The sequence below is a fragment of the Strigops habroptila genome, chromosome 8 (genome assembly GCF_004027225.2).
Source record: "Strigops habroptila isolate Jane chromosome 8, bStrHab1.2.pri, whole genome shotgun sequence".
NCBI lineage: Eukaryota > Metazoa > Chordata > Aves > Psittaciformes > Psittacidae > Strigops > Strigops habroptila.
Genome location: NC_044284.2, coordinates 5,259,081 through 5,328,984, shown reverse-complemented (window position 1 = coordinate 5,328,984; position 69,904 = coordinate 5,259,081). Strand labels below are relative to the sequence as shown.

At 38.0% G+C, this 69,904-nt stretch overlaps 4 protein-coding genes across 8 annotated transcripts; 1 reads left to right on the top strand and 3 right to left on the bottom strand.

The window, feature by feature from the left end:
- Nucleotides 1-9,236: 9,236 nt before the first annotated feature.
- DR1 (down-regulator of transcription 1) lies at nt 9,237-20,716 on the bottom strand. The gene is made up of 3 exons (XM_030496283.1): nt 19,980-20,716; nt 14,717-14,880; nt 9,237-11,403 (listed from the first exon to the last, which is right to left on the bottom strand). The coding sequence occupies exons 1-3, from the start codon at nt 20,197-20,199 to the stop codon at nt 11,257-11,259; spliced, it is 531 nt and encodes a 176-aa protein (XP_030352143.1). The 5' UTR covers nt 20,200-20,716; the 3' UTR covers nt 9,237-11,256.
- A 1,894-nt stretch (nt 20,717-22,610) lies between these two features.
- On the bottom strand, nt 22,611-31,602 carry LOC115612241 (retinol dehydrogenase 8-like). Of its 2 annotated transcripts, none has more exons than XM_030496281.1 (6): nt 31,459-31,602; nt 28,776-28,937; nt 27,399-27,578; nt 26,228-26,321; nt 24,567-24,750; nt 22,611-23,490 (listed from the first exon to the last, which is right to left on the bottom strand). In XM_030496281.1, exons 2-6 carry the CDS (start codon nt 28,924-28,926, stop codon nt 23,257-23,259), a joined length of 843 nt encoding a protein of 280 aa, XP_030352141.1. In that variant the 5' UTR covers nt 28,927-28,937; nt 31,459-31,602; the 3' UTR covers nt 22,611-23,256. The 2 variants fall into 2 exon arrangements, with proteins under 2 accessions (XP_030352141.1, XP_030352140.1); XM_030496280.1 differs by lacking the exon at nt 31,459-31,602 and adding an exon at nt 30,025-31,448.
- CCDC18 (coiled-coil domain containing 18) lies at nt 29,882-58,668 on the bottom strand. 4 transcript variants are annotated; one of them, XM_030496276.1, is made up of 27 exons: nt 58,627-58,668; nt 57,294-57,438; nt 56,962-57,118; nt 56,509-56,676; nt 55,402-55,511; nt 54,410-54,538; nt 51,613-51,709; nt 50,693-50,814; nt 49,307-49,616; nt 48,337-48,437; nt 48,067-48,227; nt 47,176-47,396; nt 46,538-46,648; nt 45,609-45,740; nt 44,741-44,875; nt 44,080-44,157; nt 42,471-42,587; nt 41,075-41,242; nt 40,461-40,603; nt 39,841-40,004; nt 38,545-38,758; nt 37,854-37,953; nt 36,749-36,865; nt 36,145-36,282; nt 32,070-33,107; nt 31,615-31,763; nt 29,882-29,952 (listed from the first exon to the last, which is right to left on the bottom strand). In XM_030496276.1, the coding sequence occupies exons 2-25, from the start codon at nt 57,407-57,409 to the stop codon at nt 33,093-33,095; spliced, it is 3,324 nt and encodes a 1,107-aa protein (XP_030352136.1). In that variant the 5' UTR covers nt 57,410-57,438; nt 58,627-58,668; the 3' UTR covers nt 29,882-29,952; nt 31,615-31,763; nt 32,070-33,092. The 4 variants fall into 4 exon arrangements, with proteins under 4 accessions (XP_030352136.1, XP_030352138.1, XP_030352137.1 ...); XM_030496278.1 differs by having other exon boundaries at nt 56,509-56,666; nt 58,627-58,660; XM_030496277.1 differs by lacking the exon at nt 58,627-58,668 and adding an exon at nt 58,544-58,573.
- Nucleotides 58,669-58,685: 17 nt separating this feature from the next.
- TMED5 (transmembrane p24 trafficking protein 5) lies at nt 58,686-67,848 on the top strand. Its single transcript, XM_030496282.1, has 4 exons — nt 58,686-58,937; nt 61,094-61,191; nt 61,817-62,000; nt 64,402-67,848. The coding sequence occupies exons 1-4, from the start codon at nt 58,755-58,757 to the stop codon at nt 64,618-64,620; spliced, it is 684 nt and encodes a 227-aa protein (XP_030352142.1). The 5' UTR covers nt 58,686-58,754; the 3' UTR covers nt 64,621-67,848.
- The last annotated feature ends 2,056 nt before the right edge of the window (nt 67,849-69,904 follow it).

Sequence of the window (69,904 nt, the reverse complement as noted above, 5' to 3'; positions counted from 1 at the left end):
TGTGCAAGGCCAACATTCTCAACGTGTCATGATTTGTTTTCAATTCAGAGCAATATAACAAAATTGAATGTTTTATGGCGATCTCTAGCCATTTTAGGAGAAGGAAACTGCAGCCTGTATCACACGTACATAAATACAGTACTTAGCTTCTCAGTAATGCTTAAAAAGCCTAATTCTAGCTAATGAGAGGTTTTCCCAGGACAAACAAGATTCCTTCTTTCCATGCAGGTCTCTTCAAGAAAGATCTTCACAAGCCGTAGGGTAAAGCAAGTGTCAGGAGCTGGATGATGTTGCCGAAGTTCTGGGTAACTTCACAACCTCCAGAACAAGTTGAGAGGTTGCTCTGAAATACCATGTAGAACAGGATAGGTGTTACCACAGCAGCCTCTGGGCTATACCTGCCTTTTAATAACATATGCAGGCTATAAAGAGGAGCAATCAAAAGATATTACTGAACTGGCTTTGAACTAGCTAGCGCCGGGATAGGAAGCTGTATCGTTGCATTAGAGCACTACTGCAGCCTGGCTAATTATTCATGTTCAGAGGTTAACAATTAGACTCAGGAAGTAAGGCTGATTAAGCCAGAAGCTGTACACATTAACACAGTGTTTCTGGGACCCAACCTAAGCGTTTCTGCATGGAAGCATCATGAGCCATTTAGCCATATTGGTTCATGCACAACTAGCTCAGATCTTGGACCTCCATTGTGAGACATAGAAACACCGCTAGAGAATTAGGACAAATTCTGACTCAGAGGATACAGTTCACAATTATCTGAGATAGTGCTGATAGCCATTCTTCTTCAGGTAAAGTAAATGAAACAGATTTGGGAGAGTTGGACAACGTATATCCAATATAGGGAAATGGAGGAATGATTGTTTCCAGAATTCCTGGAAAGGCAGTAAGTATTTCATCATCAATCAGGACATAGTACAATTTTAAAACATAAAAATACCCCAATGTAAGCTTTTAAAGTCTGTGTGATATAGGATAAAAACCTTTATAATGCCTTTTATATGGCTTTCATATTGCAGGATTAAAAAATATTCCAGTGCAAATCCTATTTCTTGCCAACGGATTTCAGTGGCTTTATTAGCATTTGAATTGAAATATGGGCACAACTGTTGTCAAGGTTGGTTTCTGATTTTTGATTTGCTTTCAACCTGTACTTCCTCCAAAACCAGAAGTGTGTGTATATATATATATATATGTATCAAGTATGTACACAGAGATGTGCATTACACCTTTAAACTAGTAGCCACTTCTTCCTCAGTATAGAAGATTATAGCTCGTTACAACAATAAACTACAAGGCAACTGATAGTAAGTTAATTGAAAAACACTTAGATAAGTTATCACAGAACCTGGAATTCATAAGCAATATATTAAGACCATGTGATCAACTAAAATTTTAATTCATTAAAAATAAAACAGAAGTCTTAGCAGTAGAACACTTACCATTCCAGCTTCCATTTCAGCTTAGCAAGAAGTCTGACATCAGCCGTCATTAGGCCCTTTCCCTGCTTAAGTACAGTCTTGCTCTTGGAGATCCCATATATATCCTGAGCTACGCTCTCCTCCAGTTCAGCAGTTCAGGATGTGAAATGACCTAGCTGTAAGATGAGGGGAAGAGTCTACTGCATCTCTGCAGGACATTGCTGGAAATGTTATAATTAATCACTTATCATTTTGACATTGCTTCCGTTATCAGGGATTGCAACTGGCCCTAGGCCTAGAAGTAATTAAACAAATATTACCATACATGATGGTAATATCTTTATTAAAATATTTATTAAAAATATTTTTATTCTTTTAGTCACATCCTTAAAAATGTCAGTTTTGGGGGGGGATCAAAACAATACAATAAACAAAGTCTCACTAAAGGGACTCAAGAACACATAAAAGACATATTTAAGTAATTCTGACATGCGGCAAAGGCTTTGTGATAGATTGCATTGTTCTAGTATCCTTGTAAATCATTACCATTTTATGGAAGATGATGATAACTTATTTTTAGCTTAGAAAAGTTATTGTTACATTTAGCTGTTTTGCCCATCACTTTAATTAAGGCAGGCTTTAAAAAGAAAGCTGCCTGATTTTATTTTTAGACTGAATCCACATCATTCCAGTGATTACAATAGTTACGTGTTTTGCTAATTCTGTTCACTTCTCAACCGAATTTGAGTTTACAAGTGTACCTACAGATATTATCTTGGCAGAACAACAGTCTGTGTGATTAGTTTGGAGTGGCAGAAAAGCTGTCTGGCACTCCCTGTGGGCGCACTTTCTAAAGAGCAAAGCAGCTTAGCTTTCCATTGCCACAAGAATCAGCAGGACCAAACAAATTACTTCCAGATACCTCTTTCTCAGCATGAGGTGCGATTAATCCTTTTCTCCGCTAGCCAGCAGTCTCTCCATCATACTAAAATTGGACTTTTACTCTACAAAGAAAATGAAGTGTTGCAAAACCCATAAATATTACCTCTTTTTGCTTCAAAACCAGAAGAATTTCAGTCCCTCCCCTCTTTTACACACGTATTTCCCCCATCACCACCACTTCAAGTGCTCTGATTTTAAAAAATACTGATGTTTCTAAGGCTTCCATGTGGCGAGTGTAATCATTACTTTACAGCTCAGGATATACTTAGTGACAAAAGAATAGGTGTCTTCACATTTCAACTTGTGCTGTCTTCTCCACAGACTTCCTCTATCTCCCAGAGGCTGGCTATTTAACCATCACCAGCAGTAGGCATAGAGTTTGTATCTGTGCATCTGACTAGAGGCTTACCTTCATTGGGTTCCTATTTCAACTATTATGTAAAATAAACTCACAGTTTTATTCTGAGTACTGATGTTTTAAAATTTATTTATTTATTAACCAGGAAACTGTATTAGTTACATCACACCACCCCTGCTTCAAGGCAGAAGGAAAACTGCACTTAGTGCAGCCACTGCCACTGCTTAGTGTGATCTGATTTTTCTCCTATCTCTGAATTTTTGTGGTAAGAATGGTAACCCCCCCATCTTTCCAGTCTGTACTGAAATGCATTTTAAACAGGAAGAGAAAGGTATGTTTCTTCTTTTTCTCTCGTCTCAGCAAGCAAAACAGGAAGACATCACCAGTCATAACCAGTGACTGGATAACAGAACTGAAAGGTTACTTACACCAGCTATAAATAGGAGGAAAATGAGAACTTCCATCTGCTTGTATGAAACATCCTGTGTTCACTCTTTTTGCCTGTACTATCGCCAAGAGCACATCTTTCCATGCCATATGTAGCAGAAGAAATATGGTGTCAATCAGCACCAACTAGCAATATTCTAAGTACCAACAACCTCTTATTTCACAGGAATTTGCTTTTTTCCCATGAAGCAAGACTATCACACGGTAACTCAGCATATCCTTTTGATAATATACAACTGCATCCCAAGCTGGAGCCTCAACAATTACAAAATGTCAAGGAATACCCATAAATCATGATTTCAAAATATGCTTTTCAACTCTTGACCTGCTTGAATACTATAAATCCGTTTGCTTTCCTTGCACATACTTTCAGAATTAGATCAAAATGTAACCATAAATGCCAAGGGCTTGCTAATTTAATTTCTGATATCTCCAGTTCACCTAACCAGTCTTTACTGTTCTCCCACCAAGCCCATCCATGCACATTTCCTTACATTAAAAGGAGCTGTATCTAATATGCAGTTAGGGTTAGCTATGGTGAATTCCAATAGCCACTATTTTTCATTATTGTATTATCTACAGGCATAGAGATTATTAGTTTTGAGATAATAACGTAAGACTTAAATAGCAACTGCTTTCTGCATTGATTAGCAGCTTGCAAGCAGAATATGGATTGACGTACTGTATCAATATTGAAAGATGGAGAGTCTGTCATGGTATTAATTCAAGCTGTAACAAAATGAATAGTGGATGAATGTGTGACTAAGGATCAGCACCACCCATTTTCAGACTTGCTGAAGTATTTTACTATCATCTGGCTTTGAATTATGATCAGAAACACAAATGTATATGCAGTTGTGCAAAATCTGCCTTAACACTTGAACGTAATCAGTATCCTGGGTTACTGGCTAATCTCATTAAAGGAGTTTTAATTGAAAACCGGTTGATGAATTGCCACAACAGATGTAAGGTTCAGTTAACAGGTTTCAGTAGTTACAACACACCCAGCCGAAACCCGTTTCCTGACCGTGACAGCCGCCTGCTGGCAAGGGGAAGAACAAGCACTGTAACAATACCAACATGTTTCTGCTGTAATCAATCAGATCCTATTTCAGTGAGTGAGGTATGAGTTACCGAGGCAGTCAATGATCCCTCCATTGTCCTACCTTCCGTACAACTGCAGGGCCTGACTTCTCTCCTTTAAAGGATTTCACCTCAGTGGTTTAATTTCATGTGTCCTTCCCTTGTCATTTTAAATCCATGGTGGTTCCTCATGAGAAAGTTGACATCCACTTTGAAGAATACCACATTTAACTGGTGCATGAAAAAGCTGTCAAAGGATCACAGTCTTGAAGGAGATTCAAGAGTAATTCACATACCCAAGATACTCTCTCCCTCCCACTAATCGTCACTTTAAAAGAACAGGAATTGGTAAATAAATCAACAATGGGAATGATAATGTGCTGTGTATAGAATAGATATCCCACTAAGCAAATCAATTACCTTACTGTGTCTCCCTCTCACACTGATAGCTACAACTCCATTTATCATTCTTATTTGTTCCAAGTGAGATTCTGATCAGAGACAAACCGCAGTTTCCAAGTTATCTAAAATTTAGTAAAACTGAATTTTCAAGTAATCCCAAAGAAATAAAACCAAAAATAAAGAAATCACCTTTTTACAAAGGAAGTTTATTTTTGTGATATCACATTTTTGGAGATCTATTTAACTAAGTTTGAAGACCAGTTCTTTGGGCTCCAAAGGCAGATAGAATCTAACAAGTAGCCAAGTGGATCCCAGTAAGTCTGTCCCTTTGAGACAAGGTGAGACGCAAAGGGAAGAATATACATAATTTCTTTAGACTGTTCTTTTCCTTCCCTAACACACTCATCTTCTAGAAGCCAGGGCTTTTTCCCTTTGGATTTACTACTACCTTGGGTAGTGTTCTCCTTATGTCCAGATCTCCTCAGTTGATGCATTTTTTGCAAATGAAATACACAGAACATGAGGGTTCAGTTGTGTTGCTACTACTTTTGTCTCTTTAATGGCTAGTCCACAAAAAGAAGTTATGTCACCATTTACTATGACCTCTTTTAACACTAAAAAATTGCACCATTTCCAGCACCAAGTAAACAATTTGACTGAGTTTGAAGACTAGAGTGCCCCTCTGGGTTGGAACAGGTACACCACTGAGGCAGGTTACAAAAATAGATCAGAACACAAATACATTATGGGGAAAAATAAAAAGTCTTTTTGAGCATTCAGAAGCTTTATTCTGTGTTCATAAAGGAGAAACTTTTAAAATATGCTATTTAACGCAGTCAATACCAGAGATTTCATTTTAGGGCAACATCCAATTCTCATGATTAGAGCAAAAGCACAGTTAAAGCAATCAATTAAATGCCTTCCAGGCTCGTCTACTATTATAGTTCTTCCTGCAGGACTATGTGATTCATGCCCTAGATCCTTTTCATCTAGGAAGTCAGTTCATCGTTTTCCTGGGAGTAAAGTTTGAGGGGTGAATTTTGGCTCAGAACATCAATTTACACTTTTAAAATAGGTAAAATAACATTTTTCAACATTTTGGAGAAGATAACTCGCTAAGAGCAGCGACAGTTTAGTCCCATGTTTTCACTTCCTGGAGACAGAATAAATACCTTTTTCACATTTGTCAAAAATTGCCCCTTTCATTTTAATGATACAAAATATTAAGATAAACTAATTTCATTTGTTTATAAAGCTTTAGTTCTGTTTAAATTTTATTTAGAACTATATTTTTAAACCATTTTGTGAGCATCTCAAACTAAGATTTTTGTAGAAATGAAAACATGTTCCTAACAGTTTCAAGTTTCAAAAGATTAGAACATATTGAAAACAAGAAAAGAAGTTGTTTAAGGGTAATGAGTTTAGCTGCATACCACTTACCCAGCAATGCCAAACTACCACAAGTATAGAATACATACTACCATCAGAGAATATGGAAGATGTATGTAAGTATATATTTAAGAAGGAACTGTCTGTATTTAAGATTTTCATTTTACCTGCCTGGAAAATAACTATCTCTGCATGCAAAGTTGTACCAGTTATCTTTTGCATTACTAACACTGCACTGCCTCTTCCATGGGTTACGCTGCTGCCTAGCCGAGAATACAAATTCATACCTGAAACAAAAGGGACATTGAATTTGATTTCTAATACAGCTGTGGTTTTTCACTCTGTAGGTAACAGAATAAAACTTGAACATAACATTAATGAAACCAAGTCCTAGCCCACAACCAGCAATCCCAAGCACTGCACTGTTACAAATAACTTATTTCATGTCTGACAATGACTTTTATAACAAGTCTGTTTTGTTTTCCCAATTACTTGCTCTCTAGATGAGTCACCCCTCCATGAAGTCTGACATGAGGATAACATCTTTTTCCTCTACACAGTGCACCACCTTTTTGTTCTAGAACATGTGAGAAAGTGTTAGCTTCAAAGCACAGCAAGGACTGTTCAAATACCAACATTATTACACTGAGCAGTATAACATTGCCTACACTTAATTAATGCTTGTACAACACTTTGAAGATATGAAAGCTTGATTACTCACTAGTAACAGTATTGAACTAATACTAAACATGGACTAATTCCTACTGAAATGAGTGTGGAAGTCATTCAGACTTATACTATGCAATATAACAACATTAGTTATCCTACGTGGGGGCTAAAAGAGAATAAATCAATTACTTTGAAACAAGGAATAAAATATCTCAAAAGTATTACAAAAATTAACCATATGAACATTCAGCCTGAAAATTAAACGTAATCTTTACATTATTTACTATGCCTCTCATAAATCTTCACCCCAGATACATAAAGTATAGTAGCTGTTCACATTTAAAAGCAAGGAAAAAAGAAACAGGTTGTAGCAAGTACTGTCAATCCTTACTTGAACATTTGGTTTAGGCCGTGGGATAGAAGCCTTCATGTTGTATCCCTGCAGTTGACATGACAATAAATCAGAGTCATGAAGAATTAAAATCAAACATCCCCTTCTCCAACACATTCAGGAGCATCATCTGCTACGTATTTCTACCCTTGGTTATTCAAGTCTATTTATGCTAGACTCATCCACACAGCAAACCCCACACTTATTTGATTTATGAACGATTGATGTACGGGATCTGGCACGTCCAATTGCATTCAGTATCTAATCATTTTGCTGCAAAACCTCCGCTCCCCAAGTACTGGCTCAGTTGCATTATAGCACAGTACCACAGAAAAGAACAGCCTCCAATTCAAGCACTCACTGGATCTGTTTCTTTCCAGGAATGCACTCTAGCATATTTGTTGCCCTATGCACCCAAGAACTGGGATAACTACTTCCAATCCCATTATTATATTCTCAAAATTACTGATTTTTGTGTCTATGATTGCGTGGAACCAAAAAGAAAAAAGCTCAGTTCAATTGGGAAAAAAAAAAAAAATATTCAAACTAAGCACAAAGATCTTTTGAAAGGGAATCTATCATTCCTGATTGCCAGCAAACCTTAACTGGTGTATGCTAAGCCTCACTGACTCCTTTTCATCAGTTATACCCAGCATAATCGACTCACAGGTGGCATGTTCATTGAGCAGACTTTCAGCAAGTCCAAAGGATCAAAAGAGCTAGACCGTCTAATTTATAGGTAAGCAAAATCAATCTTAACACTGGCCAGTCTCCCACTGACGTGTTCCCATTGTGTAAGCTGCAAAGTAAAACTTCTCCATCTTAGATAAATACTGCAATACTGAAAGTAAATTTAAGCACAGCACTCAATCTTTCATATCACGCTCCTCCTTCCTCTTGTTTCATGCATGGTTTACATGAAATCGCAACACAACACTGGAAGACTTAAATGAAGTGTACATTCCAGAGTTAGGGTTTTGCTGTTCACATCAATCCTTAAATCACTTTATGCCCTTGGCTTGGCACTGTTTCAAAATCATTACAAGATTAACACAGGCATTATTATACAGAGTCCTCCTTAATGGAGGTACCTCAAGAAAATCTTAAGAGCACCATTTATAATTGTGGCTTTCGGACTTTTTCCATTCTTGCAGAAATTCCTTTCCAGTGTTTCAATACCAGACTCAACTAGATGCATTTAAATAGAGAAATTCAAATACCAATTTTAGTATTTGATGTTTAGAATCCTTCCTTTAAGATTACCTCAGTGTAGTAAATACAGCTATATCATTATCCACAATGTCATGCACACATACGCTTTATTAAAGTAACAGAAAAGAAAGGCTTTGCAAGAAAGTCACTTAGTGAAAGCACTCTGAAACAGACTGTCAAAATAATGATGGGAAACCCACAGATAACCTCATCCACTCCATAGTTAAGAAGCAGACACATCTTTATGCCCATTTCTTTTGAGACAAAGTAACAATATAGGTCACTAACCAAACTTTACACTCTATGCATCTGGTGCACCAAAAAACAACCCCAGTGGTACCACAAGTTCAGAAATCTCTTGTCTTCACTGAACAGCTGGTACATGGTAGCACACTAGGGAAGTAATACAAGATTTGTAGTTTATTGAAAGATCAGTGAAGATTCTCTCCGTGCAAGTGCCAGGGTTTACTCTTCATACTTGAGGTGGAATGGCTGAATAAGTGAAGTTGTCTCTGAACAAGACTATCTACATGAAATTAATTCAACAGGAGACTAGAAAATGCTCTTTATTTCCACACCCTCTGCCTGGGGTCTTTCACTGGAGGTATTTCAGTAGGTTATACCTGATCTACAGGGATTTTGGTCAACTTTTCATTTTGAGAAGGTCACGTTATGAAAATGCATATACACAAAATGCAGTTCCCAAGAGAAAAGAGAGTAGGTCAAGCCCAGAAATGTTGTTTGCAAGCATTAACAACCCCAGTGAACAGCAATGCCATCCCACAGCACTCGGGTTGTAAAGACTTTGGTCACAAGAAGCGTTCAGTGGGTCAAAGTAACAGCAGAGTTTAAGCAGTCTTAACTGTTTTCTTTATAAAGACAATGAAGACAGACTATTCATTAAATATAAAAGCAATTTTATAAAAACACATCAGAATTTTATTGCTTGAAGAATACAGCATATGAAAAAGCACAAGAATGTCCAAAAGAAAGGTCACAAGGATCCAAACATATTACACCATACATACCAGATGCAGTAAAATGTTAACCTGAATTCTGCATCAGAAAAGAAAGGTGTGAAAATATACCTAGTATTATTTAAAAGGAAAAGACTCATTTAAAATAGAAAGTGTGAAGGTGTTACAGTACAAGTTAGAAAAGCCAACACTGCACATTAACATTGTATCACTAGACTAGATTTTCTACCTTTGGTACTTAAACCTTTACAGAAAACCACTTCCTCAGACAAACCTTGCCTAATGCATTTCATATAGTAGCCGTGAAAGGTTTTTTGTTTTGTTTTTCCTGTTCATGCATAAACATTCAAAACAATATTTTTCTGAGTTTTCACTGCATTAATGCATTTAAGGAAGTGTTCGTGTTTATTCCATATGCAGCTTGATTTATCTCCAATTTAAACCAGAAGTCACTATGTGACAGAGATGTGAATACATGCCAATTGTACTTTGTTCAGATGTCTATGTAAAAATGGGCACATCATTTTCTGTTTGCATCCTGATGTAAACAGACTGCTGCAGCCCTCCTCAAGAATTCCAACTAGAGCAACTTGCTGAGGACACCGGTTAATGAAACAATCCACATTGTTAGAGAGCTATGGGATCATCTACAGCAGCATGCAAGTGGCTTTTCTAGTCTGCTCAGATTAGTGTACCAGAAGATATGCCAGTATTACTTCAAGTAACACATTAAAACTCAGCAATGGACACTACTGTGCTTTATTTCAACACAAAGAACAGCTGCTCATCCATTAATCAACAGAAGTTTCAAATCAACTATCAAAAGGACTACTACACCATTTCTGTTCCATGTATTGCTGATCACTCTCGGGGAACAGTTGATCGAAAACCTGGACTTACCTATGAACCAATTTGAATGAAGAAAATGTTATCTTTCAACAAGGTATTTTAGTAATCCAGTGACAATCTAGTCTGGAGAATGTTAGCGTTATGCTGACAACAATGACTAATCAAGGTTAAATAAATTCCCTCTTTTATAGTAAGCATGCTCTTAGCTTCAGCTTTTGCCATCTTAGGCTTGAATAGTTAAATCATTCCCAGTTACATCAGTGGAACTAAAACAATTTTGTTTCACCAAGTTCCAGCTTTACATTTCAACAATATGAATAGCTCTGGACTACAAAATACCATCAACAACAGTTAACATTAAACTGGAGTGAAATAATAGAAGAGTTAGTTCTTCAAACCAGTTGGTCTTTGAAGTGAAATACTCAGTTAGGACTGTCAAAGGATGTCATAATAAAACCATGGGTTTATTTTTTTCCACCCCTATACAAAAAAATGACTGAATTTGTACAACTCCTATTAAACATACCTTTTCCTAACTTGGTGAAAATGTATCATTTTCAAATTTTAACAAGTGTGGTATTTGAGCATATATAATATTTATTGCCATATACATCCTCATTTTAAAAAGAAGTAAGAATTCAGACTTTACTGTGCTGAACTCTGCTTTTTTCCCCATTAACAGGTTATTGGCTACTGTACCACTTCCCCCCCCCCAAAACCAATTAAAAATTCTAAGATTTTATAGTTTAGTTAAAAGGGAAGAAATTCAAATGTGGATTTAGAGCTTTTTGTATAAATCTCACTATATTTTATAAACTCGTTTATTGTAACACTGTTTATTGATCAAATAAATGACGCACTGCTATCTAAAATTTCCATATACACCATTAAAAATCCGAAGTTGATATGATACTGAACCTTAAATCTTCAAGAGTTCAAAAAGAGACAGTTTATACATGTACAGCACACAACAGCAGACACCCCTAGAATACCAATTGCCAGTCCATGATGCATACAAACTTACAGGTAAGCATTCGTTTCACTGTTTTCATTGTGCAGGAAAAAATATTTCTTAGCAAAGACAAATTCAGCTGGTGAATTTCAGATGTCATCTTCATCATCTTCATCCTGAGAGGATCCTGCCTGATTGGATGCACTGGCTGAGGCAGCAGCAAGCTGTGCCTGTTGAGCTGCTTGTTGCATCTGTAGCCATTCCTGCTGCGCCAGTTCTGCTTGCTGTTGTCTAGCCTAGAGACATGAATTTAATTGTTAAGCCCATACATAGCTTGTGAAGAATCTCTTGAGCACCTTACCTTAGAAAGCAGTTTTATCCACACCTGCAGATCCCTTTTGTATTATTTTTATTCACTGTACTTATAAGAACACATCTAGAAGTGCTATTATTTGTTTAGTATTTGTACCAAGATGTTTAGCTCTATTCTCTCTTCCTCTGAAGAGGCCACTATCCGGAGGATTTACAGTTACAAAAAACATGAGGCAGGAGCTAGTGTACTTAGCGTCCATCGTAAGGACTGTGCTGAGCCACTTCCTAATGGAAAAATTAAGTGAGGCAAAGCAATGGAAATTTTAGGCTTTGATTTCAAGGGATCTTAAGATCTAATCACATTTCAGAGATGAGAACAGCCCTACTTTGTTGATTACAGATACTAAAACTTGCAATTATGAAATCATCCAATTGCACCACAAAGGCACACATTATCACAAAAACATAAAAGAAAGCCATTATCTTCCTTTGCCAAGCAATCTTTGAAAAACAGAGCAATGCAAGGTCTTCTCAAATTCAGGTATGCAGACTGAGGAATGCTTTGCTACAGAAAGGTACAGTCCTTTACTGAAAGGTACAAGACGCTCCAACAACATGAGCTCTCGTTCTTCTACCCAGGGTTTTCACTTGGTTTTCAGCAACTATTGTTGATTTCAACAGTATACTAGTCAATTGTGTTCAAGTTAAAACTGCAATTTCTAAGTGAATATCTAAGTGAACATTCTATTTTGAGTGAATGTTCTACTTCGAAAACTAAATTTGAGTGAATTTTCTATCTTGAGTGAAGAAGTTCTTAAAATTAAAAATCTTTAATCTTCTACTTTTACAAGTCATCACAAAGACCGCAATGATTTTCATTCCAATCCCATTGCACTCACTGAATTTTCCTATTTTTTTTCCAAGCATCAACAAATTTTACAGTTTTGTGAACATTAAGATGCTGAAAGATGATGCTTTGGGAAATGATCAAAACCAGTTTATCTACTTAGCCTGAAGTGTCACGTTTCCTCAGCCTGTTTTAGCATTAAAAGAAAATAGTTTTACAGAGGTAGAAATCTCTTCTTAATGAAGACTTTCCAGTATTTCAAACCTCAAGTGGCAGTGAAGTTACAAGGGTTGAAAAACAATGTAAGACATTGTAAAGTTTTCAACAAAGGAAGACAACAGCATCTGTACACATAGGAGAGGCATAAATATTTATCACACACAACGTAACAGCAGGGCTCCCTATTGACCCTGCTACAATTAAGTTTACTGTACACTCAATGAGGTGACTGATACACATGCACGCACCGGGAATCAAAGGCTCAGCACTTCACACTGGATGGATTGGATTGTTTTGTCAGTGCCTACCCTCACTGCCATATTTATATCAGCCATTTCAAAAATGGCAAGAAAGGTAAAAAACCCCAACCATCCAGTTGTGTTGATGAAGAAGCTTTATAAGCACCTGGCAAACTTAACTCAAACAAACTTTATTGCACAGATGAGCTTTGGTGAGGAAGCCTCATAAAAACCCCAAATCTGTTAAGGGCCTCATCTTGCACAGACACTTATAGACCTGCATGAACAAAGGGATAAGCCATTCCCCCAACTTCAAATCTTTACAATCATCCAATCTACAGGCATCAAATGTTCACAACATTAACAGGCAAGTATTTTAAAGCTAGAGCAAGAAGTTTGCATTAGTGGCATGTTCCAGACTACCATCAAGATTGGCACAAATAAACAAACAGGCACTTGTGTAACTGTTTTAAGAATGATTACAGTAATTCCAACAGCATAACACAATTGGTATTGCTGAAAAACGAGGGTGACATTTCTGACTCTTTAGTAAAAATTCTTCCAAATTCCCAAGAATTATTAAAAAAAAAATTCATATAAACTTGGATGCATTGCCTTAATTTAGACATTAAGGCAGAATATTATAGAATTTAAAAAGAACATACCTCAAGGGGTAATTCCTTAGATAAAGCGTGGCTTGCTTAAGGGTGGCCATGGATTCAGCATTTATGTTTTTACTCAGTAGCTAGTACTACCCTTAACACACTCTATTTTTGCTTCTTTTTTATTTGGTATACAATGCTTAGTCATTCAAACAAATTAGAAAGCAAAAAAAAGGTATCAAACTATTATTTGCAACTCTCATCCTTAATCCAGAAGCAGCATATTAGTCTTTCTAATGTTAGTACAGTCAAACAAGTTAGCCACAAACAAATTTATCATAAGTAGTTCACTGCACACAGACAATAGCTGTGTGGTATGCTGAAACTTTAAATGCCTTAAAATTCATCATGCAATTAAGATTTAAGTAGTTGGCATGCTGTAATATGAAAAACAAGCAATTGTTTCAGATACGAGTACAGCGAAGAGGGGAAAAGGACACAGAGATCAGACATAACACATAATGGAACAAGCATTTTCGGCACAGGAAATTGAGCAAGCAAATTGAGAAAATAAGAGTTTCATGCCTTGGGTAAGGAGAAAGAGAAAGCCAAGATAATTTTCACATCACTTAGTTTGAAGAATGGTGGTCTTGTTAAACTAAGAGAATAATAGGAAGATGGTGTAGAAATATACCTAAATAAAATTGGCTTTTGGTCATTTAAACTTGGAGATGTTCACAAACTATCTAGGAAAGCTGGGATGGGAGAAGGCTGGGATGACAGAGAATGTGTGTGTCTGTGTTTGCACAGTATTTGCAGGAAAATGCTCTTCCTATGCCTGAATTGCCTCTTTAAAAATTTATGCATGAATTCGCTCAATTAGGGTCTTGCCAAGAGTAAAGGAAGATGAGAAAGGACAAATTAGAAATTTTGAACAATTAAATGTTTCTTTCAAAGCCTAAGAAGTAGCATTTGTGCACCGATGGCCAGAAACAGAAAAGATTTTTTCACTTTTTAATGCATCAAAAGTGGTAATTTCCTAGAACACCAGCTGTCATTCTCTAATTTCATCAGCCAAGTAATTCTTAACATATTCTCTCCAGTAGAATGCAAATACTTAAGTAGCAGCAAAAAACCCCATGCTTTTTAAACCTAGTTTATAAAATTTGTTTGCATACCAAGTGCTGTATGTCAAATAACAGAAGTAACAACTAGGAACATCTTATTTGCTGACTCTGCAATTCAAACAGGCCAAGGTCAATAGCATCCTAGATGCTGCAGCAACTGACAAGGAAGGGGATACTTCTTGGGGTGTGCGCATGTTTTTGTGGCACTAGATCTCCAGCATTAATTATTCCAACCTCATCAGTACAAGTATTGCTTCACTTACTTTTGCAAACAATTCCTGTTGCTGCCTTAGAAGCTCTTCTTCCGGAATGCCGAGGTTCTCCAAGCGTGAACTGGCCTTTCTTCTCTTTAGTGCTACTGTTTTGCATTCTTGCAAGACTTCTTTGACTTCACTGATATATGAGCCAAACCCCAAACTTTCTAGTGCTAGAAAGAAAGAAAGAGAACACATTGTTTACCTTTTACAAAGCTTTTGATAATAGATATCAATTTGTCAATATTTAAGAGATTTCTTCGTGTTTTAAAAAGTAAATTATCACTTTTCTATCATCTGGTGACAAAAATCTGTGTTCATGAGAAGATCTGACAGATATTTTCCCTGTCTCTTCTACGCCATTTCAGGTTGCATGTTTTCAGGCTAGAAAAATTAAGGTTAGTCAAGTATAGCCAAAGCAGCCTGCACTTGCAGAGGATCCATGGCTTTCAGATACATTTTTCTAGAGATAGGCATTATTCTTCAAAAGACATCTTTCTCCCATCTTCTACATATTAGAATCCAGCAGAATTCATACAGCTAAGTCATCCTTCCCATCTGAATTGTTAACCTTTAGTCTTTCAGGGATTCTATCTTTCCAGTTTTGTTACAAGTCTTCAGCAGAAGGCAAATTAGCAACCAGTAACAGACCAGAAGTGATGCATGTAAAATGGTCACAGATCCTTCATTAAGGCAGAAATAAGATTACCTTAGACCTATGAATTTTAGCTTTTAACATCTGAATTCGTATTTCAAGTTCCAAGAAACTAAAAATGCATCATTCACCCATATGAAGTTATACAGAATTATGTATGAGCTCTTTAATGTTTTATTTCTCAACAGAAACCATTTTATTTACCTTCAAGTGAAAACATACTCGGAAACTAAAATCTTGCACTTTTATCTGCCCAAAGAAATCTGAAATGCAGCTATATCCTGCAACAGGCTTTCTGAAGAATGCAAAAGTAACAGGAAGGATTATAAAAACCCAAGTGTGACAAAAAGCACACATTCCGTTTCCTGATTCAGTTACTACGATATACCTCCAAACATACACACACCCCAAAGTGGAACTTATTACAGAATATGCTAGAAATATTACATAAACTCCAATTATACTAGAAATAGGTTTAAGTCTCAGTTTAATAAACCACCTGGTTAACTTCCAGTATTTATGTAAATCAGAGTTTTCTTTACAGAATGATAGTTGGTTTAATCTTTATCTTACTTTATTTCAACCTTACATCACAAGCTATTCAAGAAACAGTACTAAAATAAACTGCACAACAGCAGTCAACAACTGTTATAAACAAGCTCTTGACTACACTAACTCTGACCATATTCTATTTTGTAAGCAACATTTTCTTATCCATAATTACAGCAGCAAGTGGTTGTATCATACAACTACACAATAACCCAAAGGCACTCAGTAAGTTTTCAGCTTCCAACTTGTAGTCAAGGAGACAATTAATACACTGTCTTCAACAGGGCATTACAGTACAGCTGTCTAGTCATGCAGGACCACCATTCCTCTAGCAGATAACGTTTGGCAAATGAATTTACATAATACCTATTTCTTAAGAAAAACAAAGTTAAAAGACAGACTGATTTAGAGATAATGAAATTACTTCAGAGACAGCAAATGCCAGTTCAGACTCAGCCCACACACAGACACTGTTCAATTAGCCCACAGTTTCTATGAACCCAGGACAGAGATTTACCAAAAACCTTTAGCAACTTGATTAATCCAACCTCAGCAGACAGGAGGCAAATCCACATCTCATGGTCCAGAATTGGTTTTCTAAGCAGTCTATAAATATTTAAGAACTCATGCAATTTTAATATGTAAACAGTATATACAGTAGGTTAAAGTAATATCTTTTTTAGCCTAAGTATAAAATTTTAAGAACTCTACAAGTCTAACATCAATAACACAAACCATCATAGCAAAAACACATAGGTGTTCATCAAGAGAACATTCACAGTGATTAGGGTTGGCAATCTGCTGCATCAGAATATGAACGACAGCCCAATCTGCAGCCAACAGCAAGGTGTGCTTAAGGAAATTATAAATGGCTCTTCAAAGCAAGTAAATTAATGCAAAGAACTTGAACAGTTATGTACTGAATATAGCACACGCACAAAATCCAGAAGAAAACATGTGACATAATCAAGCCAGATTTGCACAACTGTTCTTCATAATAAAGCTATGAAGAGCCATACATGCACCACAGGTCTAGTGCATCAACACTCTGCTGGCTGTGAAACGACTTACAAAATTTACCATCTTCTTGAAGCACATCGAGGCTTTACAGAACAGACGCATAGAATAAATATCAACCCCTTTACACCAGCAAAGTGCTAAAATGTGGGACAAGTCATTACTACTTTAGCAGAGCTACTGTCAGTACCCTAATATCTCATGAAAAGAAGCTACAGGATTTGCCATCAATCCACAGCCTACCTTGCTGCACAACAGTTCTGTGTAGACCAAGTAATCAAACTAATCAAGTCCATTAAAATGTCGATTTAACATCTCACCATTTTCAGAATTCAACGGAAGTTTAATTTCTCATAAAAAGCCTGCTTTGTCAGGGCTCACATAACTATCAAATGAGGCTATTTTCTGTTCCAGGATGGACGGATATTCATTTGCTTATTAGAGCCTCAGATTCACAGCTGGGTTCCTGATGGTGGGATTCAACAATAAACATGAAGACTGTCTCCACTTAGGACTATTACACAGCCTTGATGCTTTTCGGTACTCTCCAGGGAAGCTGCTTTGTGTTTTATTGCTAGCAGTGAGTGCTTGGCAAAGTCTGAGTGCATCTACCAAATCAGATCTCTCATGGGATGCAAGAAGCCTCTGCTTTTCTTTCCCTATGCTGTTGACAGCACTGTGCCAGTCAAGTGTTTGTGCTACCACAAACGAAACAGAGCAGGGACTTCGTCTATCTGAAGCATAACCCAGTGGCAGGGGGAAAGAGTTCTAGCTCAGCACATGGCAACACAATCATTTTAACAGTGCAGCAAAGGAAGGGGTGTCTTAAGCACCACTGCTGCCAAACACCTAAGTACAGTGCCCAAGTGCAGTTTCACACTACCTCTAACGCAGTCCAGTGGTAGGGTGTCACCAACTGCAGTGTCTCTTTCCCCTTCCTCCTTCCCAGTGAAAAACCCTTCCTGCTCCTTGCTTCCAATCTAGTAACTTCTTGTTTACAGGAACAGTCAGATCAGCAAACTCACCTGAGAGAAAACTGTGCTTCCTCCCTAGATTCTTGAGTCAGATGTATCAGCAATTGCTAGATCCAGCTCTAAGGAGGGGACAAAAGGATTCCTCTTGGCAGCACCCTGTGTTTAGACTGGACCAGGTGTGAGGCCATTAGCCTCATCCTACTTCTAAATGATCCCGTTTAAGCATTCAAAAGGAACATATTTGGATGACCACAACAAAGATATTTCAATTACTTAATTTGTTAGCATCATTATCCAGAGCCACATTAAGAGGCAGTCAAAGCTGCAAGTACCTAGAATGCATGAAGATGGATGAAAATGCTGAACTAGTACACCTGTATACATATTATCGCTGTTTCCAAAATGAGCCATCTCATCCCTCCTACCTCACAGAGGGATCATCTGCCAACTAGCCAGCATCTGGAAGAAGCCAATAGCACAGACACCTCCCTAAAGACAAGAACAGCAGAAAATCCAAGAACAACAACTTCTGTCTCTGGAGGATTACAAAAATGGATACACCTCCGAAGTTTTCCTTAGCAATATTTGACTAAGAAGTACAATCTAATTTGGAACTAATTTTTCCTAACTCTAAAATCTGGTAACACAAAGACATAAACCTCAGTAATGTATTTGGTTTGGGACCACCTGCTGATGACACATGCACACACGTGCATATACACACATGTGAATATGCAAAGACATACATTTTAGTTTGGATTTGTTTCCAAAAACATCCAGACTAACCCTAGGGCAGAAATAGGTGAAATCTTTAATAAGGACCACCACTAGTGGGCAAAAAATATTGTTATTCATTATTGCAACCCTCACTATTCTATGATCGTCCCCAACCTTAATAGATCACGTCTGGTCCTGTGTTAAGAACTGAGCTCAGATGTTTTGGTGGTCACTTGAAGAAACTATCCACCTATTAAGCAGCATCATCCCCAAACTATGCTTCCACATGCAAGTATGAGTTATATTCTTTACATCCTGAGCTTCTGTGATGCAGTTGTGCTGCTGAACTTCTAGATTTACAGATATTTATTTAATATTGAAGCTCATACACACCACTTATTTTCTTTTGCTGTTCATAATCCAATCAAGTACTTGAAACTCTTCGAGTGAGCAAGTTCATATAATCTAAAGGAATAATTTTGTTCGGATGGTTCAAACAATCATTACAAAAAACCCCACTTTTTTTAACTAACTTGATACCATCACAGCCCTGTAAACAGCTGTACTGCAAATGCTGCTGTTAATACCTCTACTAGGCAGCACAGTACTTTCCACTATTACTGCTACAAATTTGTTTGCAGCAGACAGTGGTATCAACAACCTTTTGCTTTAGCAGCAACGTGAATGATTCCTGACAAAACATGTCTGCTGCAGACTTAAGGATGAGACAAGGAAAGTCTCTGTTTGTAGCAGAATTTAAAGAACAGCAAATGAGAGACAGAGAGACCTCGCCTTTTACTGAAGCAAGGGGAAGAAGTCAACGGCAGGAGATGTGACAGCATCGGTCACGTTTAATGGCTTTCTACAACAGATACAAATACTCAGTACTCTAAGGATAGCCCCAGAGAAATCTTTTGCTTTTTATAGCATCCAGACAGGACGACTCTGGATTAAAGGCCGGGCCCCACAAACTCAACCACGCATCTTTTGTCAGCCTCCAATTAGAAAGACATTTAACACATTCGGGATCTTAAAACACGCTGTGAACGAACTGTGCAGCACCACTCGTTCTGAAGCTGACCTCGTTTCACAGGTATAAAAAGGACGAATGGGTTTGGTGACTTCACCCAGAGCATCACAGACTTCTCCGGAGCACAAGACGAGGGCTGGTCCTGGGCACGCTCCGCAGCCGCTCTCACCACACAAAGACAACCTCCCCTCGCAACGCGACTGACAAGACACGCTTTACCTCCAGACCCTTACGAGACCCCCTCGCCTTTTGTGTTGTTATAGAGGTGAAAAACAAAACGCAGCGGAAGGAGCCGCCCGGGGACGGACGGGAGCGGCTCGAAGCGCCTACCTTGGATGACATGCTCCGGGGAGATGGTTTTCTTCTCGGATTTGTTGCAGATCTCGTTGGCCTCGGAGGAGATGAGGTGGATGAATTCAGTGCAGCAGTTCACCACCAGCTCGCGGGCGTCGTTGGCCACGCGGACGTTGGGGAGCGTTTCTTTGATCATCTTGTTGATGGCAGCCCTGGGGATGGTGAGGTCGTCGTCGTTGCCCGACGACGAAGCCATCCTGGCTGCCGCTGGCTCCCGCGCTCACGGGCTCCCCCTCAGACGCCGCGCGGGCCTCCAGCGCGCAGGGGGAGGCGGGGGGCGGCGCGGGGCGGGCGCTGCCGACGGAGGGAGGGAGGGAGGGAAGGAGGGAGGGAGACGAGCGGGGCCGGCGGGAAGCGGGGCCGGCGGGATGCGGGGCCGGGCGGGCAGCGGGGCCGGGAAGGCGCTGCTCGGGGCTCAGGACTCCCTCGGCCGCGGCGCCTGCGACTGCCGCCTCCACCACATCCTGCGGGCGCTGGCGCCGCCGCCTTATGAACGGCTGTGGGGAAGGCGAGCCGCTCAATCACCTCCGGGCAGCGCGGCACAGCGCGGCTCGACCCGGCTCCCCCGGCAGCGGCGGCGGCAGCGTCCGGCCCGGTGGTGCGGGCGGCCGCGAGGCGGAAACGGTCTGACTACGGGCTCGACCTGCGAGGGACGTCGCTTCCGCCGGAAGCTGGGACGCGCTTCCGCCGCCCGGGCGCGCCCGCCTCGGGGAGCGGCGGAAGGGCTGGCAGCAGCACGTGTGGCGGCGGCGGCGAGGGGCTGGCACCGGCCCCGGCGGCTTACCCGGAGCGGCAGGCCGCCCCGCGGGTGCGCTGCGAAGCCGTGTGTGCTGCTTTCATCCGGCCCGCAAACAGCAGCGTGAGGGTTTTGTGGAGCGAAATGGACCAAAGCGCACGGGCACGTGTGGAGGCCCGTTAAAACGTGCAGTGCGGGCAGCGCGTTGCTGCTGTGGGCTGCAAAGGGAGAAGCAGCCCAGGCCCGCGCTGCAGGCTGTACTGAAGTGACAGCGAGGTGCTCCTGCTCTTCGTCCAAGCCGTGACCCTGTGCTGAACCCTAATGCACAGACGGTGACAGGGTGTCCGACTGCACCTTCGGGTGCAGGGGGGTGAGCGGCCATGCTCCCTTCAGACACGACAGCGCTGCTGTCATTTAATTCCTGCCCCCTCACTTGCAGCCTAGCTGCTGTTCCCACCTCCTCCCATCTATGCACTGATCTTGGGGTGCAGGCACCAGCCTGGTATTCTGGGGGAGGAGGTTTGAGTTACAACTGGGACATAGGTGAGGCCTCCAGCTGTGCGCAGGGGCTGCTGGCGCTGAGCACCCCCCCCGCCTGTGGTCTACCCTGGGTTTGGCTGGGATGGAGTTATTTTCCTTCCAAGTCGCTGATACAGTGCTGTGTTTTGGCTTTAGTCTGAGAACAATGCTGATAACACACTGATGTTCTAGTTCTTTCTCAGTAGTACTCTTAAGTCAAGGGCTTTTCAGTCTTTTAGTTGTTGCTCAGTGATTTTTCTAAGTCAAGGACTTTTCAGACTTTTAGTTTTTGCTCTGTAGTGATTACTCTCAGTCAGGGACTTTTCAGTCTCTCATGCTTTGCCAGCAAGGAAGAGCACAAAAAGCCAGGAGGGAGCACAGCCAGGACAAGCTGACCCAAACTAGCCAAAGGGGTATTCCATACCACAGCATGCCATGCTCAGGATATAAACTGGGGGGAGTTAGCTGGAAGGGACTGATCACTGCTGGGTGACCAGGCTGCACAGCAATTGTGTTGTGCATGCCTGCAGTTGGCTGGTTGGTTGTATTCCTCTCTCTCTATTCCCTTTTATTTTTTTGTTATTGATATTTTATTTTACTTAATTTCAATTATTAAACTGTTCTTACATCAACCCATGTGTTTTACCTCTTTCTTCCCCCCTGATTCTCCTCCCCATCCCGCATGGATAGTACTTAGTTGGTGGCTGGGCTTAAACCATGACAAGGTCCTAGAAAGGTCCCTGTGCACCCCTGCACCTTGGGCCCCACCAAAAGAGTCATGGCTGCAAAGCAAGCCAAGTATTCCCTGGAGAGCTGCCTATGCAGAGGCTGCTGCCTGGCTCCTCTGAGCCCAGCCTTTGGGGAGAGGCAGGGCAGGGCTGGGCCACTGCAAGTCCCAGCATGGAATCAGATTTAGGCTTAGTGAGAAAGTACTGAGGAAAAGAAGAAAGCCAGTTCCTGTATCCCCAGTGAGCTCCAGCTGGGCTCCCTCAGTGAAACAAGGACTGCTGCTGGAAGCTGCTGAGAAACTGCAGCCCAGAGGCCCAGGGGCGCCTGGGGCAGCGCCAAGGCAAGGCTGGAGGTCAGAGAACAAGAATGCTACACAGGAGCAGTGCCAAAACCCAGGCTCCAGCTCAGCCTCAGCAGATTTGTAGGACTAAGGTGAGAGGGAGAGAGGGAAAAGGCCTCCTCCTCGTGCTAGCATTTTGGTTCAATACATACCTGTTAGGATAGCTTGGAAAAGGAGAGCTTGTGGCTCAGCTCCAGCCACTCAAGGCACTGTAGGCACTTAATGGATCTAAATTACTTCTTAGTGATGATATTTTGTTATATTTTTTCAAAAGTAGTACCTAGACAGTAAGAAGATATTTTATTTTAAAATGCTTTTAAAAAACATTTTATTGTCCACTATGTGTAATATGCCAGTAACCATTGCATATAAAGGAAGAATTCAGAACATCATAACATGTATATACACATAAATATTTTAGTTGTGACATTTGAAGATTGATAATACTTTCTCTTACATTACTGGTAAATAGACCTGGTTTCTGAAAATGAAAATACTCTTACGAGGGATTACTATACTACCACTACTATACTACCACTGTAAAAAGATAAAGTATTTGTTATGGTATTAAGAATCTAAATAATTACATAAAGTGCACATCTCTGTATATATTATATTCTAGTAAGTGAAGGGGATTGGGTTAGTCCTGAATATGCAAGTATCAGTCAATGTTCATGTTCCCGTGAAAACAGATCTCTCTAAAAGGCAAACACTAAACAGAATAAACTTATAGTTAGAGGATTTTAATTTCAAGGTTCTGCAAACTCTAAAGTTCAAGAAAAATGCATTGAGCTGAATATCCTGGCTAAACATCTTAGCTAAACTCAAACATTTTGAATGCCTTTTCACAACTACAGAGCAAAGGCATTTGAATAACATGCTGTGTTATCAGTAGCTACAATTCCAATTTGCACTGTATAATCTCATACTTATTCTGAGGGTTTTCCCAGGTCAAAGCTCTTCCTACTTCTCCACCTGAGCAATTTGATAAAGTTAAGACTTGCACTGAAGATTTTGTCATGATGAAAAACCATTTTGTAGAATATATCAATGGGTAGATCTCCATTTGGATCTGCGTATTTCAGAGTTGTCATTGGAGTGTACAAGGTGTTGGTCTGATGGCGAAAAGGTGGATTTTCTGCAAGAATTACCTTTACTGTATGCTGTCAAGAATGAGAAATAGTATTAAGCTTTACCAGAAAAATAAAAGAAAAGCCTAGTTTTCAGTTAAGCAGAGAAAAAGTGGAAGAATAAAGTGCTAAAATTATGTAAAATCCTGTAGTTTTATTAGAATTTCACTAGATTTTTTTCTTAAAATATTTTATATTAAATATGCTGCATCCCTGCCAGTGTTCAAGGCCAGGTTGGACAGGGCCTTGGGCAACATGGTCTAGGGTGAGGCGTCCCTGACCATGGCAGGGGGTTGGAACTAGATGATCTCAACATCCTTTCCAACCCTAACTATTCTATGATTTTTCAAGACCATGAGTACTTCTTATTTACTTTTACTCCTATTTCTGTTTGTGTATACCATGGTGATAGCACTTGAAACCTAAGTATCCTGAATAGTCCTCCAAAATTATGCTTATATGCCCACAATAGGTAGATCCTTTTTTCACAGTTCACTGGGAAAGGATTGGAACCGTGTGCTTTGCAGCAAGATCTGGGAACCTTCAGCTGACACTGAAGTTATTTCTTAGCAGCAAGCACCTGAAATCATTGTCCACTTACACAGCTTTGCTTAAATTTGTCTTCCTGGAGGAAGCCCCAGGCACCAGAAACCACATCCATGTATGTTCTATTGTGCTTTGGTGGTCTGGGGTGGCTGAGTGAATTTCACATTAGGGATTAGTAGTGAGATGGAGATAAGTGTGGCTTTAACCACTGGTGGGAACCCTGTGTAGATGTATGGTAACACTGTAGAATGTTCAGATTTCACCAGAGGATGTGTAAGTGCATTAACACCTCAGTGGTATTTATACTACCATTCATAGTGGTCTTCAATACTTCAAAATGAACATTCTTTTAATATTCTAAAGGGGCTTGTTTAAAACTCTCCAGAATCTCTTGCCTATGTAAAAAATAATTTCAAATTGTGTAAATTACATTGAATTAAATCTAAGGCTTCTACCAAAAAATAAAAACCAACCCACCAGTCACCCAGTGCATTTGTAAATGACAAAGAAAACAACAACAAAAATCAGGAAAAAAAGAAGATGGAAAGTTGTTAAAGAGTTACCTCTGCGACCTCTTCAGCACTTTGCCCCAGGCTCTGAAAAATTTGTTTGTAATTTTTAAGGTAAATATTAGTAAACATATCGGCTGTTTCTTGATCTGCAGCTGAAAGATCCATTTTCATTCCATCTTCAAACACTTTTCTTTCAAACTCTGTAACTACGGGGCCTGGTTCAATCAAACTTAACCTGTTCAAAAAGCAAGGATATAGTGGTTATCAGCTATCCTCCCTGGGAAATACAGCCTTCTGTCCTTCTCAGAAAGGAATATTGAGGAGTTGTGCTGTGAGTACATGTTGGCAAGCAATATTAAACAGGACATTCTGTAAAGGGAAGCCGTGCCACATCATTGCTCTCATGCTCCGACCCAACCACATGCAGCTTTCCCATAATAATTCTAGAAGTAGCTCCAAGAGATAGAGGATTTCTTTGTCAAGCTATCAGTGTTACATCATGCAAGATCCCTCCACAATATTATAATAAAATACAATATAGAGAATTTTGCTGTGGGTGGGCAGATTTTGGCTGCTGCCCAATCTGGAAAATCTTACTTGGTAGCGTATTACAGCAAATCACCAAAATACAGTTACTGGTCAGGTCTTTCCTGGTTCTCCTCTCAGACAGCAATTACTCCCAGCCACTCTTTATCAAAACAGTCCTTGGAATAGGACCTCTTCCTAGACTAGAGTTCTGATAAGGCTCTTCTTTAGAACTAAATCAAGGTATTGACCTTGATTTCCAGCTGCAGCTGGAATTAAAGCCTTTCCTCTTGCGTCACTCTTCATACCAGACTTTGAACTTTTTCCATTCTACTTTCTTTTTTTTAACCTCCTTTTTGCTGTTACCTTATACTCTTGAAATCTTACTATGAATATTGGTATATCCTGTGTATCATTACAATATATTTATTTTAAATCCCTCCAAACTTCTCAGAGCAGTATGCTTCTCAGTTTGGATGGCGCTTTGTCTCGGAAGTCCCATGACAGCAGGTGTCTCTTCTCCCAGAACACAAAGGCTAAATGCTTGGATGCAGTGGATATTTACCAATTGTTGGACATCTCACAAAGAATAGTAGCAGAATTACATGAATGTGAACATACATGTGACAAATCAAACCCCAAAGTCCTGTAGACAATGAGCAGGACCATTCTCTTAAATACTGTCTTAAACATTAAGTAGTACACCACATTCTGCTCACTTTCCTCCCATCTCCTGTCATTACAGGTATCTCATCCTGTGTTTCCTTCTGATTGATTTCTACTTGCTCACTCTGTATGATGAGTCCCTGACCTTTTTTGTCTGTGAATTGCCTAAGAAATCTGTTATCCTTTCTAAAGGAAAATATTACAGGTTGGTATTATCATTTTATTCCTATGATACTGTACACAAGAATCTTTTTAGAAGTGTTACATAAACTGTATCTTATCCAAAGCTAAACAGCTTTTAACTGTCCTAGAGAACACGTTTATTTTAGCATCTAGACCTTTTTATATGCATACGTAGTGTGAATAACATGGACATTTCTATTCCTTTGATGATGTACGATTTCCAAGGGTTCCTCACTCTGTTTCTCCTGGATAGCAGCAAGCTTTAAAAATGTTTGTTAGCTCTGAATATATTTACAACTGTCTAAAATACAAATACACACCAGCAGATCAATACTTACTGCAGTTTGAACTTGAGCGCTTGTATAGCTAAACTTTCGCAGAATCCTTCCACGGCAAACTTAGATGCAGCATAAACATCATTAAATAAGATACCTGATGGTGCAAAAAAACATCCTGAGAACGTGATTGTATTCAACACACTAATAGTTTAAAAAAACTCGTCTATTTTCCAAAAATATATAGTCTTGCAGGGAAAACATTAGAAAAAATCCTTGCTTAAACTGAATCTAAATATTGATTTTTTGCCTATGTTCTCAAAACTGTTTATTCTAAGAAAGAACGCTTGAACAATACTTTTCTTCCTCCTAGCTGATGATCTCTTGGGATGATATAAAAGATTCTGTAGCTTAAGATATGAAAGTGTCTGTACATACACCACCATCTACATTATTTATTAGCAAGACTTTAATAGGCTATAGATGAACACAGAAGCTGAGTACAATGCAGGAGATGAGATTATGCAAGAGATCCAGCTTGCATGTGAGTGATTTAGCAAAACTACATCAACCCATTTAGTGGATGGTAAGTATTGTATTAAACAATAACAACTCTTGCAGTTTGACTTTGGACCCTTGCTCACCAGAATAATCCAGGTAAGATCAATGCCACTGTTGTAATAATTGAAACAAATACAGCTAGGCTGAATGGAACACAAAAGGGGGAACATCCTTTTCTGTCACTAAAATTAGACTCTCTGGCGTTTTATGACAGGAGAAACTTTACAAAAAGGTAAAATTGTCCAGGATATGATGGAATTTTATTCCCTTATTATTGTTCAGAGTGTAGTAAGCATGTTTGCCTGTCCTCATAATCTTTTGCACTAGTTCTTTTCAATAGGAAAAGTAATGCTAAGCCCTGTTTTCCTGATAAAAAAAAAACATAAAAAAAAAAAGAGTTTCAGTTAAAACTAAAACCAAACCAAAACAAAAAGGGCTTTGTTGTTAAAATATCTTGAAAGTAGTTGTGTAGTAACATACTACCTCAATGCATAAAAACTATCAGGTGTATCTAAGTGCTGTGCTTTTTATAGTGGAACTTCAGCATTACAAAGCACAACAGTTAGATATGGTAGCTCCTCCTTTTTTTTTTTAGATAAAGAGGTAAGCTTAGATTTTGAACACTGAATTCTTAGTTCAAACAGAAAAAAAAGAACAAAAAAAGCAATTTTGCCTTGTATTCCCATAACACTGCTTATTATGACTATATGTCCGCTCTTTCTCCTCTTCATATCAGGCAAAATCTCCTTCAGGAGTCGAACGAGTCCAAAGAAGTTGGTATCCATCACAGTTTTCATCTCATCTATGGTCTGACATTCGATAGGTCCGATGAATCCCATTCCTGCATTGCTAACTGCACAAAATGGTAGACGACAATGAGCAACAACCTCAGTAAACATTAACTCATAATCTTTACCAGAAAGCACTTGAAAGTAAAATGAGGATTAAGGATTAAATGATCCTTAAATAATCCTTAAAGAAAGGATTAAAATATGTTATTCTGTCACTAAAGCTTTGCAAATACACTTGGCTTCCATATTTTTTTATTTTTATTTATGCCTTTAATACAATTTAAATTATCTGATATTTTGCATTTTAACAGATTTATTTCTGATTAGTTGTTTTTCTTTAAATTATAAAAATACTACAGGAAGATGAGCCAGGAATTACCTGGATTTGTTTATGATTCAGCATGAAGAATTTAGAAGCTATGGACTGCTTTTTGTTTTGTTAACATTCACATCTTCAAGGGGAAAAGAGAAAAAAAAAACCAAGGAAAAACCCCAAACCCACCACACTTCCATTAATTTTTATTCCTGGATATTTTTAAGTGGGGAATGATTGCTAGAACTGGCATTCTGCACTACAACTAGTATGCCAAGTTAGAGTGTAATATGGTTTGCAGAAGCAGCTTGTTAAACAGTGCTTTAATAATTAATCAAAATGAAGGCAGGCCCATAATTTCCTATTAGAGAAGATTTAATAGTTGATGGTGTAAGCAATTCCCATCTAAGATACTAACATTTATTTTTAGCAAACCATTATGGAAATACTTCTTGTTGAATGATTTGTAAAGTACAGTTACAATTCTCAATACAAAATGAAAGTACCTTTAATTTCTTTGCATTTGTTCTTTTACTTGCCAATTTCCAAATACTGCTGCTTGCTTAGTAGAGAGAGCAGTTGCCTTCATTGTAAATAGGGCTATGTTTCATTGATAGGGCAGAAATCTTGTACATGAAGATGCCAACTTAGGCAAAAGTTCTCACATTTACTGAAAACTATGATTTTATCCAAGACACTTCTCTGTGACCAAGTTTCTCCTTTGTAAACAGGGAAAACAAGCTTCCCTGCTTCACAGAAGCATGGTGAGATTTAATCCACTCATGTCTGCATAAAGTCTTAAGAATCTTGAACAGAATACACTATATAATTATTGTTATCTTGGTAATTAAAAAAAAAGTACATTAATGAAACTTCTCCAGGGTATCTGAGATGATGCTAAATAGAAAACTGGTATCTGTTCATAGCATAGACACCCAGTACTTGCCTAGGACATCAATCCTTCTGTCAGGGATACTGTTCACACAAGCTTTAATAGACTGTTCATCACAGACATCCAGTTGTTTAATTTCAAGGGTTTTGCCCAGCCTTTGACCTGCAGCTTCCTCAAGTGGCTCTTTCTTGGCCAGATTCCGCATTGTGGCATATACTGCAACACATCAGAAGCAACAGTTACCAGAAATAAAACCTCTTCTGTTCAGTCTTACTGAGAAGTATTAAAGAATATTGATTTTACATCCATATCTTAAGTGATGATTAAAACTTAAAGTAGAAAGAATCTATTTCAACATATATTGTCACTGATATCCCAGAGTCTGGGAAATCTGGGAAGTCTGGGAAATTTTTGCTGGGAAGAAATTCAGAAGGAGAATTAAACCACTGTTTAATTCATACATGCAGTGTATGAAGATAATATTACCACCAAAATTTAAATAATGGGTAGCAAGTCACGCTGCTGAATCATTTTTAGGTACCTAGAACCTAATTTTAGATTCCAGATATTCTTTTTTTTTTAATCATTGTCAACATGTTTAGAACAACCTTATTTTTATCAAAAAGTAGAAGACAGATGCTTCCTTAGGTTGCAAAAAATGTCTTCTCAAAATAGAATTTAGTTTTATCATTATTGTGGCCTAATTACACAGAAAACTATGAATCTGCATCCAGTCAGTTAGAAGTAGAATACGGTGAGAATCAGTGTGAAAAACTGAATTGCCACAGATTGCTGTATTTGTCTTGCCATCCACTTCCAACCATTGCAAATATCCCATTTTACAGCAGAAAGACAAATCGCAGCCCCTTTATTCACCCTCTTATGCCTGCACAGGGTTGGAATCATGCAACGTGCTGCAAGGAAAAAACTGCAAATTTAAGAACTGCTTTCCTACATTAATTGCTCTGGTCCTCAGATGTTGTGTTTCATTCAACAAAGATTTTAGTACACAGAAGGAAAGCTAACTACAGCTGTGAATGTATATCCAAGGTAGCAGCTACACACATTTATGGCTATTTGGTTTTATACTGTTTTGTTTCATAAACTATTCAGTTCAAGTAGCTGTTCAGCTGCAATAACATATACAGAAATACCATTTCCTTAGAGAAAGCAGTGTATTTCCACTGTATTGTATTTTCTTGACAGTAGCAGGGGGGAAACTAACAATCACCTGTTAAATCAAAGAGAAAAACGTCAGCACTGCCTAGAAGAATATGATTTTATAAATAACAGATACAGTTACCCTTAAATCTCTTCTGTTCATCTTTTGCCATTTTTACAGCTAACGCCAGTCCAATTCCTGAGGAGCAACCTGTAATAAGGACATTTCTTCTCGCCATTCTTTTGACTGGGTGGTCCAAACAAGAGCTCTTGTTCAGAGGAGCAACAACCTCAATGTAGCTACAGTACAATGCAATTGGCTTTTAATGCTGTCTCCAGCTTTCCTGAGTCAACAAATCTGAAAATGCACACCTGGACCCTGCATGATTAAGGGATAATCTCCATCTAGACAAAAACAGAAGCACATGCTCCTGCATGAGCTTATAATCAGCATTATCATCATGGATTATATTTAATACAAAATTTGATTAATCTTTAAAATGAGACATTTGTAAGCTACATGGTTTGGTTTTCTTAGTTGTGGAATAACCAGTTTGCATACTACTGTCAGGAAAAGCTTTGCCACAATTCCAATCAGTCTCTAGTGTCAAGTTCTCCACTCATGTCTACGGAAAGTAAACTACACCCAAAGGGGATCCTTCTGCTAAAGGTGTTCAGACTTAATACACTTAGAGCACCCTCGTCATTATCTTGCAAAAGAATGACAAGTGGATTTCTTCCCTGATGCCTTGCTATTGTAAGAGTCCTGAAAGGATTTACAGAAAAAGTAAATTGAAACATAGGATGTGGATTTTTAAAGAGACAAGTTATTTAGAGAGATTCCTCACATTTCTTTTTTGCACTGTTCCCAACAAAGAGTAGGGAAAGCTAGCAAGTATGCGGGCAGTTGGCAACAGCCAGGAAGACCAGCTCCGCTGTTCTCTTGCTACTACTACAATCTCTTTGAACACTTTCTAGTGTCAGAACTAGCATGATGTCAGATTCAGTTTTAGTTTTGGCCAAAAAATACGCCATCAACTTTGTGTATAAACTCTGAATTAAGCAGAGGGACATTTAGACTGGCAATTTTGTGCAACTGGCATTTAACATACAGCAATTGTAGGCATACTACATTCAGAAAGAAAATCAGTCTCTGGTGAAATTTATAACTCATCCTGAGTGACAGAAAAAAAATCACTTTAATAAGCAATTAGCCTTCTGAACAGCATTCAGTTAATTGCAATGCCATTATAGCAGAAAAATGTTTTCCAGGATTCAGTAACCCCATGTTAATGCAGTGCAGTTCAGAGGAATGAACTTAGTGTTCCAAGACTTGCCTTCACATAAATGGGTAACTCAAGAAAAGTAAGACTCTATAGAAAAATTTAACTGATATTATGATGTTAGAGAAAAAATATACAAGTGTCCCTCCTTTCCAAAACAAATTCACTTGAACAGTGTAAGTGGAATCATTAACTTCTTAGGCAAGCAACAAAACAGCAAGATGGCATTCAAAGTTAAAGAGAAAATGTAATTATAATTCTACTTATTTATCACGTTTGACCCACAGTTTTACCAGAGAAGTTGGCATCCAGATACACAATTTCAGTGCAAATGCTGTTTAGCTGATTCAGATATTAAGCAAATTGCTTTTGCTGCTCATGCACATTTATATTTAGTCCATGTAGGAGGAGCAAGCAATGCTTTATGCAACACTCCGTTAGTGGAATACCAGTAGTGTTGTGATGCAACTTTGATTACAGATGAGTTGCATTTTCCACTTGAAATCCCGGTTTGAAGGGCTTACATGTTCCTCTGGTTTAAAAAACTCTGCCTGAAATTTGATGCATAGATTTCTAGCCTGAAGACAAATGGATGTGCCTAAAGAGAAGAAAACATTAAAGTAGTTTAATATTTTTCAGTTATTACACTGATCGACCTAATTGTAATGTTTTTCATTTACTATTATGTAAAGAAACAAATAGCTTGATTTAAAACATAGTATTTTTTTGCTACCTCATAATTTTTGTAACAGCAAAATAAATAATCTGAAACTGCAGAAATACTTTAGATGAGTGTATCTTGACCTTGTCAGAGGTAGCAAAATAGGTGCCTGGTTTTGTATAACCACTTAAAGTTGTATTTGTGGAACATATTTGCATAACAGGTAGGTAGTGAAACACCTACCTGCTACTCAAGGAGTTTAGCACACTTCCACCTGCAGAGCTGCTGAAATACAACAGATAGGTTTGTTGCCTCAGATACGCTTTTAATATACAAAACACTTAATTTAAGCCTTATCTTTAAATTGCAATATATTCAATTCTCTTCCTCAGTTTAATGTCAAATAACTTTACTAGCTTGATTTTCTGAAGTACAAATCACATGTCTTAACACACATAAATCATGTTTGCATTCTTCAGACTCAGATTTAGGCCTCATAACTGTATTTGCATTTTCTGATGCTTATGTGAATATGAAAATGTTATAAACTGAGGCCACTAGTCCAGTTTCTACCAGCTAAATTGTGTAGTACTTTTGGAAAACTGGAAATAAATATGGTTTAATGCATAGTTATGATGCCATTTTAATCAGTGGTAATTTTTGGATGGATTTTGGCTTGGGGAAAAAAGTAAAATAGTTCAAGCTTTATGGCCCTGTCCCACATCCATTTGCATCTTAAAGATAATGTAACATACTGCTTGGAGTAAAGCAAGCAGGTTTTGCCAGTGTCTATTATTAAATCAGTGTCCCAAAACATCTTACAAACAGATCAGTTTTAATAAGATATTGTGTCTGCAACATTGTGTGGGGGAGGATAATTAATATTCCCAAACAAAAATTGTTGATAAGGTAATACCATTGTGCTCTTAATTAGAAGTTAGATGTGAAACACAAATACACAGTTTAAAATCCTTGGGAAAAAACAAGAGCCAAAATTAATTCCTGCAACTCCAGATACTTAAAAACTAGAATTTATTTCTCAAAAATAAATTAAGATGTTATTATATCAATGCAATAATCTGAGAAACAGTTGAAAGAGTAAAAAGGTTGTAATTTGCCTCAGTACAAATAACCACATTCATTATTTATAAATACAAGGGTAAAATTTCCTCTTTCATTGCTCAGTTATGTTGTTGAATGCACAATTATGTTGCCAGCAACAGCGTTCCTGGGTTACTGCTTGTCCAATGAGCAACATTCCTTCCTTCACAAGTCTTGCCCCTGAAACAAAATACCTGTGATCAGAAGCTTCCTTTAAACTTCTGCACTCAATTGACCGTATCTAAGTCCATTTGTGCCAAAATGTTACTTTCCAATGTCAAGATTTATCTTACAAATTCAAGAAAACTAGCTGCAGTCTCAAATCCACGGCTTCTTCCTCAAATTCTGCCCCCCGGACTGAAGTAACCAATGCATTCTCTCTTGTAATTGAATTTGTTTTTCAAAATGAGTAAAATGTACAAATGTTTTAACATATATTAAGTTCTAGTAGATAAGTAGGAAAATAGGATGCAGAAGATTTTGAGGGGAAAAAAAAAATCTTCATCTACAAATCCCTGTAAAAATTTTGTACCATTTAAAGGAGCAGTGTCCTTTGAAATAACTCCTCTGTGTAAGGCTTAAGGCTTGAACTGCATTATCATGTTTAAGTTCCTAACAATTTTGGTTTATGAGAATTCAGGAAGTGTTTGTAAAACCCCTATCAACTGTGTCAAGAGGAAAAGAGCCTATAATTTCTACCAATACAAAATGGGGAAAATCTTATCAACATCAATGTAAATATTCTGGATTTTTAAAGGATACAGCAATAAATACAGGCAAAACACAGTATGTTTGGGGTTGTTGGTGGGGTTTTCTTGGTTCATTTCTAGAGGTTCAGCCCCCACCCCCTCCTCTGAAAAACAGGCTTGTATTCTGGACCTAAATATTTGACAGTTTATTTGTAGAAAAAAACCCAAAGAGGCGTTTTAGGTGATCAGACAACCAGTCTCTCTGCACACCATATACAGCAGCTATGCTTATGTTAGCCAGTACTGTAGCACAACAGAGGCCATACCTGCCACTAATATTGCATAACATCCCATTATAGCATGGCTCCTGTTAATTATAAATATCAAAGCGATTATGTTATATCTATTCTTGTTCAGCTTAATACTTATTCTTCATAAGGAATGCTATAAATAGAGCGCACAGACATCCATAAGCAGCAGCTTGCAGCTAATAAAGGAAAGATTATTACAATAACTTTTAATTATACATGTATATTTTTACAAAAACATTGTAGAAATTACTCTCTTTAAAAACTGATCTTTGTAAGCACCCATTTTTTTCTAACTTCATTTACCATTTTTAACACAATTTCTGTTCTCGTTTCAGTAAGAAGCTGGGGGCACATGAGATTTATTTGCTTAAGCCAATCTCTTTCATAAGAAATTACTTCAATTTCACACAAAAATGAAATGGCCACTCTGAATGTTCAGTAAGATATTTCCTCTTCCTTTATTTGGAATACTTACAACTACTAAGGCTAGCAGAGTGCTGTATTCTTACAAGATATTCACTGCAGATTAAAGCAGAATGAGAACAAAGAACAATTCAACTAAAATATCTGTGACTTGATTATTTCATGAGTCCCAAAAGGGCAGAATGGACCAGGACAGAACTCAACCCTATCAAACAATTCCTTCCCTGAATGAACTAATATATTTCTTATAATAAACAAGGAAGGTAGTGTATTAATGGGAAAAAGAATGAGACAGACTGTACCCGCGGGCAAAGCACACAGACACACAGCTCTACACACACTACCCCTTTTCCCCATATAGATTAGGCAATCGAGTTGTTAGAACTAGGACAAAAGATTTCTGTGGAAGATTGGTTAGTCAGTCTGCAATGTGTTACTAATGGAGAAAGTCTTTTCTTACATCATTTTAATATACTTAATTTTTAAACAAAGAAGCAACCATATCATGTTCTAAATGGAGCCAGAACCCCTCTGCTATGTATTTCATACTCTATACAGAACGCTTCCAAAATCCAATGTTTTATCTACTTTACTATAATGAAAATAAACTTGAAATTTCATTTCCTTCATCCCAAGTCTCTAAAAGGAATGTGACTGGAGTAGGTCTATTTTCAATGCCTTTCTTATATCATTCTTGGGCCTCCCTCTACGTGGCATTCCTTAGCAAAAATAGTAACAAGTCAATTTGTTTGGAAAGGAAGGATCTAGTCAGCAGTTGTACAGGGGCTAGCTAGGAGATCTTTTCCTTCAGGATCCCCCCAAAATCTTAGGTAAAGCTGGTAATGATGAATGTGAAGAATAGCGGCAGGCACTGTCCTGTTTGCAGGACATAATAACCTTTAAAAGAAGTCAAGATGGAAGAGCTGACATTGCTTTAATTTGCAGTGAAAGAAATTCATATTCATCTGTGACACAGCCAAGCCCCCATAGCATACGGATCAAGTGCCTTTGGTGACTACACAGAAAGAAGACTTCTCTGATACCTTATCCTAGGGAAAGAAATAACACCTAAATGCAGCATAGTCAACATGGCAGCAGCCAGTTCAGTTTTGGTGTTTACCTCTAGTTGGCAAGCATCTTTGACTGAACTTACTTCTGCAGAAAGCCTGTTTATCTCAGATTGCATTTGTAATTGTAGTGACCAATTCATGCCCCAAAACCAGATTTATATCATTCATAAAGTAAAACTTTCTTTATTCTGTGTGTTCTCCTTCACTATGCCAGAAAATTCTCTCTTCTCGTTCCTATATGCATGCTAGATCTCAGAGCTCGTTTGCTGCAATTATTTTCACAAGACAGATACCCAAGTCGTAAGAAGCTCTCATCATAGAATCACAGAATAGTCAGGGTTGGAAAGGACCTTAAGATCATCTAGTTCCAACCTGCCTGCATGGGCAGGGACACCTCGCACTAAACCATGTACAGCATATTGTTTCATTTCATTTCAAGGAAGACCATGTCCATAGCCAGAACATTGGATTACTAAACATAATCAATATTCAAATTTCCTTACAAAGTAGGCAATTAAGAGTGTGCCATTAAATTTGTTATTTTAAATCATAAAACTGGTTTAACTTTAGGGGATTGAGATTCAGGAAACATCAGGATATAAAACACAATTACCTGGGGAGAAGTAATGACACTTCTAAAGAGACGCCGTATCCTTTCTTCTAGGCAGTTACAGCAATGGCATTAAATATTAACAATTTGTTCTGTATCCAGGGAACATTTTACCTTTTCAAGAGTTTCTAGTTGTTTCCTTTCAATTTTTTTCCTCAGCTGATTTATTTCTTGATCTCTCTGGAGTAATTCAAACTCTTTTTCACGAAGCTTGTCTTTGCAATGCTGGAGTTTCTTCTCTAAGCTCTCAATCTGAACAGAAAATGCAGTTAAATCAGAACAGATATTTTACTGAATTCAGAACAATAAAAACCCTCCAAACAAATAAAACTCACCAATGCCATGAACATTATCTCTGACTTTGGAATCCCTTGTCAATTTTTTATTTTATATTTATTTTGTCAACATTTTCCTTTATTAGAAAAGCAGTTTGGGAGGTGTATCATATCAAGTAAAAGAAATAATTTCATTTTTATACTGGTATATCCCTGCAAAATTTTGAGTTTTAATTATTTTAACTGAAATACATAGAATATTTTTGGTTGTACATTATTAAGGTACTCTCTTCCCTGTCCCTACAATAAGGACTCTTATTTTACTCTCATTTTACTCTTCTAGATTGAACCTGGCCAGCTACTGTGTGCCAGGACCAGACTTTCTCACAGAATTAACTGCCCTTTGTTAGGGAAACTGGGTTTTTAATCTAAGCAAGAATTACCTGTTTATTGCATTCCTTAATTTCTAGCTCTGACTTCTCTAAATTGCATTCTAATCGAATTATTTGTTGTTCCATTTCTCCCCTATGTTCACGAACTGTCATATCCAACTGTGTAATCTAGAGGTAAAAAAAAGAAGAAAAGGAAGTATTTTATTTTGAACTAGTATGCACATTTCATGTAGTATTACAAAATATGAAAGCAAAAGGAATGAAACTAATCCTTTGTAGTCTCAAGAATATTTTCTCAATTAGTCAATGCACAAATGCAGCCTAGCTGTCCTATTTGAAAAACAGGAGCCAAACACAAAGAAAGAAGGGAAAAATTGGGGAAGTCCATAACTGAATATGTTTGGTCCTCAGATACACAGAGTACAAATCTAGTTCTCATTTTAAAAGAAATGTAATAAGCAGCTTATTATACTAACCCATCTTGTAAGAAGGTGCCAAATTTTGCCAAAGCAAAAGAAATTCCTGTTGCTCTGATAAATTGCTTTTAAATCCCCACCCCTCCTTCTCTCTGAATCTCAAATATTCCTGGATACAAAGTCTGGTAACTCCTGCAGGAAGTAGCTATTGGAAGGCTAATTAAAAGTGACAGAAGAATAGTTTTTCTATGATGGGTATCAAATCCTGAAGCCAGACCAAAAGACTGAAATTATTTCAAGTAAGCTACAAAAATTCATTTGCAATAAAGATACTGTTTGACATTTAGAAGCCACTTTAGAGCTAATCAAATATGCCACAGAGCAAAAGGAATTTATCATCTCCAAGCACACTTCAGTGCAGATCTTCCCTTCATTTTATCAAACATCAAGATGACAATAGTTGTCCTGTAGCTTTATTGCTCAGGAAGAATTATGGGACAGGTTTGCACGAGGCTTCTATTCTATCAAAACAGTAGTCTGTAGTCCCATAGGGGAGCACAACCCGATTTTCCTGGTGCTGGCTTCAGTAACACACAGCTGGTTTTGAGGTTGACACTATGGTTATATTAACAGTACAGGTTGGAGTGATACGTGAAGGCAACTAAATCTAGCAGGCTGTTTGTAAGTTACCTGCTACATAACAGGAATAATTATCGTTAACATACTTAAAATGATCTGACCTGAGCTGCTCTTTGTTTCAGTTCCCAATTCCTTTCTTTCAGTGCTTGGTCCATGTCGAGGAGTTCTTGCTTTTTGTCTTCAATTTCTCCTTTGCAATACCTGAAATTCTCATGTTTAATTCACATTCAGTTGCTTAGCTTCTAGCATTCAGCTTGAAAATCATGAGACCTATTACTTACTTAAAGCCAAATTACTCTAAAAAATGATTTAACTAAGTGATTGCAAAGAAACAAACCCAAATTAAATAATTCTGTTAACTATATTCCAGGTGGAGATTTCTCAAGAACTTCATTATTCAAGTTATTTAATTGGTTATTAGGACAACATGTTCTTAAAAAAAAGACTAGTACAGAAGAAAGTACATTGATTTGCGGCCAGAAAGGAAACCAGACAATTTCACTGTAAAAGAAAGTAATTCCTTTTACAATTATTTCACAGCTTTGGGATTCAGAAAATAATTGTAGTTTATTTTAAATCAGAATAAAAAAAAGAAAAAAAGAATTCAGCACCACTTTTGGAAATCAAAAGTGAGCTGATGAGCTACTGTGTCAAGTTATCTTACAGCCACAAACCCCTAAAAGTTACAGAGAGCTGCTAAGAATATAAAAGACGACCATCCAAACTACGTGGCTATTCCTAGGGAAAAACTAACACAGCTAAGTTCTTATGATGGAAAAGATACCAGCTTACCTGAGCTCAGTTGTTAGATTCACAACAGCAACATGCTTCTCCTCCAGAGAGGACTGTGCATTCTGTAATGCATCTTGCAATTCCCTAAGCTGTGTTGAAGTGATTTTTAATTCTCCATGGGCATTCTGCAATGCTGACTCTAGTTCTGTTATTTTCTGTAAGGCCTCCCTGTGGCAAGTCTCACTTTGAAACAGCTTATCTTCTAATTCATTCACTGTTTTACACACACACACAAAACACAAAGTGTTTAATCATCAGTAAGTCAGGGTCTTTATGTAACACTGCTGCCTACGAGCACTTGTGGTCATAATCAATTTTCAGTATCACTATTTTTAGGAAAATCTAGAAGAACAGTGACTTCTGAGGTTATACAACAGTCTTTTCATGGTACCTAAGTGGTTTTTTTATTCATCTCGATCTATAACTGACTTGAAATGAGAGGATGTATCTATAAACATTTGGCCAAAGAGAAAATAGAGAGGTATAGAATTGAATATGTGGTGCTGTGAAAAATGCAAGCAGAATTGCAAGTATGCCCCCTGTTTTAAAAGAATGGTAAAGGTAAATTAAATGGAGGAGGAGGGATTTGAAAGTTTTTTATTTCCATAGAATCACAGAATGGTTTGGGTTGGAAGGGCCTTAAAGATCATCCAGTTCCAACCCCCTGCCACAGGCAGGGACACCTTCCACTAGAGCAGGTTGCTCCAAGCCCCTGTGTCCAACCTGGCCTTGAACACTGCCAGGGATGGGGCAGCCACAGCTTCTCTGGGCACCCTGTGCCAGCACCTCAGCACCCTCACAGGGAAGAACCCTTCCTTATATTTAATCTAAATCTCCCCTGTTACATTAAAGCCGTTCCCCCTTGTCCTATCACTACATGGCCTTGTGAAAAGTCTAGACTCCCTTTTGGGGTTTTGTTTGTTTAAAGAGTTGAATTTTTGTGAATAACACATGCCGTTATTAAATCTACATGTCTTGTTCAACTATCACATTAAGAATCTGCATTCCATTTTACAAGGAAAAAACTTCACCTGGAGTAAAGGTACATCCCACAAAAGTGAGTATTTGTGAAGGTTTGTTAAAAAAGATCGTGAGTTTTTAGGATTTGGGGGGTGGTGTTTGTTTGTTTTTAAATATGGAATTACCCACAGATTAAAAAAAACCACCCCAGCTTATCATGTTTTGACTCTCATGCACTTGATTATAAAACAGGGCAAAGAAAAAGTGTCTAATCTAATACATACAGAAGTAATAGCATGATGAAAGGAAGCTTTAGAAACATTATAGTGAAATTACCCTCATTTGCCTTTTCATTGAGTTCTGATCGTGCTTCTTCCAAAGTAATATCCAGCTGATTTATCTGCATTGCTTTGTTTTCACCATCTTGTTTTAATTGCACAACTTCTTTTTCCATACCAGTAAGTTCACTCTTGCACTGATCCATCTCCATTTTAATTTGTCTAAGTAAAAAGAAGCAACCAGAACAAAATGAACCTTGTAATAACAAAAGCAACATGCATATGTCCTTACATGCTCTAAGAAGATGAGCATTTGTGAGTAAAATAAAGTCATGTTAAGTAGGCTTTTCATGCAATCAAACCCATATTCTTTAAGACTACCAAGCTCTCCTAGAGCTACTACCTAGAATTACAAGCAACTTGACATGTGTATGATTTGAACTGCATTATGAAATTCCATCTTAAGGCTAAACAGGTTGCTGGAACATGCATTAATTCCACTGTAAGACTGTTCCAGAAACTCATGCCTCTGCTAGTTAAAAACTTCCTTCTGATTTCCAGTCCATGCTCATACAGAGACTAAACTGCACAACTACATAGCTGAACACCATTTCAGACAGCAGTCTTTCTTATTGACCATCTATCTGCAGAATAACCTCTCAGTTATTCTAAACCTACCTGATTGTGCTATTAAGTTCATCCACCTTCTGTCTGTTTAAATCTGCTTCCTGAGCAGCTAGGCAATGCTTCTCCTGTACCTTTCTCAACTCATCTTCTGCATAGTCTTTCTGCTTCTGAAGCTCTTGTTCCAAATTGGATACCTATTTAAAATGGTATTTTAAAAGTGTTAGTACTTTGACATTACATACAAAATAAATACACATCCTCGTCTTGCAACTATCATAATGAGAGTTTTAACACAACTCATTTCTTTATAGTCTAAAATTGTTTATAATTAAGACTAGAACTTTGCAGTCACATTTGAAAGACAAACAGTTTCTTGTAAATACAACAAGATCCAACTTTCTGAATTTCAGTACATCTCTCCTTAATTGCAGTCTAGGGTTTGAGTTTCCAAGTGTTTAGCCACAATAATGCTAGAGTTTCTGATAGCATAGAACCTAGTTTAAGGTAAAATAAGCCACTAAACTCTTTACTTTAGATATATCTAAAATAATAACTATCAACTCAGTTATCAAAGAAACATTCTGATTTTAAAGGTATTACAAAACCATATATAAAAGCATTTAATTATTTGTCTTTATAGGTAGACACTTCTCAGCATACTGTACCTGTTTTTCAAGTTTAATTTGATTATCTTCCAGCTCCCCATTTCTAATAGTTTCTTGCTGTAACATTTGCTGCTGATGATGCAGAGTTTGTTGTAGGAGAGTATTTTGTTCACTTGTGTCCTGAATATTCTGATCTTTTATTTTTATTTCTTTCTGTAAATAAAGAACCTGAAAACACATTTAATTTCCATTATAGTAACACATTTTTATTTACACTTGCATCATCTTCGTTCTTACTGAGCACAGAACCACACCTATGATTCAGTAAAACTTCTGGCTTTGAATTTATTGCATTACAGTTTCAACAGTACATAACACATTTCATAATTCATCACTGAGTTGTGCTTTATAACATGAGTAAAGCAGTAACATAACAGCCCCAGATTTTGACTTCTTGCTTTCTAAATTTACCTTAAATAGTCAATATTTTTAAAACATCTATAAGAAAGATTTTTCATTTCTAAGTTACTGAATTGCTTTTCTTTCTGTCACTCTTCTTTATTTCTCAGGAAGTCCTTGTTTCCCCCTTGAGATTTTGTTCTCAGTCCTCCACTTTATTTCTTCCTGCCTCTATGACAACAGTCTTTCCAATAAAAACCAGGAATTCTGAGTGCCTAACTTGTCATATGTCGAATGGTCTGATTTCTCAGTGATGAATTACAACGCCTCACTTGCTACCCTTGAATTTCACACAGCATTCAGTCTCTTCACATGCAGTACAAGAACAACAGATTTTAGGGCTTAGAAAGTAGCAGTAAATATCACAGGTTTATGCATAACACAGACCACAGATTTCCATCTAGTTACTCCCGTACAGGGTCTAGTAATCTCCAGGTGACTCTACCTCTCTCTCAGCAAGTAGGGCAGCACTGACATGAACAGCCTGCTATGATAACTAGTTCATGTGGTTAGGCATCCTCGCAAATAAATATTCATACTAATAATATTTAAACTTAATTCTTTCTTGCTTTCACGTAGTGGTGGAAAGTAGAATGAAACTCAGGAAGCTGAAGTAAAATTTGCTTACGTCCAGGACCTCTCCTCCCCATTATGATACTTGAAACACAAATCAGTTATGTGCATCTAAGTTTATATTGCAATAGTGCTCTCTCCATTTTATCCCAAGATTATGCTTTCTTTCACTTAATTCTGATTTTGTTACTTCTTTCAACAGTTCCATTTATCCTGGTACTTCTTCTCCCTAAGCTTATCCATTGTTTCTTAGTTACGATTTTCCCCTTTACCCTCACAAAATGTATAGTCTTTTCCCAGCTTACATCCTAGTCACAGTACCCATTGCAGATGTTTTGTCTATTTCACAGACAAACTCTTAGATTAAACCATTGGTAACAAGTGTTCTCTGCAATGCAGGAGAGTTGTTAAAACAAGCTGTTACCTCTTCAGCCTTTTTCTTGAGCTGATTTTCAAATAACTCCTTATTTTCTTGTGACTGGTTCAGATACAGTGCAACTTCTTCCTTACATACGTCTAGTGCTGACTCAAGTTGTCTCACCTAGTTGAAATATTGTAACAGATTGAATTGAATTATAGTAACAGATTACTTAAAATTCAATAGCATCATTTTTATTAACTAAAAAAACCCAACACTAATCAGAACTAATAAAAAAGTGTTAAAAACCATCTTTGTGTAAAATGACCGAAAAGCTCATTTTTATCCAAAGTATTAAAACAGGCATAGAAGATTATGAGAAACTTCAAAACTGAAAAGGTATTCAGAAATTAAAATTATTTGTGAAATTAAATTACTGTGCTTTAGACTGTGTTTAAATCAGATGAAACTACTGGTTATGAGGAGATATTCCAGTACTTCTCAGCAGCTAGAATTTAAAAGCAAACATATGCCCAATACCAAATCATTAATCTGCCACATGTTATTACATACAGAATTGTATAAATAAACTCCGAATAATCACCATGTGAGTTGTGGCAAATCTTTCTCAAAAGTAACGCTCAGATCATAATACAATTCCTCTCAGAAACCCACTAAACAGTATTTCCTTTCTGCACTGAGAGACAGTGCCCGAGTTCTACTAAAAGCAAAAAGAAAAGCTTTTAGCAATGTCAACACAATCTATTTTACCCTGTATAATGTTGCTTTGGATTTGAGTAATCTCTAACAAGTATCTTACAACCTTGAATAGATAAAAATTATAATGAACAAACCTAAGAGGTCTCAATCCATAGAAACTGAACTTTTAACTGTTCAGTTTCAGTGCTAAGAAGACTTTTCTTACAAATGAGAATTGTCCTGAATTTAGCTGATTGGCTAATGCTTAAATGCTACCAGTTTTCTAAACCATATTGGATTGTATACTCCTCTCCTCATCCAAATCAAGAGCTTTTTGAAGAAAAGTTATAATGGGTCTTAATTTTAAGTCTCTGGAAAACATCCCAAATACTACAAAGCCACTTGAATAGAAAACTGGCCCAACACAAGTTCGGAAAGAGCATGCTACCAGCTAAGTGCCCAGTATCTTCTCCTGGTGATATCCTGAAGATTTAATACTGTTTGAAACCTGACTGTGATAAATCACCACATGGCAATGGTTTATTAAAACACTGTTTGCAAGTGCTGCATTGAAAATATTAATCAGGCAAACACTAGGCACAGATGGCTAAAAACATGACCAATAATATTACATATGTCCAAAACGTATGTTGTATCTAGAGCAAAAATCTACATAATATTCTTTGTTAGACGTTTTACTTTAAGAGTACAAGAAGCACAAATCTGACCTATTAGGAACTACAGTAATTGAATAAAGCAATTATGCATTGCATAATCTCTTACTGCAGGTTTCATCCTACTATTTTCAATAAAAAATAAAAGGGGACACTTCAAGTTAGTAACTTCTGAAATATTTACATCAGACAAATTTCTATAAAGCAACCTTACTATAGTTTTTCTATAGAGGATAAAAGGAAATACACCATTACTGCAAACTTTAAAACTATTCATTGAAAATTACAGAGAGCTTACTAACTCTGACTGTTTCTTCTGTTAACTGACTTTTCAGCATCTTCAATCCTCGATCTTTCTTGACATTCTGATTTTCCATTTCCTGTGCAAACACATGTTTTTATTCAAGAGAACAACATGTAAAGATAGTAACAATAATCTAACTAATAAAAACTCATACTAAGAATCAGGAAAAAAAAAATAGATCAGTGTATTTAAAACACAATTGCTGGCATACTGTATTTGTAGACATCATACTCTGAAGTGAATCTGGTTCCCGATAGGTGTCCCTTCATATTCTGCATCAGCAGGAATTATTAAAAGGAATAAAGCATTGCCATAATAGAACATTCTTGGTTTTCCACCTACTGCAGAATAGAGACAAATATTCTTTATCCAGATCTCCTTCCTTTGATCACAGTGGAAAGCCCAAGGAGCAAACCAAAGGCAAAAACAGAATGCTGAGATAGAAAATAATGAAAGGTCATTAAAGTTTGTACAACATATAGCAGTAGCAGTAGGAGATGCAGACTACACTAGATTCAGTCAATTAAACAAACATTAAGAAGCAAAAACATAAGGATCTTCCATTTTCTCCAGTTTTTCCACGTGTTTATTGATATGCTTTTCATCACCACTGTCACTTGTTTGATTTGCATTTAAAGAAAGTCAAAAGCCAGCCTTACCTCTCTGGTTTCTATCAGCAGCCCATCCAATGATTCAATGCGATGTTGTTTATGTATAACATCTTGTTGCAACATAGATATTGTTTTCTCTTGTTCAATTAATCGTTGATCTTTCTTCGCCAGCTGTCTCTGAAGCTGTAAGTAATTTGTGGCTTTTTCAGAGAATTTGTGCATCTAAATATGTCATTTGGTTCTATTCACCCATTACTTTAAGAATGAAAAGTAAATACATTCCTGCCATCGGCAGTACTGCACAGTCTTAAAATTATCGAGAAATCCCAAATGCTTAATATTTTAAAGCAACAGGAGTATAAGAGAATGAAGGCAGGCAGAGCGTAATTGTCTGTCATCAGCCAAGACAGTAAGACATGCATATACATTCTTTTGAGAAGATGACAAGCTTCTTGAACAGCTAGAAATAGCCACAGTTGTACTCCTGATCATATGAAGGAACAAAATTTTTCTCTAAAGACTGAAAAACCTACCAACAGTTCTCCCTGAACACAGATGCTCATGAGGCTCAGGCTGGCAGAGGTTCAGCAGACAAGAGAATATTGCTAGAAGCTGTCCTGGTCTAACCTCAGTAGGCAAAAAAGCTATACTTTACTGTATTCTTCTTAAGTAGCTATTTCTCTTCAGTTGAGCAGAAAAGAAGATATGAAGATCTCAGAGGGAAATAATGAGGTTATGTAGTGTAAGATGGAAAAATGAACTAAAATCAGGAAATGTGGAAAGAAGATATAACTTTGCAATGTAACCTTGTAATTGGAGAACTGCCTCAGAATTACTATAAAGACAAAGAAATTAAGACAGAAAAAAGTTACCAAGTGTATCACTCATATATACAAGCACACAGGGAAGCTCTTACTAGTTCAACCTGTTTCTCCATCTCTTTGTGCTGCTCAAGGTGAGCCAACGTTGTTTTTTCAAAGGCAGAAGTTATTTGCTCATGTTCTTCACTGATAGCTATTTCCAACTCATGAATGCGTCTGGTATTTTCCTGGGAAACAGCAACAACAAAAAGGACTTAATAAAAATATTCAGTTGTGTTATTAAATAGTGTTTTGATGATTGAGTTGCTAGATTTCATAAAAGAACAAGACAGAAAATAATGAAGATATACACAGCATGTTTCGTCTCTAAGGATGTCACACCTATAACACAGTTATAGAATGCCACTAAATGCAGCTACTACATAGACACAAGGTATCTGCCAAGGTGGACAGCTGGCACAGATTATAACAACTGGAACAAGGAACTTCTGACAAAGATAAAAAGCAATTCTAGGTTCACATCGATAGATGGAATCTTTAAAATACAGGTTTCCATTTCAAAGGACCACATAGTTTCATTTCCTAGCAACCTTAGACCCCTTCTCAAATCTAAAGAGATTGTATAACAATACCCAGACAAGAATTACAGTGCTCCCAGTGTTAGATCATTGTCCTCACTTATGACCATTTAGAAGACTTTCATTCACAGGCCTACATATATTTCACTGAAACAAATGGCTATGCTACAATAATAGGACCAGATTTTCATTGCACATATCATAACAAGGAACAAGTAACATGTCCATTAATAGGCTACCATGTTCAAAAGCAGGAAAAAGAGATGTTTTATTTGAAGCAAGATTCAGTTTTTAAAGACTGCACTGTCTAAAAACTGCACAGATTGTTTAGTAGATCTGAAAGTCTATCCATTTTGAATACGTGGAATAATACTGTTTTAACTTAAACTTTAATCTCCGTTTATGTGTTTTTATGTAAATGTAGCTTCTCACTGAGAACATTTTACCATGAGTTCCTGTTCCAACTCAGTATTTTTTGTTACAGCAGTGGAGTAAGCAATAGTCTTTTCTTCCAACTGTTTCTCAAGTGCAGAAAGTTGAGAAGATTTCTTTGTTATCTGAAATTAAATATGGCACAAAACAGCACGAAGACAACTGTTTATTCAAGTATTTGTGTATACTTTCTTATTTGTATGTATTAGCATTTTAACTTATTCAACCAGAGAAGAGCTAGCTGAAGCTTCATTTCTTTCGTGACTCTCCAGTAATGATGTTAATCTCTGGCGACTGTACTAACATTTAATGAGGAAAAATACAACTGTTTCTTCATCTTAAGATTACACATTAATTCAACCATATGAAAGCAACAAGACTGTGCATATTTTCCATATAACGAATCAGAATAGTAGTGGTAAAGGTCACTAACTACATCTGCTTTAAAAGTTTTCTGACAAGTAACAAATTAAGGCTGCTATCTAAGTTTTTCTGCTTGTTCAAAAGTTTATTTACAATTTTTCTTAAACAAGCCAGATTTTAAAATTAATATGGCAATTGCAGTTTTTTCGTAACTACTGTCTTAACTATCTTTGATTACTGAGCTAATCAAAAAGTGATGTATTTTTTCAGTGCTGCTAAAAAAACTTACTTCTTTCTCTAAGCTACTAGCTTTTGAAGCCTTCTTCAATAGGTCTTCCTGCATGACTTGAAAATGACTGGCTCTCTGGGCCATGCTGGTCTTCAAAGAAGAATTCTCATCGTCTGCTTTTGTCAGTTTAGTGCGTAATTCTTCTATCTCTTTCTGGAATCTTTGCCTCTCCTTTTCAAATTGTTTGCTGATAAGTTCCAACTGTTTGACATTTCTCCTCTCTCAAAGTAGAATAAATAAATGTAAGGTTAATTTACAAACCAGCACTCAAACAAATAATCATACAAACCAAAGAGAAATGTAATTTCATGACAGCACATTCAACTAACACATACAGTATCCAGAAACAAAACTGTTTATTTTTCCCCATAATATAACTGAAAGCTGTGGCTTGTGAAAACAACAAAAAAACCCAAATAAACAAAAAAATACCAACAAACACCCCCAAAATGTTGAAGACTGTGTGATTATATAGGTGCCCTGAAGTCATTTCATGGAGCAGTCCTAATATTAATCGCAGAATCAATTGCAGAAATTCTGCAACAGCAGGATAGAGAAAAGAATCAAAGAAAATATGGAGACCTTAACACAGTCTGCATAAAAAAAAAATACATGGGTTTATTACAACACGATTCATAGCTTGGATATTGCTGAACAAGTAACTTGACTAGCAAAAGAAAGAAGAATAGTGTGCCAGGAGAAAATGACAATTTCCAGAATTCCAAGGTGGCAAAATGCTCCCTGATCAACCAAACCATACTCGTTAGCTCACAGAGATACATTAAAAAAAAGCCCCACAAAACCACTATAAAAACTATGTAAACCCCACCAAAAAATTCCTATTCTGTGGATTAATCAGACAGAACTGTACAGCTACTCCTATAAGCCTACCTCCTTGATTTCTGAGCAATTTGACAGGCTCCATTTCCAGGTCACATAACGTGCTATTTTCTTGTCCTTCATTATGATTAGAAAGATGCTCAGCTCCAGTACAGACAGTTACATTTGCACAAGGCTTTTGAACTTCTGCTTCTTTCATTGCCAGTTTAATGCTATTATAAAAGAGGAGAAAATCATTTAATATTCTTCATACCTGCTGGTTCTAATACCACCTTATTTTCTGCCTATTCTTGTCGTAATTCCATAACCAGAAAGTAATACCTTTGGTCTGCAATCAAAGGTTTATTCAATTCACAAGATTCAGAGAGAGCTTCTTTTGTTGAGGAGCTGGATAGCTGGTGTTTCAAGTGGTGCCATTTAAACTAAAAGTTAAGGGAAAACCAAGTTCAATGCAAAACCAACTTTATTGCTTCGCAGCATGATTAATTCATGTGCTACACACATAATTTATGCAAATTGTTTTTATACAAAATACATTTTTATACAAAATTACTATATTCTTTTCAGCAGAGGTCACTTTGGCAATTCCAAAAATCATACAGAAAGCATATTTCGATTTTGGTTTCATTACACCTACTCACATTTATACTTCAAAAACAAAGACATCTGGTGCAACATGTCCTCCTCACCCCATACATCTCTTTAGCCCTTCCTGACTTCCCAAACAGTCCCTCCAGTAACCCCAGTCAGGTGACAACTGTGGGTTTTTTACATGACTCTCCCAATCAGTCAGTTTAATGATAAACTTCAGGCTCATGAGCCAGAGTTCATCCTGGTAAAACAGAAGTTCACTTGCAGCCAGGGATGGTGTGCCTTCCGTTTCCCAGCAAAAAAAAACTTCCTACAAACATCCCTCCTGCTCTGATTTCTCCATTGCTGAGGTCTGCCTTATGGTAAAGGTTCCACTGAGAAGAACCTCAGTGGAACATGACAATTAGATGTGACATAATGATATCTTAGAGATTATACATACATCTGAAGAATCAATACACAGAATAGAAAGTGTAATTTTAAATGCTTGCTGCTTAATCAATTCCAAAGCAGCTATTCCTTGTTCTCGAATGAGAAGACAAAATTATTTCAATTGAGAAAACATGTCATCCATGCATCCTAAAGCAAAGATATTTTAGGCAAATGATTTCTCAAGAACGTCACAGGATTTGCATGCAATGTCAGTTAGAATTGTTTGAGACACATAATAGGATTTTTAAGGATGAATCAGTTACTGTACCTCTTCAGGTGTACTCAGAGACAACTGGGAAATAATGGTTTCTAGTATGTGGAGCTCTTCCCTTGAATCTTCAATTTCTTGATGGCATAATTTCAAGCGGTCACGTTGCTGTGCAGCAAGTGCTCTCAGCTCTGTGTTTTCACTTATTAGAACATTTTTCTCTTGAAGTCCTATTTCTTTTTCATGAAGTTCACTCTCAAGCTCCATGATCTTCTGATCAGATCGAGTCAGCATTGACACCATTTCAGTGTTCTTTGCCTCAAGAGTCCTAATTCCTTCTTTTGTGCTATGATTCTCTTCCTTTAATTGCCTAAAGAAGTATATCCATTTAAAAGGTATAGCTCAACATAGAGGATTGTCATTATTAAAAGTACTAGAAGACAGCAACATAACTGTACTGTTTAACTAGTTTCCTTCCTCTCAAAATCTAGGATTAGCTTTATACAACAGACCAAAGATTTTTCACTGCTGTACTAAGATTTCACTGTTCCTAAGGACCAAGATGTGAACTGCTATCAGGAAACAAAAGGAGGGAATAAATGAGTTCTCATTCTTAAGCAATTTAAAAAAGGTTTAAGCGCTATCAGGAGAGTCACTGGTAGGAAATAGATCAAGGTGACTTTAACTGTGCTGAAGCCAAGGGAATTTAAGAACAGGATAAAATAACTATGTAATGATACCTAAAATCAGAATGGATGAAGATAATGTACTAAGACTGAGCTAGTCTAGCATTCTGCTACTAACAAGACAGGGAAGGGTCCTCTTTCTTCTCTCGCCTATCTGACTGTACTGTGAGCCAATTGTACTTTTAGCCCACCACAAATCATTTACATTTTTAGGTACCTCCTGATTTAGCAAACTGAATTAGCTCAAAGGTCCTGATGAGTGCCAAACCCAAGGCAAGTTAGCGGCAAAAAGACAGCAGCCTAGAGGAAGATCCCTATCAACAGCAGAGGGCTATTAAACAGGCTCAAGCTAGTGGAAGGGTGCTCCCACACTGCCCACCCTTGCCAAAATGGCCTAAAGAACGATTGTTAAGACAGGACTGTGAGTGTGGATAGTGCATGTGAATGGGATACCTGAAACTGTCCAAGACAGTGTTTGTCCAAACCTAGTAATTCTAAAGACAACCAGCTGATGTGTTTAAGGATTTAGAGAAAATAATTTAGAAATTTGTAAGTGAAATTTGTAAATGCTAACATTTTTTACCTTTTTAGTACTATGGTTTGCCTGTTGTATTGCTGATATTGATTCTAAGCGTTCACTGACGCTGGTCCTGATTTCATTTGAACTACATGAATTGAGCAGCACATTCACAGTGAGAGTTGTAACGCGCAGTTTCTTCTCAAATCACTGTACAGAGATTTTTAGAAGCCCCTGCATTACCTTAATTGCTCTTCTAGGATGTCGAGGTCCTTTCTGTAGCTGACACACTTTTCATTCAACTTCTCTTTTTCTTTTTCACAACTAATCAAATGTTTTCCCAAGATTACTTCTTCAGCTTTAACCTTAAAAAGCAGTATTTTTTGTTACTGTACAACAATAATCTAAGCTTCCAGGGCCAACAGCATTTTTTTAAATGAATACTATAAACATTATGCTGTGAGGGTTTTTGTTTGTTTTGTTTTGTTTCTTTCTTTCTGGTAAGCCTGTAGATAATTCTGTCGCTCACTGTTGTGAAGAAAAGGAGAGGGACAAAGTTGGTTTTTTCTGCAATTTGGGAAAAAATTAATGTTATTTTGGTTTAATATTTTAGGGCATATTTGTGGTTGGCAAAGACTTTTTCCACATTCCACAGGGAAAGAAGTCTAATCAAATGAAAATTCTCTGTAAAAGCTAACAGTCTCAGGCCTGTTTTTTTTCTCCTCCCACAAGGCCAGAAGCATTAACAATTTTGACCACAGGAACTTTGGGAGATTACTTCATCTTCATCTTATCTCTTCTCTATCTCATGTTTCGTTGAACAGCTTATACAGATGGAATCAAAAGAATTCTTTCAAAAGGATCATATACTTTTAAAATGTAAATTTCCCAGCAGGCAAGCAGGAGACAGAAGAAACATCAGCAGTACTGGGATACTTCAAAGACGCAGACAGTCCAGACTGTGAGAAGACAGTTTAAAACTGAATAACTGAAGCAATCACCACAAACAGTTGCTTACCCTGTCCCACCTCTCTTAGGACTTTGCCACCAACAAGCAGAAACAATTGACCCACCGGTGAACCTGTTGCTGTTTGCTGCCTAGCTTACTGGAAGAAGCAAAACCCTACTAGCATGGCAAAAACAAGTGAAGAATAAACTTTTACCTTTTCTAATTTTCCAGTTATTTTCTCTTTATACTTTTTGAAAGCTCTTGTCAGCTCCTCCACGCTCAACAAAGCTTCGTTTCTTTGCTGTTCTGCCCTGCAAAGCAGCACACCAATTCTAAAAATCACAAAGTTCAGTCATTATGTAACTCTCCTCCAGATACTAAAAACAACTACTGAAGTAATTGCTCCAGGTAATTTCCTTTCTTCTTCCAACTTTCCAAGCCCTAGATTAAAAAATTTTCACGAGGCATAAAATAATTTTAAATATAATTTTGGCATATTAACGTAAGCACAAACCCAGTGAAACTAAGAATGTTAAAATTGAGTCCTCTTCAAAAAGAGTTTGATTCAAATCATCCACCTGTCCCTATCAGTAAAAGCCTGTTTTAGGGACTGGATTAGCATGTGTGTTAAGGAAGTAGAAGACAGTAGTGCTCCTTAAAATTCAAACTGCTTAAGGAGAACTACAAAAGATTGTGATACTGAAGGGAGCATTCATGATGGAATTACAGTGAGAATGACAGGAACTGATCAAAGGACAAATTATTTGGAGGATATTGGAGAGATGGCATCAATAATAGTAAAGGAAGCTGAGACTGGCATGCTACCAGGTGAGCAACTGTTTAAAGCAAAAACCCAGACTTTATTTTGCTTCATTACTCTCTGCTCCTGCCCCTTTCTTACTTTCCCCTCTTGTTATTCACTAGGGAAGTTGGAACAGAAACCTTGGGACAGGTCAGGCATGCAGTCTGTTCAGGTCACCTAACGCAGGAACACAAGAATTACCACTGCTCAACAGCATTTGTTTCTCTTCCACTAAGGGCAGTGCAAGGACAGGACAAGTGCCTCCTCTAAGTACAGCCTACCCTTGGATCACTGTTTCTCTGTCTGAAGACCACTGCCCATTTGGACATAGCAAAAGTATTCAGACTAGGGGATAAAAGATTTCAGAATAACAAACAAAATAGTGTAAGTCTAAAGCACATCAGTTTCCTTGGCCAAAGAACAATGTGGTTGTAATCACTGATTAAAAAAGCAGCCTGTAATTATTGTTAATACTAACCATAACACTATGTTGCCTTTAAAACCTGGCAGAAGCTTAGTTTTTCTATTTACATCTGCAACTATTAACTAAGTACAGCTAGTTCCAACTCCACATGCTCTGAATGAACAGTGAACATAAATAAAAGCATTTCTTCACCAGTAGCGCAGTATTTCCATTTGTCTAGCTATAGGAAGGTTAGAGGTAATTTCATGGGTAGGTAGGCAAGCCAAACAAAGGGTTAGCATTCAAAAGGCTCAAGAAACGCTATGTTAAGGCATTAATTCAGGGGGGTTTGCCCCAGATAATACAGTTAAATTAATTGGTCAGGCAGGAGTCTTGTTATTTATCCCTCTCATTTCTTTAAAATAACATTTTGGAGGTGATAGGATTGTATATGGCAACTTCCAACAGCCAAAAGAAATTACCTAACACTCCAGCAGCCACACAATCGCTAGGCTAAGGGAAGCAATAGGAAAGGGAAATGGGGACTGGGATGGAATTACAGCACCCTTTTCAACAGTACCATACAGACAGGTAAGACTAAGGATAACATAAAAATGTTCTCTTGATTAAGTTGTGCTTCTATCACTTTCCTCACATCAACCCCAAAAATACACCACTCAGTACTGTTGCATACTGAGTCCTGAGGACACACTGTAGATTCTTGCAAGACAAAGTCAAAAGCAATTCAGGAAAAATATATTGTGGACACATTTCAGCTCTCCACTACAGCGTGTCTATTCTGAAGGGGAAAAACAGGCGACAAACTGGTTACTAGTGTACAACAGCCTGCAACTACCAGAAACCAAGATTTAAACAGTGCCCAAATAATAGGTATATTCACACAGAATTTCCCCTTTTTTTAAAAAACCCAACATGGAATCATAGAATCACAGAATATCTCAAGTTGGAAGGGATCCATAAGGATCATCAAGTGCAACTCCCTGCTCCTTGCAGGATTACCATTAAGCTCAGCAGTGACCGTTAAGAAAACCCGTGTAGTAGCAGAATGAATACCTGGTATTAAACTCCATGAATATCTGGTATTAAACTGTGGAGCTGATTTGCTACTTTTTTTTTTTTTGTATCTCAAAAAATATTAATATTTTATTTTTATATGTGATTCTGGGGGGTTTCGAGCCCTCTGAAACACTTCTGAGTGTTGCGTGACATGTACCAACGATAAGAGGGAATACTTCCCAGTGCTGGGTTTTAATTCTATATATAACGAACACTTCTTTCTTTAGTATGTCTTTCAACTCCATTTTTGAAGTTTTGAAGACTAAATCATATGAGTAAGAACATCATCCAGATGCTCTTTGAACTCTTGACAGGCACAAAAGAGAACCACCCTGTCATTAAAAAAACTATAATACTGTTTGACCTTATGGGATAATTTGCAAAGTTAACATAAAGAAACTGAAATTCAGACTGTTGAGAAAATATAATGGAGAATTAGTTCTAATTTAGAACTATGAGCATATGTTAAGCTCTGTTGACTTTATCTGTCAGATAACTCTTTAGGGAATATAAAGGGTGTTACAATTTGTTTGGCACTGTAATTTTTTTGTGTTACCCTTACAAATTACCATGTTATTTTCACTTATATTGTCAGATGTGGTCTGATAGTGTAGCAAAAGTCTGTCCTTAAAGCAGAGAAATAATTTGATCCCACAAAGTAAACATCTACCAATGGAAATAAACATGCACTATTACTCTGTATTCAATTTATTAAAATTGCTTAGTTACCTCTTTCCTTGCTTGCTTTGTTCAATTAACTCCATTTTCAGGTTTTTATAGTCCTTTTTATACCTCTGCAACATGTTTCCTCTTTCCATTGCTGTTTTCTGGCTTTGATTTAGTTTATCTTCTGCATCTCTATCAAATAAACAAAGCACAATTAAAAAAATAGGAACATATTTGTAAAGAAACTCAATTTTTATTGCTCTCTTCTGCACATGATGTTTGTAAAGCGCTAGTCAAACACCCTGCAACTCTTAAAACTAGGTTTGGAAGGTCCATAGTCTCCAGATTCCTCACGAGTAGGTCTGAGTCCGGAGTGGTGTCCATAGCTCATCAATAGGCACCAGGTGTCACAACTGCCAAGGATGCAGATGGCTGACTCCGTGCCATGAGATCTGAACACAGAAATCACCATTTTTCTTTCAAAAGCAATGACTGGTCAAGATACACTCACGGGAAACAGCACTAAAATGTCAATTAAGTATTTTTACTTCTTTTGTGAAGACAGACGATTGAGATATTAAATGAATATTATATAGCATGAGGTTGTAAGACACTGACAGCCAGGTATGTCTTCCTGACAGCCTCTGGACACTGTTTACCTTTTTTTGCATCGATCAATACTTCCATAAAGAAAGAGTCTTTTACTTTATGTGCTGCACAATCATGTTTGAAAATATGTATGCTTGTTTACAACAGAAGATATGTAGTCATGTAGCGTACAATCACTCTAGTCAGTTATAAGGGGACATTCATATTTAGCATACATTATAAACTGGTTTCTTTTAACAGCCTTTATTATTTTTTTCCTCCATTTCTTGAAGTACATTCAGTACAAAATAAAACACCTCCCTCCTCCTAAATTTGGCTCTGAAATGAAAGTTTCAAGCCCTAGATTACAAGACCCACGCAGAACCAGTTATCATGACATCCCAAAGAGGAGATTGGGCTGGCAAGAAGACCACAGTAAAACGATGATTTAGAAGTACACTTATTACCTGAGAATTTTATCTTGAGCTGAAACTTCTGCTTCCAAGTTTACAATCTGTTCTTTCAGCTTTGGAATGCTGACTAAACGTGTACCTAAAGCTGATTCAAGATAAGAAATCTGAAACAGAAACATATTTGGGGTTTAATTAACACTTGTGTGTGTGTATATATATATACATACATATACACCCACCTTCAGATGAGACACAGAATAATCATCTGCTTATTGAATGATACAGTGCTCTTAAGCTTACTGTAGAAGATGCTTGTTCATCTTGAGGAACTGACCTTCAATATTCCAATTGACACCCTTCCAGGTCCCTAGCACCACCGCAGTGTGGTACACTGTCTAGCAGACTGATTTCTTTATACGTTGAGCTTATCTCCTGATTTTCCTCAAAAGTTTATATTCCACTATTTGTTCTTTCCATGCCAGAGTGTCAAACATTTTATCTACTTATTTATCTACTTATTTATCTCCGGGGCTGAGATAACATTTCTCAAACAAACTGCATTAACCATAGCCATGTTTTCTTACTGTTACCTATAAGCTGAATACAAGAATATAGTTGTCCTGAAAAACCTGTACGTACAAGTTTCAATTAAATCAGCAATGATTTATTAGATATAATATTTCCTTCTAATCCACCTTAACTTTTTCAAAATAATAATATTTATCCAACCTGAAAGGTCAACATTTTTCACTTCCTAGACAAATGACTACCATCCCATGATTGTTCTCATTATTCTCCATGTAGCTCAGACATGTGAATGTGCAGTACTAAAAACATTATTGAGCTATTTTCTTACATAATGCATTCTTCATGCTGTGACTTACTGGCTTTAGATTAAACTTTGGAACACAAATAGATAAGAGTCATAATATAGTTGGTTTGCTCATGGAGGAATAGGTTTCCAAACTATCCTGTTCCAAAATGAATGCTGAATATTATGAAAAAAATAGAATATTAAAGTTTTAATCTCTCTAATATTTAGACAAAACAAAAACCAGCATGTTATGCTTGGAATGACATTCAAAAGTCATGGTCACTGGGGCTTTTTGGAAGGTTTGGGGTTTGTTTTTCTTTTTTGATGAATACACTGAAGATACATACTCTTGTTTTTGACTGCACCAACTCAAAGTTCATTGTTTCCACTCTGTTCCTTAGGTAGTGGTTCTGAGAAGTCAAAGATGCATTTTGCTCATGAAGGGCATCCAGCTTCTCCTTAAGACGTTCATTTTCTTCTGCAGTTTTATCAGAAGCTGTGGATACTGAGCAAGACTAGACATAACGAAAGGGTTTATATATGTATTTTTTATATGTATACACACACACACTTATGCATATGAAAGCAATATACACATCAATGGCAACTCTGCAGAACAAATGTATTTAAATATTATGTTTAAGAGAGCTCCGTTGATTGTCTAAGTGTTCTCTGTTCATATAACTGTCCAGTGCTATACTGTATGAACTCCAAGTCCTAAAAGCAAAACAATTCTCATAAACATAGTAAAGAACAGAAAACCAAAGTAATAAAAATAAGTAATGAAATGCAATATTTACTTCAGATTTCCTTTGAAAGTCCTGGAAAGATGTTTTACCAGCATTCTTCTTACAGTCGGAAAAGCCTTGATAGTTGCAGTTAGGCTGAACAAGGTCCTCCAGAGTGAAGTTTACAGCCTCATCCAAGCAGGGGCCACAACGTTCACTTGTATGAGTGCTAGGAGGGAGAGTAAAAAGTTGCTACACCATTTTTTCTTTATTATTTTAAATTGCTCACAAAGAGTTTTCAAAAGAAAAGCACAAAAGGAGCTACTTGTGATAATCCATTAAACTGAGTGAGACAGATTTGCACACAAGAGACAGGCTGTTCTCATTCCCAAATGCACTCATACCTGGAAAGCTCTTCCTCTACAGTTTGTAGGTTTTTTTCAGTTTTCCTCAGCTGATTCCATAATGACTGCAAATTTGCAAGGTCTTCATCAGCAGCACTTTTAGAGTAAGTCCACATCGTATAAACCACTGGCGCCACACGTATGACTAAAATAATATTTAATGTCAAAACATTGTTAAATATATGTGAATACTATTTGCAAAGTTACTTTTAAAGACACCAAAATAAGGCAAGTAGGAAAAAGGACAAAAAAAAAAAACAAGGAAATACTGACTTAACAAATGTCATTGGTGACATTTCACACACCACCTCTCCACACTCACTACGTATGTGAGTGAGATATGCCCTCAGTGACATGGGATAGTGCTGGTCTTGGCAGTCCTGGGGTAATGGTTGGACTTGATCTTAAAGGTTTTTTCCAACTTAATTGATTCTATGATTGTATTCTATATACTCTGTACAAATTGTCTTTTTTGAGAGAAAGAGTTGTGTGTATTCATGAAGTACAAGAAGCTTCATGATCTATGAAAACCAGTAAAGGCTGCTATATACTGGTTGTCAAAGATCCCTTATACAACACACCTCAGTCACTTCAGAATTCCCTGGCAGGGACCCTGCAGCTGGCAGGGTGCCTGAAAAGGTGACAGCGCATAGAATCATAGACTCAAAGAACAGTTTTGGTTGGAAGGGACCTTCAAAGCTCATCCAGTCCAACCCCCTGCAATGAGCAGGGACATCTTCAACTCGATCAGGCTGCCAGAACCACATCCAACCTGGCCTTGGACGCCTCCAGGGACGGCACACAGACAAACCTTGCCTCGCCATTCAGTAACGAGCGAGATTAATGAAGATCAGAGCAGCGAGGACTTCACAGCACAGAGAACGCGGGGTGCTCAGTTGGGGGGGGGGGGGGGGAGGTCGGGACGCCACGAACACGACACTCAGCCCTCCCCACAGCAAGTGTGACTTTGCAAACTGAGCTTGATGTGGGAAACAGACTCGGGTGATGCACAGAAACCAACGCTGCCCTTCGCCAGCAGCGCGGGGGTCCCTCGGCCGCCAGGCCTCGCAGGCCGGCACCCGGCCCGGCGGCGACCCCGCCTCGGAGAGACCCAGAGCGCTGGGGCCCAGCACGGGCGGAACCGGGCGCTCCCTGCCTCAGGGCTCTCCGGAGGGCCGAGGAGAAGGCAGAGAGGAGCCGCCCCTCCGCACCGATCCCCCTCACTGCAGCCCGCAAGGGCCAGGCCTCACCGCTTCAAACCGCGCGGGCCCCGCCAGCCCCGTCCCGCCTCCCGGCCAGGCCCGCACCGCGCATACGCAGCTCTCAGCCTCACCTCACGGTACCGCCGCGTCTCTCCGCCGCGGTGCACTGTGGGCGGGCGGCTGCGATTGGCGGAGCGCCCCGAGGGGCGGGGCCGGGCCCTCGCTCCGCCGCGGCGGGTGTTCCGCGCACGCCGCCGGGATGTGGCCGGGGCCGCGGTTGCTGCTGCCGCTCGCGTGCTTCGCGCTGCTCCTCCCGCCGCCCGGCGCTGCCGAGTTCAGCCCGTCCCTCGACAGCGACTTCACCTTCACGCTGCCCGCCGGCCGCAAGGAGTGCTTCTATCAGCCCATGCGCAAGGAGGCCTCGCTGGAGCTCGAGTATCAGGTCGGGCAGGGCGGCTGCGGGGCCGCCACGGGCGGGCGAGGGCCCTTCCCGCACGGCGGGGCTGACGGGAGACGGGCGGGGCGGCTCGGCTGCCGGTTCCCTCGGCGGCCGGATCCGGCTGCTCCAGCGCGGTGCTGTTCCCGAGCAGCGGCCCCGGAGGCCGGCCCTGGTGCGGGCAGGATGCGCGCCCTGCCTGCGGCGCCGCCGGCCCTGCGTAGTGCCCAAAGATCCATGCTGGGATTGCACACTAGTAAATCTGTGCCTTTGTGGTGGGGGAACCCCCCCAACTTTTACAGCTTATTTATAACTATTCTAATAGATCATTTCTTTACAAGATTTCAAGTTGCCATTCCTTAAAAACAGGGAAAAAATGTAGTAAGTTAATGACCGTGGCCTTGCGTAGTAGTTGTAAAGCATAAGCAAAATCGTTGCTGATGCACAGACCGCTTACTTGCCTATGTTCGTGTTGATACCAAACACCTTTTATTTCAATGATGCAAGGTTTTCGGAAACAGTCTCATTTAACTAGACTAACATTAAGGTCTTGATGTCCTTCTTTGGAAGAGACGAGTTCCCCAGATACTCTGGGAATGTTCTCGTCTTTTTCTTCCTTAATATAGCCTTTTCTCAGTAGAGCAGGCACGGACAGGGAAGCTGCAGTGACTATTTTCCTGTCCTAGTATTGTGCCTCAGAATTGGCTGGGATCTGTCTCTTCCCCCACCACATCTTTCACCCGTTCTGTCTCCCAACTAAAAATACAAAGCTGAAATTCCTGATTATTTTGTAGCAGAACTGAACAAGAATGAAAGATTGACATGTTCAAGCTTTGTTCAGAGCCCTGTCTAAGCAAAAAAGACATTTGCTTGGCACCGATAACATAGGATTTTATTTTAATCAGAGTTAAAATATTCTATTTTAGGGAGAACAAATGTGTATAACAGTGAATTGATTTCTACTGGGGTATAAATTTCGCACTGCTACTGCTAACAGTAACGATTCTTCTTTTTATTCAAATGTTTAGAAAAAGACCTCTGTATGACACTGGAAATAATTTATTTTGTGCTTAATTATCCTGAATTATGCTAAAGCATAGGAGCGTTTTATGTGGGATGCAGGTCAAAGACATAATGCAATAAACACTATGCTGATGGGAAGCTTTGTTCCAGGTGTTTAGATTGTATCGTAGCCCTAAAGGCATATCACTATATATGGTTTTTAATTAGATCACCTCTTAGCTACTAATTCTGTCCTTTCTCTTTTTGTTGGTGAGCCTCCAGGGTCAGTAAGCTGGTATAAACTTTGCCCTCAATTTCAGGAGGAGCAGATTGCTATACTCAAATAGCTCACTGGAAAACAAGCAAACACAAAAAATCCCCTAGCATGGACCTAAGTCATAAAATCATCCCACTCTGACCCCCCTGCAGTCACTACCTGCTCTATAGAGAATTTCTACAACACAACAGATGTGGTGATACAACTGTAGCCAGTTAAAGCAGCACAGCTTTGTTATACTGTACAGCTTAGGAAGCTAAATGCCTTCAAATCCTTCTGGCTTTGGGAAATGAGAATGCCCTGGGAGAATTCAGACCTTAAATCTGATTAGAAGGTGAGGTGGTCTGTGGTACAGCTTTGAGTGGCATAGGAAGTCTAGCCCTGTTATCTACGCTGCTCATTCACCCAACAGAGATCTTGGGGATGAGGCTGCACAGACTGTGTTTTTGTACAAATATATGTGTGTATATACATAAACATGACAGACCTTTGTTACAAGATTTCCAACATGAAACTAGCTCTGGCACTTACCCATCGCTGATGTGTGCCACAGAAATGTTAGGTTTAGCCATGGGCTGGTGTTCTTACAGGTTGTCTCGCCCTGCCCAATGATAAAACCATACACAGTATTAAAAACTATTAGGGAAAGGGTCAACATGAGCTTAGCATGATTACATCATATTTAGTCTAAGATTTGAAATGCCTGAAATGCTTTTATACCAGTTTATAATCTGTTTCAAATTAGCTTGGTGTGAACTCATACAGACAGCTTCAGCTTTCACATTCTTCCTGGGTCAATTCCCTTCCCTGGAAATGTTGCCATCAGCAATGCACAAAGGAGTTCTACTGGTTGGAAGTGGCTTTGTTTTCCTTTGTTTCACAGGTTCTAGATGGAGCAGGATTAGATGTTGATTTTCATCTACTGTCTCCAAAGGGTGAAACTCTAGTTTTTGATGAAAGAAAATCAGATGGAGTTCATACGTAAGTTTAACATCTTCAAATGAGAAGTGTTACATAAAGTACTTTTCTGGTTTCTTTATTAAGTATAACTAAGCCAAAGATTGAATGCTTTTTATGCCTTGATGAAAGACTTTCTAATAGGAAGTGCTTTTTACATGGATCTCGCCATGAAGTGAAAGATATTTTTAGTTTAATGACAGTTGTTAAAGGTCAGCAAACAAAAATATTTATTGTGGAGTTGAAAAAGGTACTCACATCTAATATCAAAAGATCGTGTGAGTCATATAAATAATAAATTGAAATGTTCCCTATTTTACCAGCACTTTTATCAAAATATGTAGTAATTGCTCTAATTGTACTATAGAGTATAAGAATTCCACTCATAATACAGCTTTTTTGTAATGATTAGCAATGAATCAAAATCCCAATAAAGTAAAATGAAAGTAAGCTGTTTTCTTCATGACATTAAGCCTGTGCAATCTGTAATTTGTCTTTAGAGTTCTTATTTTTATATAAAAAGCATATTCAGTTATTTCTAAGTGCATGACTGTCACTCTTTAGGAGGAAAGTTTGCTTACAAAACTTGCTTTTTGAGGACCAGCACAAAAAGTGTAGCTAATTTAATGACATTTGCTTATATACACAGGGTGGAAACAGAAGATGGGGATTACATGTTCTGCTTTGACAACACCTTCAGTACCATTTCTGAAAAGGTGATTTTCTTTGAACTGATCCTGGACAATATGGGGGAAGACGGAGAAGATCAGGAAGACTGGAAGAAGGACCTTACGGGCACGGATCTTCTAGATATGAAATTGGAAGACATTCTGGTTAGCGTTTGATCTTTAATTCTTTTGAACGTAAGAGAAAAAAAGAGGAAAAAACCTCAGTGTCATTTAGCTGTTCCGCCTTGGTCTGGTGCATCATCCTGGAAACTATTCCAGTCTTACATATTGCTTTTACTGATACATCAAGTATCATGGGTCTCTCGCTTCCACACAGAAGCTTGAGAATATTGCCACAATAGACCCTTAATCAGCAAGAAGAAACTGCCTAGTTCTCAAAGTCACTCTTTCCAATTCAGCTTCCTTTCTTCCTACTGCTAAGATGGGACATTTGTCTCTAGCAGCAACAAAATGAATATTCATAGTATTAAAGTATTGCTTAATGCCAGTGACGTAGTTGGAATCACTGCATAGATTATTATTACTGTTTGAAAATAAAATACTGTGTTAGCCTCTTCTTCCCATCTTTGCATGGAATATTTCTATCTTCAGTAATTCACACATTACTTCACTAGTCTTTTTTACCCCTCACCTGTTATTTCCTCTTTTCAGACTAACAAAGAGGACAGGAGTTAATCTGTACTACACTGCAGGTTCACCTTTGCAAGCATTCTATCCATAGTAATGTTTGCTTAAACTGTATGCTGACCCTGTTTGATGTAGGATTAAGAGTACTGCCAAGTCAAAGCTTTTATTTCCTTTATTATCATTAAACGTTGAGATTACTCGAGTGGTGTTCCTGTACCACTGTTATTAGTGCTTTATAGGATGCAGATTGTATGTTCATTGCTACAGCCAACAGCTATCTTAAAAAGAAAACCAACCACACACAAAACCTGAACCAACATCCACTAACACTGAAAACACTCACCTAAAGAATGACATTTTTTGTATTCTATTTATTGCAATAAACAAAATGCAGATTTTGAAACAACAATAAGATCTTCCATAGGCATACAATACACTTTTAAATAGTTCAAACAGAATCTAGAAACCTGGCGAGATCTTCTTTAAGACTGGCAATCAAGACAATTAGAAAAAACAAAGATTTAGAGGGGAAATTAAGGAAACACTTCTCACTCATCACAAGCAATACTTAGGTGGATTTCATAGCTTGATATACTTGATAACAAGATAGAGTAGATTAATTTTTTTGAGTACATACTGGTGTCTTCCAAAAGAAAAAGAACAGCAGAACTTAGTCTTTGAGAGCCTTGCAGAACTTATGAAATAGGTAATTTTTGTAAAGTTAACACTGGTATTTGATGCCATTGTTTACTTAGTCAAGTTATTACTTTACTTGCAAGTTCTGTGAGGACTTACATAAACATTTAGTTGTTTAACTTTAAGATAAACAACATATTTGCTGGGGAAAATGGGGAACTTATTTTTAAAGCTCTTTTATGGTGTTGGTGTTCCTTATTGTGTAACACATGAACTTTAGTATCATAAGATTATTTGGCTTCCAAAAAATAGCTCTTTTGAAATACTTGTTAAATATGCAATGGGGAAAATGTTCATGGAGAAAATGTTACTGCTGGATTTTACTTTTTTTTTTTTTAAACTTACAGCCTCCTGTTACTGCACAAGTTACTTTTCTCAGAAATAGTTATTTCAGGGTCCCATAATTATATCAAGAACACAAATCAGCACTTGGTGAAATCAGCTTTTATATTGTGACTATCTACTATGTTGCAGATCAAACTTGAACAAATCATAGGACCAGGCATTTACTTTGTAAATGCAGAAGAAAGAGTGGATCTTGAGCTGCTGTTGTTATGGCCAGCGTGTTCGTGTACTTCCTCTGGTTCCCTCAGCCACTCTGTCCCCTTTGTAGGGCCCTCCAGTTGTCCTATTCACAATTTATTGTCAAAATTATGCTTTAGTATTAAAGCTGAAACAGCAGTTTATAACCACTACAGTGAAAGCATAAAAAAAAATGGGAATATTACTGTAGTTCTTTTCTTTTGCTACAGCTATAGTCTGGATGGTAGTTTGCATTTAAAAGTGCCCTCATTTGATTAGCAGGTAGAAAAAACCCTATGTTTGTCTGCTACTACGTTACTTGTTTTGAGACTAGTTCTATAGAGATTACTGCTTTTTACTTGTCTTAAATACCTGGAATCAGAGTTCTCCAAGATACTCGGAATATTGAAAAACTGATTTTAGGTTTGATTTCTCTCTCCCTTCCCTCACCAAGGGGGGAAGACCCAAATTAATATAGAACCTTAATGCTATGTTAATTAAACCTTTTTAAGTGATATACAATAAAAAGGCTAAAAAAATTAATGAGGTATGTATATCAAAGTGAAACTGACTGTCATCTTGGCTAAAACTGAATCACAGATTGTAACACAGTGTTGATATTTTGTATGTTTTGCAAGCTATACGTTTAATTTAGGTGTTCTTTTTTTTCTTCTAAAAATACTTTTTTGTTACTTACTAGGAATCCATCAACAGCGTCAAAGCCAGATTAAGCAAAAGCGTCCAGATTCAGACCCTGCTCAGAGCATTTGAGGCTCGGGACCGGAATATACAAGAAAGCAACTTTGACAGAGTGAATTTCTGGTCCATGGTCAACTTGGGAGTAATGGTGGTGGTATCAGCTGTTCAGGTTTACATGCTGAAAAGTCTCTTTGAAGACAAAAGGAAAAGTAGAACTTAATATTCAGTACGATCATAACAATATAACAGGTATGGGGGGATAGGGGGAGAAATAAACTACTACAGTAAAGAAAAACAACAAAACATGACCTTTCAGATTCTTTTGAACAGGCAATAGACATCAGGTTTCCAATTCACATTGGGCTTTTTGGTTGGGGGGTGGTGGTCATCTTGTTTGGGTTTTGGTTTGGTATTTTTGTGGGTGTTTTTGTTTCTTTTTACCATGAACAGAATGCCTTGCCCCAAGTTCTTCCATTTTTGCAAGTGCTACTATTTTTTTTTTTTTGCTTGTAGGATTTGTTAATGATTCTGAATAACTAACTTATGCATAACTTGGTGAATATGGAAAAGTGATGTTAATTACTGCTAATTAACATTAAGTAATGTTAATTAATGTTTGTGGCAGGGACACAAGAGCGATCAGAGGGATGGAGCACCCCCCCTATGAGGAAAGGCTGAGAGAGCTGGGGTTGTTCAGCCTGGAGAAGACTCTGGGGAGACCTTAATGTGGCCTCTCAGTTCTTAAAAGGGCCTATAAGAAAGATGGAAAAAGACTTTTTATCAGAACAAGGGGTGATGGTTTTAAACTAAAAGAGGGGAGATTCAGGCTGGACGTGAGGAAAAAATTCTTTACAGTAAGGGTGGCAAAACCCTGGCACAGGTTGTCCAGAGATGTGGTGGATGCACCACCCCTGGAGACATTCATGGCCAGGTTGGATGTGGTTCTGGGCAGCCTCATCTAGTTGAAGATGTCCCGGTTCACTGCAGGGGGTTGGACTGGATGAGCTTAGAAGGTCCCTTCCAGCCCAAACTATTCTGGTTCTACAATACTGTCACTTTTTCCATGTTCACGTAAAACTTAGACATTGGTTTATTTGCTGTTAAACTTGGAATGAATTTACATATGTGCCTAAGTGTTTACAGGACTGGGGCCCACTGGAGGAGTCTGTAGTTATTGTGATTTGAGTTATGGTTTTTAAAAATGCTCAGCTTCTGCTGCATGGCATCATGGAGAAACACTGGGCTAACATTGTGAGAACAAAACAAGAACTCTTTTCTTATACAGATGGCTAACATCAGCACTTTAAAAAACCACCACCAATGTGAAATTGAGTCACTGTTGAAAAGAATTGGAAAAAAGAAGTGCAGTTCCTTATCATAAATCTTTCTGTCCTATAGTTGTACAACCCTATTTTCTTTTTTGGACATGAGATTCAAGAGACAAGTGATGATATGGTATACAAACAAATGCACACACACCTTGAGGTGTGCTTTGCAAACTCTTTAGTTACTGTAACTTCATGTAATAGGTAATTTTCAAGAAGTCATTTCTCATGTTATTCTTCCCCTTTAATAAAGGGACCTGTGTGTCACACTGTGTGAAAAGATACCTTAACACTCATTCTTGTAATCTCAAATCCCTCTTATTTGCCAATTTATTTTTTTATTAATTTGTCTACTACATCTATGACTAATGGAGCAGTTAATTGGGTAACTTACATAAGCATGAAAAAACAAAGCTGTTGACCTCAAGTTTCCCTTTTTGCTTACCCTCACAAGTCTTTTAGCTGTGTATGTACACTCAGTTCATATGAGCAGCGTTTCTTGCATTTAGCTATTTATGTGAGTAAGGCACAAAATACGTGAGCAGTAAGTACAGGCTTCAAATTTCAGGATCAACAGACTATGTAGAATCACTTAACTAAGGCAAAGTTATCCTCAAATCAGTTATTTGTAATTTCTAGATTAAGTGGGTTTTAACAGGGTACAGGGGATTTTTGCCATAACCGCTGGTGTGAGAATTAACTTTAAGTTAGTCATTTCCACAACACGCCCAGTCATTGAGATTTCCTGTATAAATGTGTTAAAAACTACATTTCCTCACAACAGTGTTTTTCAGAAACACTTTCTTAAACACTTTAAAGTCTATGTATTAGCATTCTGCCTGTTGTTGGGTCATCCGGAGAGAAACAGCAGAATTGCAACTTTGAGACTTGGTTATCAAAAATTATTTTAAGGAGATAAAACAGGGTCAATAAATGCATGGAGAAACACTTTGTAGAAATGCTAGCAAGGGCTACAGTACACAGAAACAGTGCTATCATAATGGGACCTAGCAATAATATTTCTAAATAGTTTTTATAAGCAAAAGTAATATTCCTTACAGGACTTGTTACAGAGGGCTCTGAAGGTGGTTGAGCTACTTTTCTTTTTGCAAAGCTCTGTCCAAAATAGTATTGTTTCCCTTTAAGGTTCTGCATATCTTCTTTTTCCATATGATGCTTTTCTATTATGAACTGCCTCGAATTGGAAAGCTTGTTTCTATGATCAGGGCAAAGTCTAGGAAAAAATACTTCTTTTCTGCTATTTCCCTGTACATCTTGCAGTACCAATACACCATGTACCTACATCAGGGTGTAAGCCAAAGCTCACTGAAGTCACTGCCAGGTCCCTTCAGGACAGACAAATAAGATCCTTTGGGCTCTGCCCCTTTAGCTAGAAGAGATTTATCTTTGGTTGCATCACCATGTGTCTGATGTTACAAACCATCTACAAAATGCTGAACCAGCTCTGTGAAGCTGCGACTAAGACTTCTACCTCTTATCTAATAGATTCTAGATTTCAGCTTAGACTTCCAACAGATGAGCTCTGCCAAGTTTTCCAAGGGCACCTCAAGGGATTAGGTTCCCCAGCTGCTCTGCTGTGCCTCTGATAGTAGTTAAGCATCCAGTGGCAAAACAGTATGTTGTATTAACTGAAGCTGCTCATGGATGCAGGCTTCTCTGACTCAAGACTGAACTGCAGCAGCTTCTTCAATTACAAAAAGCAGTTTCTGGTAGAAGGAAAATAACAATTGTCACCAGAGTTTATCTGGAAGAAATTATTATTTTACAACTAAGAGCTCTGATTGTATTTCCCCCCAACCCCCATTCAAGGTTCATTATAGAAAATGAAACAGGGAATAAAGATAACTGTGCTTTAACTTTGGCAGCTGGAATATGTTTATCATAGGTGAAGGATTTGGCATTTGAACTTGCGGATAAGTAAGATTTTATCTGGATTTGGAAGAGTAGATTGCTTTTGATAGTATAAAATTTACAAAGAATATAAATCTACTTTTTTTTTTCTTAATGGACTTTTTATTCAGAATTAAATGTTTTCAGACCTGCAGATGTTGAATAAAATTGTGCAAAACCCTGAGATTTTCAATAAATCAAGTTTAAACCTGCATTTGTGTTCTTCATTTTATAATGAAGGAAGAATGCTTTATCTACAAATGCTGCAAAAGATCAAAGATGCTAAGGTCACAAGAACTTTAACAATGCAGCTTTTTCACATAGGGTGCTGAGGCCCTGGAACAGGTTGCACAAAAAAGTGGTAAATGCTCTAACCCTGGCAGTGTTCAAGGCCAGGTTGGACAGAGTCTTGGGTGACATGATCTAGTATGAGGTGTCCCTGGCTATGGGTGATCTTAAGGTCCTTTCCAACCCAAACCGTTCTATGATTCTTCCTCATGCAGTGTTCAAATTCTGTTCTTATTCACTGTAGCCCAAAATCAACTTCAGCAACGCAAATAACTTAAGATTTGCATAGGTGTCAGATCAGAATGATACTAACCTCTGTTCTTTGTAACAGAAAATACATTAAGTTTTGAAGTTCTCAGACGCATGTCAGGTATGAGCTTTAGATTTCCTCCCCTCAATATTTGTACCTTAATACTTACAATCCGCATTGCACCTGCAGTTTATTAGACACAGAACACTAAAGGTTACAGTTACGCAGGCAACAACATCAGGAGCAATTCTGGGAAGAAGAATAATAGGTACTGTCTTGTGCAAAATTATAGCAGAAGTCAGTAACACTACTTGAGACTAGTAAAGTTCTGTGTTCCAAGAAGAGAAATTAAGACCCTGAGGCAAGCCTAAATCAAGGTGCCTTAAATTAAGACCCTGAGGCAAGCCTCAATCAAGGTGCCTTAGTATTAAATCAACACCCATGACACTTTGGGAGAATGTCTAGTTGAGCATTAACTGTTAGTAACTAAAACAAGTCCCAAGTCTCTCACTTCAGAAAAACAGTGGGAGGAAACACCCCAAGGAATAGATAATGGGAATTTGCAAGTTTGTGATAGCACAGAAAGACAGCAGCAAATTGTCATTTGAACTCAAAACACACTTTAGTGCTCTAACCCAATGACCATCTGTTCTCACAAACCCGTTTTAGAAAGGATATTACAGAAGGTACTTTGTCTTGATCAGTTGTTCTAACTTGTGTGCATGTTTGTGCATTTGCAGTTAACAGCAGTACATTGGTCATGTGAATTTATGAAAGTATTTTTCAACAGCAAAAATCAGCTGACATCTAGGGATCTGTTGAGTGCTTCCATTAATACTTGTATTTTCCTCCTCTAAAGAAACAATTTCACCATGTTAATATTTTCATTTCTGATTATTACAAATAAATACGTAGGGAAAAATGAAAGGAAAACAGGAAAGCAGTATCACAGAATATCAAAGTGTAGCAATCAAGAATCCCATAATATAAATTACTAATAGTTATTAATAGGCAATAATTTCACATTATTCATAACAGTACCTACAAGATCCTGAGACGGAAAGCTCAACGTTTTGGAGCAGTTTTTTCAGCTTAGTCAAGTACTACAGAGGACAAATCCAAGCTTGTTTACCACTTCGTAAGACTCCCAATAAACCTGGCCTGTCCGGAAGTCTGCTAACCACATTGTTCAAACAACGAAACAGGAACTTCCTCTTTGTACTGTGTCTGAACTGATGAAGTAGATAATAGAAGTACTATACCACAACATTGTGTTGCCAGATAAAACAATTAACAGTAGGAGGAACAGTGGTTTGACTCAAAAAGGTATGTGTTCAGTGAAAACTATCAAAAGCCCTTTTGGACACAGGTATCAGAAATGCATGCACATGTCTCTTGAAGCACACACCATGAGAAGTAACACCTTCTGCCTTAACTACTTCCTATATACAACACTTGCACTCACACTAGCACAAGTCCATTGCATCTCAGTGCAGCGCAGCACTTCCTTGTTTTAACTCTGCTCGTTCGTCAGGTTGCAGCACTCTCCTCAGTCTACAGCTATGTAGTATGGTGGTAAGACCACCTTGTTAAACATTTTATTCAACCAGCCACAGCAATTGTGTTTTTTTCTTCCCTATTTTTAAAATAAATATTTACATGGCAATTTGTCCTAAAGATTCATTATCTCTAACAGTTAAATAAGGTAGCCTGGAACCATGTAGACTGAG

Coding starts and splice junctions, on each gene's coding strand:
- CCDC18 (XM_030496276.1), bottom strand. CDS start 57,409: ATGTGGACTTACTCTAAAAGTGCTGCTGATGAAGACCTTGCAAATTTG. Junction 56,677..56,961: donor ACTTTCAAAGGAAATCTGAA/GTAAATATTGCA, acceptor CGTTATGTCTAG/TCTTGCTCAGTATCCACAGC. Junction 49,617..50,692: donor ATCCTAGAAGAGCAATTAAG/GTAATGCAGGGG, acceptor ATACTTCTTTAG/GCAATTAAAGGAAGAGAATC.
- DR1 (XM_030496283.1), bottom strand. CDS start 20,199: ATGGCTTCGTCGTCGGGCAACGACGACGACCTCACCATCCCCAGGGCT. Junction 14,881..19,979: donor CCCGGAGCATGTCATCCAAG/GTAGGCGCTTCG, acceptor CTTTCTTTCTAG/CACTAGAAAGTTTGGGGTTT. Junction 11,404..14,716: donor AACAGGAATTGTTTGCAAAA/GTAAGTGAAGCA, acceptor TCATGTCTCTAG/GCTAGACAACAGCAAGCAGA.
- LOC115612241 (XM_030496280.1), bottom strand. CDS start 30,121: ATGGCGAGAAGAAATGTCCTTATTACAGGTTGCTCCTCAGGAATTGGA. Junction 27,579..28,775: donor CAGAAGGATTGATGTCCTAG/GCAAGTACTGGG, acceptor CATTTTGTGCAG/TTAGCAATGCAGGAATGGGA. Junction 26,322..27,398: donor CAGTGTTATGGGAATACAAG/GCAAAATTGCTT, acceptor TTGCACCATCAG/GTATCTTATTTAATGATGTT.
- TMED5 (XM_030496282.1), top strand. CDS start 58,755: ATGTGGCCGGGGCCGCGGTTGCTGCTGCCGCTCGCGTGCTTCGCGCTG. Junction 58,938..61,093: donor CGCTGGAGCTCGAGTATCAG/GTCGGGCAGGGC, acceptor TTTGTTTCACAG/GTTCTAGATGGAGCAGGATT. Junction 61,192..61,816: donor AAATCAGATGGAGTTCATAC/GTAAGTTTAACA, acceptor TTATATACACAG/GGTGGAAACAGAAGATGGGG.